This window comes from Hippichthys cyanospilos, chromosome 8 (assembly GCF_059441005.1).
Source record: "Hippichthys cyanospilos isolate Australia breed blue-spotted pipefish chromosome 8, RoL_Hcya_1.0, whole genome shotgun sequence".
Lineage (NCBI taxonomy): Eukaryota > Metazoa > Chordata > Actinopteri > Syngnathiformes > Syngnathidae > Hippichthys > Hippichthys cyanospilos.
The window spans coordinates 20,104,397-20,171,321 of NC_142376.1; the positions used below are offsets into that span (position 1 = coordinate 20,104,397).

The 66,925-nt window shown below is 38.9% G+C and overlaps 3 protein-coding genes across 5 annotated transcripts; 1 reads left to right on the top strand and 2 right to left on the bottom strand.

Moving 5' to 3' along the window:
- Nucleotides 1-17,466: 17,466 nt before the first annotated feature.
- Nucleotides 17,467-21,221, bottom strand: avpi1 (arginine vasopressin induced 1). The gene is made up of 3 exons (XM_088420632.1): nt 21,040-21,221; nt 19,120-19,483; nt 17,467-18,171 (listed from the first exon to the last, which is right to left on the bottom strand). Exons 2-3 carry the CDS (start codon nt 19,440-19,442, stop codon nt 17,913-17,915), a joined length of 582 nt encoding a protein of 193 aa, XP_088276758.1. The 5' UTR covers nt 19,443-19,483; nt 21,040-21,221; the 3' UTR covers nt 17,467-17,912.
- A 1,266-nt stretch (nt 21,222-22,487) lies between these two features.
- On the top strand, nt 22,488-33,472 carry plek (pleckstrin). 3 transcript variants are annotated; one of them, XM_088422079.1, is made up of 9 exons: nt 22,495-22,800; nt 24,912-25,067; nt 25,136-25,317; nt 25,395-25,486; nt 25,575-25,759; nt 27,651-27,755; nt 27,844-27,927; nt 29,716-29,785; nt 29,869-33,472. In XM_088422079.1, the coding sequence occupies exons 1-9, from the start codon at nt 22,759-22,761 to the stop codon at nt 30,006-30,008; spliced, it is 1,056 nt and encodes a 351-aa protein (XP_088278205.1). In that variant the 5' UTR covers nt 22,495-22,758; the 3' UTR covers nt 30,009-33,472. The 3 variants fall into 3 exon arrangements, with proteins under 3 accessions (XP_088278206.1, XP_088278207.1, XP_088278205.1); XM_088422080.1 differs by lacking the exon at nt 29,716-29,785 and having other exon boundaries at nt 22,488-22,800; nt 29,823-33,472; XM_088422081.1 differs by lacking the exons at nt 27,844-27,927; nt 29,716-29,785 and having other exon boundaries at nt 22,488-22,800; nt 29,823-33,472.
- Nucleotides 33,473-47,316: 13,844 nt separating this feature from the next.
- On the bottom strand, nt 47,317-64,150 carry prokr1b (prokineticin receptor 1b). The gene is made up of 3 exons (XM_088421749.1): nt 64,045-64,150; nt 59,297-59,894; nt 47,317-49,679 (listed from the first exon to the last, which is right to left on the bottom strand). The coding sequence occupies exons 2-3, from the start codon at nt 59,740-59,742 to the stop codon at nt 48,974-48,976; spliced, it is 1,152 nt and encodes a 383-aa protein (XP_088277875.1). The 5' UTR covers nt 59,743-59,894; nt 64,045-64,150; the 3' UTR covers nt 47,317-48,973.
- Between the last annotated feature and the right edge of the window lie 2,775 nt (nt 64,151-66,925).

The window sequence follows — 66,925 nt, forward strand, 5'->3', positions numbered from 1 at the left end:
ACTCCTCACTAGACTGAGCATGGGAGAGTTAAATGGGTAAGCGCTGCCATAAAGCAGTGATACAAAGTGTCAAAAACACTGCATCTACGGTATTATCTGTTGTATTTATGTAGTTTTTAATAGTTTGTCCAGTAGATGGCACTGTTTCATCACTGCAGTCTGCCTTAGAAGATAAAAAGAATAATTTCTTTCATATTTTATCTTTCATTGATGTATGTGTGCATGCTGAAGAATAAAACCCTGCCAAATAAAAGCAATATGAGTCAAAATATATATTTTGCAATGTATATTGTGAAAACACAACACTTGATATAGTGCGATACAGTGGGGGTAAATTTGGCAAAAATCTTGTCTCGTCTCTTGAACTCAAACTCATGAGCACTTTTCAGGGGATTCATGTCAAATCCAATCCCTGCTAAATCCCACTATTATAAGAATAACCACAACATAAGCCAGCACTAGTAGTGAGGATACGTGACTATGGAAATTGGATGGATGGAGTTTTGTTTATTTTGTTTTGATTTGTACAGTTTCTCTTTTTTAGTTTGTGTTTTTAGTTTCTGTCTTTACAATTTAATACAGGCAGTCCTCAACCTATACTACTTTGACTTTATGACGCCTGAGTCTCATCCACCATTTTGTCTCCAATCTAAAGAGTATGTTTGTGTTTCGTAATTTTCTCGGTATTTTCATCGTTTTTAACCTCCTTTCATGACCCCTATCCCCAAATTAGCAGAATCTCATAGCGATGCTGGTCCAGCCATGAGGAACGGTGGAAAAAAGCTGAATATCATCAAAAGGTCCGAGAAAGGCAAGAAGCCAATGTGTATTTGAATAGTTTATTTAGACAATTTAGGGATTATTAAAATTATTATTTCTGATTTACGCAGAAATTCTGTTTATGTCGCCAACGTGGGAACAGAACCTTTTTCATAACCCAAGGAATGCCTGTACACTAGTACACTAATCTTTGAAAGTCATTGCTGATAAAATCTAGTATATTCCCATGGCATGCTTGCTCAATTTTGTAACCTTTAATGGTGACGATAAATAATGTGTACAAAGTGCACATACTGTACCATGGAAGAGGCCTCTCACATTATGTGCAGTATACTGTACACGTTCCTGCTAATGTCGCCACGGCCAAGTTTTAATATTGATGCATCTTTTTAAGCACTCTATGCTGATAAAAGTCAGTCATAATGAATGCCCATGCCATTAAGGCCATCATGAAGCAATGAAAAACATCAACATGGAGATGTGACAGTCTCAGTGTATCTGATCCAATCATAGATAATGCAAGATGTCGCTTTCGGTGATCATCTGTCATTGCTTTCTTATTTTTCTCCCCTTTCACATTTGCCCAGCCGGGCATCTTTTGAAAATCCTTACAATACATGATGCATATTTAACATTTTTAATATTTTTCCTTGGGTCAAAATGAACCAGAGTGAAGAATATCCTCAAATTACTTGTTTCTATGTACCTATAAACATCAGATTATCATTGTGTGTTAATAGTATTGATCATCTCAGAGTTTATACCCTACTCAAACAAATTTGAGCTCACTTTTCTTCCACCGTGCATCTCAATTAAGTTATGGCTCAAAGTGACATTTCCTATTGGGAAGCGTGTTGAGACTCATTTTCACATGTAGTCAACTAATTATTTCGTTTGAAGAGAAGACTTTAGAGTGCAAAATCAAGAGGAGAGATGTCTGCAGTGAAGGTTCACTTTTTTTTTCCCAACACGAGCTGCAGTAGACGTTCTTTGTGTCCGTGGCGTGCGTGTGTGTGTGTGTGTGTGTGTGTGGTGGTGGAGGTGGGGGGGTTAGAGGGCTTCAGGGGGCTATTTTCCATTAAGGATCTCATTCGTTTTAGCACCCTGTCACATCCTCCCTGGAAGTACAGGGTGACTTAGAAGGTGTTGCTGGAAATGCTCTAAACTGGGTCCAGTGCTTGGCCTTGCATGCTTTCTTTTGCTGCCAATGCATTTCTTTAGAAATGTATGCTTGAATGTTTTGCTCAGTACATTATTTAAGAATCTGGAGGCTTGTTTGTTGGTATGAACAGCAGAACGTGTGAATTGAGATTAGCTTTTTTTGTTTGAGTTTTTCAACAAAGCTGGGTATCAGTGAAGGCAGCAAAAAATAAGGAAGTTGTTCTAAAATGGTGCATTACGGTCTCTGTCCTGACTATTGGAACTTACCATAATTCATAAAAAAGGGTAAACATAGTCAGAAGTATTTAGATATTAGGTGGTGTCATATGCCATAATTGCCTATTTTTGTTTTGCCGTAAAGTGATACTGTGTATGATTTAGACCGTTTTTCATTTAAAATGAGTAAATTAAATGATTATACATTTCAAAGACTTCCTAATAAAGGTGCTTTTAATGACCAAAAGTATGTTTTAAACACAGTTTAATTGGAAACCATGCAGGAGATAATAAAAAAAATACAAAGAAGGCGCAAGCATAGTTAACCTTGCTCGTGAGTATGGCCGTAACTGCTCAGCAATCTTCTAAGGGCAAGACTTTCCTTGCCGGGGGACAAATCTCGATCGACAACAAAATGGAGAGGCTTCTTCTATTATGAATTTAAGAGAAGGAAATCGCCGGTGATATGTTCTAGTTTGAGAAATAAATAAATAAATTCTGCGGGTTTGTCACTGCTCACCTCCGCCTCCACCCAGCTCAAGTCACGTCGCCTCAAAATAAATGTCATTTTTCCTTTGTATGTTTACGTTATTTAATTTAACTGCACAGTAGATTATTTTACTAGTTTTTTATATGTCTATAAAATCGTGATAGTTTTATCTATGATTTTTGCACGCGTTGAAGGTCAATGTGTCCGTACAGTTGATTTCGCTTCGCTGTAGCAACGAAATCAACTGCTCACGCATGTTACGTTATTGCTGCTATGCTATTGCTCTTACAATGTCACAGTCACTGTTTCAGTCACGGTGTCAGTCACGGAGATGCCGATATGCTATTGGTCGAACACCTTCATGTAGCTTGATGGCACAGCTGGTCGGGATAGAAGGAAGGAGAGAAAATGAGTCAAAAACGGAAGGAAGGAATGTTGTGAAGACTTTGCAAACTTTATCTGTTAGACATGGCTTCTAAAATTGCTAGTGGCGGTAAAGGAAGAAGTAAGAGGATGATGACAATAGAAACCAAGCAGGAGATAATAAAAAAAAAAAAAATACGAAGAAGGCGCAAGCATAGTTAACCTTGCTCGTGAGTATGGCCGTAACCGCTCGGCAATCTTCTAAGGGCAAGACTTTCCTTGCCAGGGGACGGACCGCGGTCAACAACAAAATGGAGAGGCTTCTTCTATTATGGATTAAAGAGAAGGAAATCGCCGGTGATATGTTCTCGTTTAAGAAAATAAATCAATAAATTCTGCGGGTTGGTCTCTGCTCCCCTCCGCCTCCACCCAGCTCAAGTCACGTCGCCCCAAAGGTAAATGTCATTTTTCCTTTGTATATTTATGTTATTTAATTTAACTGTACAGTAGATTATGTTACTCATTTTTAATATGTGTATGAAGTCGTGATGTTTTTACCTAAGGTTTTTGCACGCGTTGCACGCATTCACTGATTAACATAGGTTTGGATTGCCCGTCATACGAGCAGTTCGAGTTACGAGCGTAGCCGCTGAACGGATTAAGTTCGTAACACAGGGGCCCACTGTGTATATATATATATATATATATATATATATATATATATATATATATATATATATATATATATATATGGTAATACAACATATTTTTTATGAATGTATAATGTCTCGAAGAACTTCCCACTAAAGGTATAAAGGCGCTTATATGCAAAATGGGGAGAAAATACCAATGGTTGACACCATTCTGGCAGTTCTGTGATTTTACATGCTATAGCGTGTTACCATGAGCCCAAAGTCTGCATGCACAGATGTGTGTGCTTCTATGTGTGTGTGTGTATTGTGGTTGGATTTGCGTGCAAATTTGCTCATTAGCTCAAGGTTATGCTCCGCATATTGTGTCACTGGCTCAGAGGTCTGTTTTGAACTGCATTATTAAGATGTGCTTTTCCTCTTTAGTTCCGACTCAGTGGGAACATGTTCATGTGAATTTGTCCCACTTTAGCCTGCTGATCTTTATGTGACGCAAGCTGTTATTGCGCGTCACAATAAAGCAGCTCTAAATGCAACCAGATCTCTGAATAAATGATGTGAAATTGTTTGAGTCAGTGGGGTAGTAAATTTACTCATAGTGAGTTGTTTTCTTTTCCCGAACGAGTTTTCTTGTAATGGCACACTGGCCACTCGCAGGGAAATTATTTGAGTATTTATGGTGATAAGCTGGCGACAAAACGAGAGCTGATGGGGTTGACATTTAGATGGAAACAATAAATTGCCTGGCTTGCCGTCAACATTGATATTTAGCAAAGAACCAATTAATTATTTATGAGGTTTAATAACATCAAAACAGTGACAGACTAGCTTTTTATTTTTGTCAGGACTCAGCATGACCTTTTCAGGGCTAAACCAGATCATCTCAACATGAGGCAAATGAATATTATATGTTGGAAAAAATGACAACTTTAAACAATTCCCAGTTACATCATTTTGTTTACTATTGAATAATCAAAAGTTTGAGCTACAGAGAACTAGAGAGGGCTTAGTCCATCTATTTATTTATTATTTTAATTTTGCTGGAGAGCGATTTAAAGCACAAGTCTCCAGAATACTGGCAAGAAATGGGAAAAATAAACAGGTATGCTGTTAGATTTTGAGGCTGATTAAAACTAAAATTGGCATGCTGATTCCAAAATTGCAGTTGGACAATATGGACACAAGCTCGACATACGGCCATCACTTTCAGTTAATCAGAGATGAAGATAAGAAGGCTACATTAGTTAAGTGCACTTTGTGTGCGACACCTAAAGAGCTGTTCACTTCGATAAATAGCACCAGATATTTGACCAAACATTTATAATGGAGCTGTAGTAACCTGAAGTTCACAAAAAAGAAAACACATGAATGATTGAGAGTGGGGATAAAACAAAGCAGGTAAAATGATCGTTCTCTCGCTCAGGGATGGCACTTCAACTTCAAGAGGTTAAGAAACTCGTGGTGGAAGAAGTTGTACGTAGAAGATATGCTACCGCTTTCCACAGTGGATTCACCAGCATTTGGAAACCTTGTCAGAGAGATCCTTGTCGCAAAGAGCAATAATGACAAGGTAAGCTAACACAAATTTTCCCTGTACAAGTGCTATTAACAATAGTCTATAAATAGTTCTGGTCAACATGTATCAAGCTGAAGCATACAAAAATTCAGGTTAAACAGTACGTTAAACACAATAACGATGCTGTAGGTTAGCTGCTAAAGTTAGCCCCACCGAAACCATCTATTTTTGAAACATGTCTCTAACCTAGCAGACTGAACTTAAATTTGAATATTAATATTGAAATTGTGGAATGCACTAACTGTTTCGGCCTAAAGCATAAATGCATCACAATGCTCTGAAGTAAAGTAATAAAGGGATTAAAATACAAAAAAAAGATCTATCTCGTCTAAAAAGTTTGCAATACAATACAGATCAAATGATTTGTGCATTTTTTAGGTTTAAGGCAACCTTCCAGTGGACGTCTAATGAGCGCATGGAGCTACATTTGGAATGGCAAATTCATATTTGTAGTTACAGTATGTTGGTGAGTAATATAAAAGTAATACAATGGTTGTGTAATGCCTTTCATTTCAAATACAGTAATATTGAAATGTAACAAATTACTTTGAAATGATAATGCATTAGTTTTGAAGTAATTTGCACAACACTGTCTAGTTTCAGTAATTCTCTGACGATCTGTGTTTATGAATGGCCAAAAAAAAAAAAAAATCCAACTCACGACAGTCATGATGGACTAGAAAGGAGTGTCATATAAAAGACAAAATGACAAAGTAGCAAGTCAGTCATCGACCTCGTGACCTCTATTTAACCACTGTAAAACTCCACTCGTCGCGTGTCCTCGACTCACCTGAAAGCCTTGTCAGAAGTGTAATATGATGCGATTTGAAGTTGGCCGAACATGTCTCTTCTCAGCCAGAACAGGGCCAAAGGCAGCAGAGCGTGAAGGCAGGCAGGGAAGGTCTCACATGCAGTAAAGAGTTTGAGCTTGGGTGCGTGGACAACTGTACCAGTTAGGCAGCAAGCTTTTCTTTATGTGACAGTTCTCATTGGCAACGCTACAGAAGGGGCAAAAAGGGAACGTGACCCACCTACAGAAGACACTTTTCATTCACCCATTTTCTACTGCTTTTCCGGTTCAAGGTCCTGGGCAAGTTGAGGTAGACTGCAGGGCACTTATAGGTCAACAACCATTCTCACCCACAAAAACACCAAATATATTTGTGACACGTTTTCACAAAACCAGGCATATGTCTTGTTGAAGTGACATATTTAAATTCTACACTTAATTCCCTTTGATATGATATATAATACATGACGGTAGCTCGAAAATGAAGTTACAACGATTAGAATGTTTCCAAATTGAGATTCCTAGTTTGGATAAAAACACAATCCTTTACTGGGCACAGCGATCGCTTTTAGTCGATAGTCTGAACATGTAAAAATTGCCCTTATTAGGCACACATTTTTCTATGAAGTCCTCAACAGGCAATTTAGAACAACAGGAATTTAGAGAAATTTAGAGGAAAAGTTAGTATTCAGGCAATGGTTGTTATGTATGCTGTTATGTACGGCCGCTGTGCCCAGGAAAGGGTTATGGTTTTGGCACATTTATCCTTCAAATGTCAGTAGCAACCGGTATCTTCGGAAAAAGCTACTGACCCAAAAAATTAAGGAAGTGTTAAATGACCACTGGAGAGTAAATTCCATTGGCAGGTAAGGACATGTGAAATTTGAATACAGTATTTTAAAATCTGAGGAAGTTTAACATTTGAACTGATGAAATTGGGCAAAAACTGTTGAAAATAGAAAAGAAATTTTCCCTTACACTAAATAATTTCTGAGGCATTATCTGCTATAGTTTGCTTGAACGCTGCTGTGTGTGTGTGTGTGTGTGTGTGTGTGTGTGCAGGTGTGTGCGTGTGTGTGTGTGTGAGTGTGCGTCCGTGAAAGCGCATGTGTGTGTGTGCGTGTGTTGATATGATTCACTGGGTCAAATGACCAAATCTATTCCTCTTAGACAGGGGTGTCAAACAAATTTTTATCGAGGGCCACTTTGTCGTTATAGTCTCTGTAGGAGGGCCAACTGATCAAAAGGGGAAGTGGTAACAAAAAATGTTTGATCTTTATCTTGTTTACCTTTTTTTTTAACCCTCTCCAGGCAGTTTTGCAAATTTGAAACAATAATATGAGAGTCCCCTAAGTATTTGTTGCAGGTACCAGGACGCCACTGGACCAACAGATATATGTATAGTTTCCTGTAAACAGGTTACAACTGTTAGAGAAATGGAGACAGCGAAATGCACACGGCTGTTTTCACCGAATCTCCAGAAATTCTCTTTTTAGTCACATTGGTTATGAAAAATTCACAATTATTCAATAAACTTTGAAATACAAGAACCATTCTGTCATCATCACTTATCTGTAACACTATTCCAAAAAATCTGTTTTTGGTCTTTACTTGTTTTAGCTACCCCAACTCTTTCCTTTCTACAAGCTAAATCAACATATGAACTCGACACCAAAAGACACACAAACGTTCCCAAATGTGACATAAGGATCAAGTGATTTCCCTGAGTGCTGTGTGACAGACTACCCACCTGTAAACAGGTAACAACTGTTAGAGAAATGGAGACAGCGAAATGCTGTTTTCGCCGAATCTCCGACAATTAAAGGAGATCCACTGCGCATGCTATAGGGCCTCTCACGCACCATCAGGATTAGAAACAGGTAAACATTACTGTCACCTGGTGCACAAAACATGTACTGCTCCTGGAGAGAACAAGAAATTTACTGAGACTGGGTCTCAAAAGAAGAACAAAAAAAATAGACACACTATCAAAATACTGAAACCAAATAAAACAATCACACTAATGTGATGACGCTTTAGTGGGCATCACATATTCCACATTAATATTGACGCTCAGCCATTCCATTTTGATGTGGGCAAGATGGTGCAGAAGTCCCATGGCGATTATAATTTTTAACCATTAAAGTTTCTAAATTGCTTGCAGTGTATTCGGTTGCTTTATCAGATCTGATACATTTGATCTTAGCATAGGGGGCTGCGTCTGCAATAAATTTCTCAGTCACTTGTACTGTGTCACTTTTGTGTTTAAGAAAATAAAAGAACACCGCACCGGAAAAATCATCAGTAAATGACAAAATGTACTTTTACCCCTTTTTTTATTCTGGGTGTATTGGTCCTGCCAAATCTGTGTGTACCAGTTCTAATGGTTTAGTAGCTCTTTTATCACACTCTCTATTTCTAGTCTGCACAAACTTGCCCTGAGTGCACACATCACAATGTGGGGGTTGGTTTGTTGTACCTTTAATTTTCATGCCTACCACAACAGACTGCAACCTCTGAACATCACTATAGTTACAGTGCCCCAAAATCTCATGCCACGTTTGTAAATCATAACACCCATTTCTTGGACCTCATGACATTTCTCATAGTCTTTTACAGTGTGCAAATAAAAAAAGGCTATTGTGCATGTGAATCGGAAATTTTGTACCATCTTTGTGAATCAGACTGTCCTTGCTCTTCTTAAAGATCACTGTCGCTCCACTGGAAGTCGCCGCTTTCACAGAGAAAATGTCTTGTGGATATGAAGGAACGTACAATGCCCATTTAAGCCTTGTTTGAGGTGTCGGCCTCTGCTGTCTCTCAGGTCGACATCTGAATCGCCACGACGCTCTGCAACGCCGTTCACCTAGTGCCGTCAGCGAGCTCGACACAGTGTACCTTGGCCTGGAACTGCTTGTTGAAGCACCTGAACGTGGCGAGGTCATTAACAATGTGTGAGGTTGCCCCGCAGTCGACCACCCCGACTTGACTGGTAGTGTTCTGCCTTGTCTCTCACCTTGAATGCATACCCCACCTGGTCATCTGTCCTGGTTGCCTCCTCTGCAACCTTCTTTACATCTTCTCGCCGTCGGCAGGTTGTGTCCCGGTGTGTGGGGCTCTGGCAGTGTGAACGCCACAGCTTTCGTTGGCAGGTGCAGGTCATGTGGCCCTTCAGGCACCACCTGTAGCAAGCCAGATCTGCTGTTTGCTTGTACAGCTCTAGCCTCACCACCGCATTCATCTTGACCTGCTTTGGTGGGCCTTGCTGCTCGCTGTGCTCGGGTAGTCATCACCTTGTCCTCTGTGGCTGTAGCACGCATTTTCTCTGTGTCCTTGTAGCTTCTCAGTTTTGTCTTGAAGTCAGCAAACGCTAATGTGTCATCTGTTTGCGTGATATGAATTGCAAAGGGCTTAAATGATTCAGGGTATTTCAGGGTATAGGCTGTTGATAGCAATGGTCTTGAAGGGGCTCTTCAAGACCATTGCTACCAACAGCCTATCACTTAAAGTCTCTCCTGCGTTTCTCGACGCTGTGATAGCAGTCTCTGCGCGAATCACATAGTCACACTCTCATTACTTGATTTCTGGAGTGAGGTGAGATCTGTATACAGGCTGATAATTCTTGGCTTTCCTTTACCCACATAATCAAAATTTTGAGTGCTGCACGGCCATCGTCTTGTGCCTCTGGCATCACCGGTGACAAGCTTTTGTCAACCAAGAACTGTATCAGCTCGGCATAGGCTTCCTGGTTCTTGTTCCCGTCCGCAACCAGCTCATCTTCATTTTCACTTGTGGTGCGCTTAAAATTGTTTCTTTCAGGCCCTGCAGACGAAGGTAACCCAGAAACTTTGTCTCCCATAGTTAACAATTATTTGTATCCCCGTCGAATGCTAGTCGGGACCAGTGGCTCCTACTCAGCTCTGCTGATTGATGACTCATCATGCCACAACAACAACAAAAAAAAAAAAAATACACTTCTAATAATTTGAATCAGCAGTCTATTAAGCGGCAAACGGTTCAAATTACGGGCGTCAAGACGAGGTAAAAGTAATAAAATAACAGACTCGGAGACTTGACCTCTCTTTCACACCATCAGAGCCAACTGCCCTCATCTCCATGGGGTTTTTATTAGACACACCCACATGCAGGTGAATAGCATCAGCATGATGACATTGCATGATTACCTAAACGTTTAAACAAAAATAACTTGCCCAAGTGGCCATGAAAATAAAAACATAGATTGCTTCAAATTAGAGAGCATCACACAACTGATACAAGATAGCTCAAAGAGTAACAGTTATATGTTCTTTTATTTTTATCTTTTTAGAGTGAAAATATTAAGGACATAGTGATCTAATGCTGTACTGGAGTATTATTACCAAGATTTTTGGTCTAATTCTGACTTTTTAAACCTTTTGGGTGGTGGACCTTACTGCACTCCCCCTTGTTTGTAACTTAAGCATCTTACTATGTTTCCCCTAAAAATATCACTTTCTGTAATAATATGGTTTTGAACTAGATTTTCAAGCCCTGTTGTCAGTGCCAGAGTAAAAGTGCATGTGGGTTCGAGAGGATCAACTTAAGAGTCCTTTTGCGCAAGCCCTTTAAAATGGCGTAGAGGGAAGCTTCTCAGCTCAGCAGGATGCTTCTGTTAACTCACATCTGATGCTCACCTGAGAGGCGAGCGTGCATGTTTTTTTTTTTTGTCTAGGACCTTTGAAACCAGTGAGAGCAAGTGAGCTGGAAATAAGAACAAAGGCACACAATGACACAGAGGAAGGAATAACAATGAGTGATGTGCTGTGCCGTTGCATGATTCCATGAATAGAAGCCGTGTGTGCGTGTGTGCGTGTGCATGCATGTGTTTGTATTGCATTGGTCTTAGATTATCATAAGAGTATGAATACTGTATATATCATTTCACTAATTAACATTTTGAACTCTAATTACAAGGCAATGGGGACAAAGGCAGTCTGTCATCCTCACTCATGCCTAATCCCTAGACGGATTGCTTTGTCAACCACACTCACATAAACACTTGCATAAAAGGTATCACTTCCTCTTTTTGACTCTGCTTCCACACACCTGTCATTCCAATCCGTTCGAGAGGGACGTCTAGATAGTAGTAGCACCAAAGGACGTGTATGAAAGTCAGTCAGTGAAGGTTCGCATTTTTGGGGAACATGTTGAAAGCTTTGAAGCTTTCCCATGTCAGGATCAAAAATACTGTATGTATTCAAACACAAAGTAACCTGAAGTTATAGTAATACATTAATAGTAAGTTACCGCACAGCACATAACTCATTGTTATTCCTTCCTCTGTGTCATAGTGTGCCTTTGTTCTTATTAACAGTGGGAGGGCAGAAACATGTAGTGATAATTATGATAACATCTGAAAAAAATAAATGATATGTTCTCACAAAATCAAGCGTTATTAAGATTTTTGTACAAAAATATCAAATTTGGGATTTCAAGAAAAACAACCTCTCGATTGTATATATATATATATATATATATATATATATATATATATATATATATATATATATATATATATATATATATATATATATATATAGATCAGATATGAGAAATCAGAAAAATATCAGAAAAAATATCTGAAAAACTATAAGGGATTAGAGATTAATAATTGTTCAAATGGCACTGCAGTGCTTTTATTTAGTGTAGAAGTACTTTGTTTGAGACATGCATTAACACGTGTTGTATGCTTATAATCATATTTCACTTATTTTCACATACTCCTTGGATTTTTTTCCATTATAAAATTACATTTTTGTCAAACATCTGGTTGGGAAATGCCTTGCATCCCTTGTCCCAGTGAAATTTATGTCAACCATCCATGATTGATGTAACGAAGATAATACAGAATATTAGGGGTAGTTTTCCTCTGCAAAGAACATCATTTAGCTAAGATTTTGTTTACTCAAAGGAAACTTTAATTTATTTATTTTTTCTTAATTTGCTTTGTCACAATCACTGAATCGTTCCAAGTGTGTCTCCCACTCTTCTCTTGCATTATCATTGAAAAATGAGCCGTGTCTTCTATAGATTTAGATGAAGCTTCATCACAATGCCATCATCAGTCAAAAAGGCACGTGTAATATTTAAAGCCATCAGCCAAGAGACTGTATGACTGACTAACAGACTGCATCCAAAATGAGTGAAGTTGAGAAGGATTACCTCATGGCCAGGCTTTTCTGCAGTAGAACTGGATGTGTTCCGCAGATGTCTGCATGATCCCAAACACAGGCAGCACCCGCTGGGAAGAAGGAGAAAATGATGACATCATGCAGTGAAATTTACTTTTTTTTTTGGTTTTAATATACAGTAAGGCCTTGAGAGGTGATTGAACCAACTTGCAATTCTGACTTTGCTTTGACTCAATGTAGGCATAGTATAGTGGAGGTGTGTTGAAATATAGGGGGTCCTCGGGTTACGATTGTCTCAACTTATGATGTTTCGAAGTTACGAACGCGCTGCAAACAATGGCCATCACTAAAAACGGTGAATCACCAACGAAGAAGTTGTTGCACGCAAGAGAGACCGTTCGAGTGCTATGTTCCGATTTTGGGTTCTGTTGATGTCATAAAAGTGATGGTTGAGATCAACCCTGCCTTTTTGCTGCCATTCTTGCCAGCTGCAGGCACATCCACACGGCTTGTAACAGAATAACATGCACCCGCGCAGGGCGAAAATGGCCGCCGTGCTGTTTACGGTTGCACGGCACTTCAAAACAAGAGTTCTCTACAAAATAAAATGGAGGGCAAGAAGAAAGTTTATCCGACAAAAGGTGGGCAAAAAGGGGCAGAACAATAGTACAACACTTTATCGTACAGTACATATAGGGAGTAATCTATTTATTTATTCATTATTTATTTACTATTATTATTTTTTAGTTAGTATTTGTATGACTTACTATACACTGAAATTCGGGTTACACCGCATCTTAAGAAATGATCGACGTCGTAAGTCGAGGACCCCCTAAATATTGGTGCAACTTGACACATTAATCAAAAACTTATTGGGAATAAAAGCATTCAGACCCTAGAACCGGGGAATTATACCTGAATAAAGCTTGATGGAAAGAATTGACCTAAAATGACTAGGTGTATTGCACTTCTAACCTTACTAATCATCTGGTGTTCAAAATATATTACATGTAGCCTACAAGTTTTTCATTGCCATGCGCCATTTTTTTCAATAGGCACAGTGTGCGGGGAGATGGCTTCCATTTTAATTAAGACACCATTTTAAGGTCATTTTGATCATTTTCAGTTGTACTTCAATCGCTAACTTGTCCTAGACAATTTGTAGGAGGATACTACATCTTAGGTGAGTGTCAATACATATTGCAAAATGTGTGCGTTTACGTCTCTGCATATTGGTTTATACGGCAATGGACTTTGATGATTCATCATAAAATGCAAAAATAAAGTAAGCTTCACAAAGTTATAGTAAAGATACAATATGTAATCAAATAATATATCAAATTACTCTCAAAGTGTGTTGCCACCCTGACAAGCTGATGCAAAAAAATGCAACTGAATGGTTTGTTCTATGAGCAAGAACACACAAAACTGCCAAGCAGGTACACATATGAGACCGAAATCACTGATGCGTTACGCTGCGTCCTTCACTTCGCGTATTTGTGTTTCCGTGACAACCGAGCCTAAGCTGAACATTTTTTTTTTTAGTTCTTTTGAAAAGTGGCTCTAAGGTGTGCCTTGGCTGGCATACACTTAAACATTGGGCAAGAATTTCCGCTCATGTCCTCAAATAGCAGAAAACACAGATGCGTTTGATACAGGATCAAAAATTCAGGTCGATCATACTTTATTTGACAAATATGAAAAGAACCCGTCAATGTAGCGCAACTTATGCCTAACTAACAAGCTAGTGGAGAAGCGATAGCTAATCTCTCTCTTGCTGGGTGGCGAGGAATATCGCAGGTTCTGTTCTATAGTTTTCACTTTGCCTCTCATAAAGCTAAGCATGCGCGTCCCATGCCTTCCTGTTCTAAGGATATTTGTTTACTGAAGTGGCTTGGACTGACTGTCCTGGGCTGCAATATCATTCTCACAAACATTTGAAAGAGATTATTTACATTGTCAATTTACTTCTAACTTCCTTGGATGAATTAAACTGGTTCCAGAATAAACCACAACTGAAGAACTTGCAAAACTTTTCAAGGACACAGGCTTGAAAAACACGACGTTACACTGTGCACACAGAATGTGCGCATAACATGAGAGCAACACTGAGAATGACATTGAGGAAGACTTTTTGATTAAATAAATGGTGCTTACCAAACACTACGTCCTGGTACTCATGTGAGTAACACACGAAAACAATTATGTACACCGCTGTCTATGAGTATATTTTGTTTGTTGATTATCAGAAAGCTGATATGCCTGCTACCTGACGCAAACCTGCATCCAACAACACTGCGGCTCTGTTGAGCATTTTTTTCTATGACATGATTATGCTCATGAGTTGAGTAAGCCTATGTGAGGGCACTATTAGTTAATTAGATCATATGTAATCCGAATGACTTAATTGAATGTGGTACGCAATTACCTTCAGACAGGTTTGAGTATTTTTCCTTCCACACAATAAAAGTGTGCGAAAATCAGTCTTGTCTGATCGTTGCAAGTATATTTTATTTACTAGTGCCAGATGGTGGCAACAAAGCTTACAGAACAACAGTTGGGCAGATTGTGAACAATTTTTCACATAGGCAAAGTGGTTGCAGTAAGCATCTTATTACCACTCGTGTTTGAAGTCTACTGTAAAACTAAAATTAAAATTAGGAGAATTATGCATTGTGTATTTAACCAGATCAGGTAAATTTGCCTGAAACCCCACTAACTACAGTAAACATGAGCAAATTTCTAAGCTGAAATAAAACCAGGATCAAGCAGATCAAAAATATGCAGAGACTCCGGTTATATAAATATGGCTGAAATCGGTGTATTTGTTTATATATGTATTTATTTTGCCGAGGTCAACTATTAGTACTGCAGTTCACAGACCTTGTGACTATCTTTTTCGTATTCTGTATTCACGTCAAAAATACAGCCTCTTTGTGTCTGTAATGTTCTTGTTAGCATTGAGAAGGAGTCTGGATGAAATCATCGCTTTAACAAATGTGTGTGTTTTATGACCATTCGTCAAGTATTTTATTCAAACTGTCTGAATCTGAGATCATACATTTGCACCTCATTACAACCTCACTTCGACATTCGTCAGCCTGGTTGGGCAAGCAGAAAATAATATATGCAGGAGGAAAAGAAAATCCTATTTCTGCAGATATGTCGATTTAAATGTCTGTGGCCGATAATTTCACAGGATTTGTAAAGCCTTTTAAATCCAACACAGTAGCGCCATCTAGTGGCTTTTTGGAGTTTTACATTTGTACATCTGGACATTTGTTGATCGCTTTTGGGCGTAAAGGATCTCTTCGTTGTTAGACAGTTCTGATTTTGATAGGTTTCCCATTTCATTATTGTCACTGACGTTTGCAGTGGTTTAAAACTATATTGCCTCATATATAAATAGTGGCAACTGATGTAAATGAGTAACAGTAAAGTGAATAGGAACATCTTAAAATGTGATGCAAATGCATGTCGTAGAAAACTACAACTCACTACCACTAAATGAACTTGTACATTGGGTATACTTGTGGAGACCAGTGTATTTCCACACTGTACACATAATGTAAAGCACTGTAGCACAATGGAAACAAGCTATAGACTAGTCCATGCAAAAGGCCTTTTAGTGATTGGAGCCCTCATACGCACTCGTACACACGTACACAGGCTTTTCTTCAGAGCATTTAAACATCAATAAACCCACATCAGCAATTATAACTTACCATTGCCAAAACTTAGAATATAGTAGTTATAATAGTCATTATAATTTCAAATTATTTGTCCACAAAGTTTTATAAAGTCTACCAAGAGCAGACAAGCTTTAGCACGATTGTACGCTAAATTACAGATGGCAATTTAATATAAGTGTCATGTCCGGGCATGGTGAGTTGGGAGGAGAAAGGAAGGGGACCCAAAAAATGCAGAAAAATTGAGAAATATGTGGCCCAAAAATGGATGTTTTAACTAGAAAATGAGGCGGAATCGAACCGGTAGCAAAACTGGACAGTGTCACCAGACAGGTGGACGAAATCAAACTAACGAGAACGCAGGCAGATGCGATTGTGATCTTTTGACTTGATTGGCTATTGAAGCTGTCTTACAAAACTATGGGCCTGTACACAATACGTCATTACAAACTGCACAGAAGCCTTCTACTTGTTCAAGCGAATGCCTTCCAGCTAGTATTCGTAAAAATAGATTCAAAATGAAATACTTTTATTGTAGTTATTATAATTATTAGCATAGTTTATAATTATGATAGTGTCAGGTTATATTAGGCCAGCAGAGAAGGCCTTGCTGGCCCTGACGGTCCACCAATGGGTAAACCTCACATGCAGTTTAAAGTATTTTTTTCAAAAGGAAAAACAGCTACATTTGCGGATGATGTAGTGCAGTTGGCTTCTTCAGGCCGTGATCTCCAACTCTCACTGGAGTGATTCGCAGCCAAGTGTGAAGCAGCTGGGATCAAGATCAGCATCTCTAAATCTGAGACCATGCTCTTCAATCGGAAAAGGGTGGAATGTCCTCTCCCAGGTCAGGGATGAGGTCCTGCCCCCAGTGGATGAGTTCAAGTATCTTGGGGTCTTGTTCACGAGTGAGGGTAGGATGGAACAGAAGATTGACGGGTGGATCGGTACGGCGTCTGCTGTAATGCGGACTCTGTCCGCAGTCTGTCGGGGTGAAGAAAGAGCTGAGACGAAAAGGCGAAGCTCTCTATTTACTAGTCGATCTACGTTCCTACCCTCACCTATGGTCACGAGCTGTGAGTCGTGACCGAAAGAACAAGATCCTGGATACAAGCGGCTGAAATGAGCTTCCTCCATAGGGTGTCCGTGCTCTCCATTAGAGATAAGGTGAGAAGCTCGGTCATCCAGGAGGGGCTCAGCATCGAGCCACTGCTCCTCCGCGTTGAGAGGAGCCAGTTGAGGTGGTTCGGGCATCTGGTTAGGATGCCCCCCAGATGCCTCCGACGGTGAGGTGTTTCTGGCATCTGGTTAGGATGCCCTCTGGATGCCTCCCCGGTGAGGTGTTTCGGGTATGTCCCACAGGAAGGAGGCCCCGGGGACGACCCAGGACACCCTGGAGGGACTATGTCTCTCAGGTGGCCTGGGAGCACCTGGGGATTCTTCCGGAGGAGCTGGACGCAGTAGCTGGGGAGAGGGAAGTCTGAGCTTCCTTGCTCAGGCTGCTGCCCCTGCGACCCGACCTCGGAACACAGCGGTAGAAGATGGATGGAGGGATGGATGGAAAAAAGCTAAGGACAGGAACAAATATAAAGACTTTATTCAGAGACCAAAACTTTACATTTTGCTTGATAAAGTCGGATGTTTTCTTTCACAATTCCAGCAACACAATCGATATTTTCTATGCTGGTAGAAAGGGCCTTTGATTTAAATTAGCATGAAAACATTCCATAGTATATCACTAAAGTAGTAGTCAAGTCATAAAAAAAATCAGTTCTTAGGACATTAATTTTATTAAAAAAAACAAAAGGAATAAAGCAGGAACTGAGCTTGCTCTCTTGTGCCGCGAGACATATTCTTATGCCATAAGGCAAAGTAGTTTGTAGCATATGTCTGCAATACCTCATACAGTTAGCTAGCAGTGACCACACTGCACTTCCAAGAAGTTACTCCAAAGTGCTCTTGCTGCAGGTTTGACTTTGTTAGTGTTGTATTCTGTGGCGCTATCTCTCCATTGCCTTATCATGCTGTTAGTGTTGTATTCTGTGCAGGTATCTCTCAGGGTCGCTCTCTCCATCTCTCCGACAGCCCGAACCACCTCGAGGTGGTCGCTCTGATGACCTTCGGATTCCTCGGCTCTCGTTTAGTAATGCCGCAGCCCCTGTAGTTCTTGCTGTCACCTCACTTGTAGTGTGCTGATGTGGACCTTCGCTGCTGTGAGCTGCAGTCTCTGCACCTGTCTCATTGCCAGAGTCCTGTTCCTGACCTCTTGGAAAGCCCTCACCAATCCTAAATGAAAGGAAACATTTAACAATAAATAACAGCAAATTCACACATTATTTGGTATCATGTGGGGACATTTAACGCTACATTCCATTTCAAGCGCCAATTCCACACCCCAAAATGGCCGACATTCAAGACACTACATCGCCCAGAATGCCTCACAACATCAACAGGAGCGGCTGCTTAAGCCACCAGATAAAAGCTGACCTGGTTGAGTGAAAAGCGAGAAGACTGGGAAGAAGAGGAATCCACAAGAAATACGATAGAAAAAAGAAAGACACTAAAGAAAAAAGAAAGAGCAGACTTCACTTTGACTATGGCTTTTTGATAACTTTTGTTTGAGCTTTCTGAGGAAAGTAATTTTGAATCCTGAGAAAAGACGAATACAGGGTTAACCTGAAGAGGCAATGTGGGTCGACCCTTCCCATGACCTAACCACCTGTAGGAGGCGCTAAAGGGGTCAGGTGTTTAGAGAGCTGGGCGGCGGCCAAGGGCGGTGACCTTGGCGTACCAATCCCTGCTAGCTTATGAAGCTAGCTCTTGGCGCATGGAATGTCTCCTCTCTGGCAGGGAAGAAGGGACACACACATCTTGAGCTCTGGTGCCAGTCTTCTCGAAATGGGTTGGACTATCTTCCACTCCTGAGTTGCCCACGGTGAGAGGCGCAGAGTAGGTGTGGGCATACTTATTGCCCCTGGCTCGGCAAAGAAGTGTAATCTTGGCAGTCCTGTCGTTTCTCAACCTGCTGAAGAGCTTTGCAGTAGTTTCCTATCAAGCAGCAACCCCTCTCCTCTTTAGTCCGCGTGTGAATTTCAGACGGCTTTTTGAGTCATAGCAATATCCTGTTTTTGGATGTACAGTATAATTTCAGTTTTAATTGTCTTTGTGGCCAAAAATTATTTGCATCCCTAAAACATACACACAATATATATCTGCCACTGTATAACACTATACCTGAGATGGTTGAAGGCCCGCAGCCAATGATCACCCAGTACGTCCCTCCCGCTAGTCCTCAGGCCCCTGCGGTGACTCCGGGTCCTGAGTCCAACCAAGGCCTGGGCCAGCTCTGTCTCGTCCCTGTGTGCCCAAACCAGCTGGGCCCGCTGCTCCGCATCCTGGTCACCAGCCGCCTTGAAAAGTCTCTGGAGTTGCCACAGGTTCACGTTGCTGAAGATGTTTCCAGAGCCAGCCTTTCGTGCTCGCCTCTCTGCGAGGCGCCAAAGGGTGGATGGGCCAGCCACCACAGAAGAGGAAGAGGAAGTGGACCCGCTCTCCATTCGAGGAAAAATGCCGGGCAAGGTGGCACACAAGGTATTTGCTGTAAGAGGATGCAAATAAGTAAAATTTGTAAATTCAATTTCTCCCCCAAAATGTGATTTAGTGTATAATCTGAGGCGACTTTTTTTTTTCTTCATGATGAATGTTTGTCTGGTTATACTCATGGTACAGAGCAGGGATTGCCAACTTTGGTCAGTGAGGGCACCAATCCTGCATATTTTGGATGTTTCCAACACACCTAATTCATTTGATCAGCTCACCAGGAAGCTCTGCAGATAGAACCAGGTGCACCGGAGGAGGGTTACACCCAAACCATGCTGGCACCGTTGAGGACCAGACCTGTTTAACCCCTGCTCAATATATAAATAGCAGTACATTTTATTCCAAAAAGACTATATTTGGTCTCAATTTAAACAGAATAAGATTTATACTTTGAACTACTCTGAAAAATATTCAGAGTAGTTCAAAGAAACATAAAAACAAAAAACATAATAAATGTTGCCTTTAAAATTGACTCTGTTTGGACTGGGACCAAATATTGTGTTTTTAGAGAAAAACGTGTCCTAAGCAAATTTACTCTGTACAAGTCAAATGTTTAAAAACACATTACATGTCGGGACCAAATATTGTGTTTTTAGAGAAAAACGTGTCCTAAGCAAATTTACTCTGTACAAGTCAAATGTTTAAAAACACATTACATGTCTGTATTCTCATCAAGAAATTCAAGCTGTTACCTTAATAAAATGCACAACTTCAAACTCATTCCAAATCATAAAGCATCATCAAGCTAACTGAGAAAATACCAAGAAGCAAAGTTGTTATTGAGGGAAAATGGGTCTACGCTGTCGAATCCAGTTATAAAACAATCCATTTTGATTAACGTTCTAGTTGTATACCAAATAATTCCGTCAACATTTTTTCAAAAAGATCTACAATTCTGAAAATGTTAAAAATACATAAATTGTTTACAAACGTTTGACTGCTAGAGTAGTCAAAAATATGATACCTGCATTATGGATTGTGTGTGTCCAATTTAGCTTTTTTGTGTGTTGTTCGTGAATTTCTAAGAGGGGGAAAAACGTGTTCAGATTTTTTCTTTTATCCTGGTCAGCTGTCCGTTGCTTTGCTGATCTGCTCCTGTGATTCTTAAGCCCTACTTACTGCAGTTGTCCTACTTCAAAAGCACGTTACGTTGCACCGTTGCAGCTAGTTTGTGGGACACGAGCAGAACACACACTGAAGGTTTAACTCAATATGGGCCATATAAAATCAAGTCGGTTAATGTTAGATCATGGCTTGACAGTAGGTTATTACGCATTAAAATTCACTCAACGATATGCAACAGTAAAAATTAAGTTGAGGAGTGAGTACAGTTTTGTATGTGCAGCAGTTATGATGAAAGACCATAATTCTTCTTTCGCGTGCCTATTATTGGCCAGTGATGGTAAAACTGCTGCAAAACGACTATAATTCTGGTGCTTCGAAATAAACGTGTACCCACAATAAATTCGAACACTATATAATGATCTGTTTCTACTCGGTTAATGCAGGAGCTTAAGGACAAACACAAGCAATGTGAAAATTGCATGTACTTACGCAAATAAAACGTAATGTTCGGCAGAAGTCACCGGTGGAGAATTTCCATCGATGGGGCAGCTGTATGCTAAATTGGTTTCAATAAACACTGCCACCATGCCTGACGTGCAACATTTTTGTTGGTTCCTTTAAGGTCCAATTGTGCCCTTGAGCGGGTTAACCCACTCCCGAGACAAACGCCAATGAGAAAAATAAACTTCGAATTTAGTAGGCGGGGTATTGTATACACGGGCCAATCAGGATATTGAAGAAGGGGGCTATATTACAGGCACCGCCCCTGTTATACGTCAATCTTGCCCATTGACGTCAGTGGGGTAGACTAGCACGAGAGTGGTCAGATTAGTGTGCATGAGATGAGTATCCTGCGCGTATGCAGTGACGTTTAACCCCGTACCAGTGATTACGGTGACATTCTTTTCGTCAGTTTGCAATTCTGCGTGCCTTATTGAGGGGTATGGTTTTCCACATAGTGATAATGATAAGTGATAAACGTTTTTTTCACTAAAATGTCTATGTTGTAGTTACACTATAAACTAACCAGATTTGAGGAATGGAATGTGTGAATTAATTTTCATTCTAACATCAATTATTTAAATGTTCAGACCACATCTTTTTATTTTGCTTTTAAAGGAACCAAAATGTGTTTAAAACAAAATGTAACAATTTATCCAACCATTTTGTTAACTGCTTATCTTCACATGGGTTGCAGGCGTACTGGAGCCTATCCCAGAAATATGTGGGCAGTGGGCAGGGCACACACTGAACTGTTTGCTGTCAAGTGCAATGCACGCACACAAAGACAAATAAGCATTCACAATCACCATCACACCTAGTGAAATAATAGACTGTCCAATATCTTTGACATGTGCCTGGAGGAGCCCCATTGTGAGAACATGCCTACTCCACACAGAAAGGCTGAAGCCAAAAGCAAACTCATGAACAACCTCCGGCATGTGAGGCGGACATGCAAACCTCTCTACCACTGTGCCTCCCCAGTAAAAATGAAAATACACGCCGGAAGATAAGCAGCTCTAGAAGAAAAAAAAAAGATGCATATTCATACATGTAATTATTGATACTTCATGTTTGACCTCTAATATGTACAGTATATATTTCATCTTATTTCTATACTCAGGGGTTTAGGCACTAGCACAAAAATACCAAATGAGCCATCAACAGGAACAGGAACCTGTGATAGACTTAAGTCAGCAGATGCAGGCATCCCTAAATTTAGCATTTTGTCAGTCATGAAGGAATGTAGTGTACTGTACTTTTCCAAACACATTAGTCATGATCACCAAAACTAAAACCACAAAACATGAGGGGAAGGGAAATCTTTCATCATAGAACTAAAAGGTAATTGAGTTCAAAGTATCAAAGAGTTCAAACATTTTACTATACAGTAGTAAACCATAAATGTATATTGTGCAATGAAGGAAAGCATAAATTACAACATGGATTAAATGCACTTGTAAAATGAGTCATCATACAAAATGTGTACAAATTTGAATAATTTATCAGCATGAAATAGATGACAAAAAGAGGAAGTAGAAGCCGGCTCATCTGTCACACTAACACACACCCAGTGGGCCACTTCCTGATCACTTGTCTGTTTGTGGTTTCAATGACAAGTGGGTAGATACATTTTTAAAAAAAAATGTAGGAGAAAAGTTGGAGCTGCAAAGAGTCGGGGGGCTACAGAGAAGCAACAGACTCGTCATGGAGCCTGAACAGATCAGAGAGGGATACTTGGTGAAAAAGGTAAGAGCACTCGCTTCCTGATATTAAATGAAGACATAAAAGTGCCCGTTATTTTCAATGTGCCTCCGTGAAGGCAAGTGTGTTGGAATGACATTAGAGTAGGCTGCCTCGTGAGCAGTCTTCATGAAGCAGAATGGGACTTATTCCCCAAGGTAGTTTTTGTGCTTTCTCTACATTAGGCATGCACCATCATGTGAGAGCTCGTGTTATGTGTTATGTGTGACCTTGTACACTGCATTTATGTGTTTACTCAATGTAATCTCTTCTGGCATTAATAAAATGACAGAATGGCAACTCTTATCATCATTACAAGTGAAAATAACAAAGAGAAAGTTGAACACATGATTGTAACTTTAATGAACTTTATTCCAAATCAGTGATGCATTGACTTGGCGAGAAAATGTCATAAGCATAAGTTAAAATGGTCTTGTACAGTGATACTCAAAATACGTGATACTCACAAAAACATGTTCAAACTAAAAGTAATGACAAAACATTTTTTTCAAGCGTTATCTACTTGTCGAAATGTGTTATGTACGGTTCAGTTGTACAGTATTTATCTCAAGTGCAATAAAGTAAAATTCAATCTTTTAGAACTTGTCATGTTCAAACATTTAGGTTACTTTTCTTGTACTTTCCATCTTCAAGGTGTCAATGTATACATTGAAAATGTTTACAAAATTACATACTCTCATAAACTGTGGTGATTCAGGGCTACATGAATAAGCTTGACCTGACTTGACTTATAGAGGCTGCCCTGGGGATGGTGGATGATGTCTCTGGGCACATAGCTTCCCTTGTAACATTTCCCTCATTTGACCGAGGCGTTGTTTATCACTAGCAAAGGTTTCATTTCATCAAAACAATAATAATCTCCCACTGAGACAAACCAAGGATATATTGAATGTAGTTTCTGAAGGATTATTTATTTACAAGGGAGCAAAAAATACAATCCTATCTGACACTGTATTAAAAAGCAATTGCACACTGAACCTTTCAATAGCGAGTTGTACCACCTTTGGCAGCTGCGAAAAAGCAGCAAAAACTGGAATCAAATTTTTGCGCTAATGAGTGATGAATCCTTCACACTACTGTGAAGGAATTATGGACCACTTTTTTGGCAGAATTGTTGTAAGGGACTGCACACCTTCCATAAAGTGAACTCATCAGGCCACAAAGTGTTATTCCAAACGTCATCATGTGTGAGATGAACCTTTTTCTGTTCATTGGAACAGCAGTGGTTTTCACTTGGGAACCCTTTCATGGATGCCATTTTTCGCCAGCATTATTCTTATAGTGGCTTTGTTTTGACCTTCTCCACGGTTTTTCTCTTTCTTGAATTTCTTTGAATTGTGGCATTATCATTTTCCTTGGAATTTTGGAGCATACTTCTCTTTGTCTAACAATATCTATTTAAATCAAGTTTGGGTCTGACCTATGAAATTGAACTCACCTTTTCCAAAACTATGCTGAGTCACAGTTGCTTTGTGAGCGACCCCATATGAAAAAGTAAGCCCTTACTTTTTTATGTGGGGTCAGATAGGTTTATAATTTTCCCCTCCATGGCAAATGAAATCATTTTGGGACTGCATGTTATATATTCTTGGGTTGTAGCAGTGTGATATTAAAATCTGGTTAGATGAAACGAAACCTTTGCGAGTAATAAATCTGCAAAACCACAGGATTCAGGAAGGGGAAAAGCAAATAATTTCTCACAGCACTCTAAGTAAAGGATTGTTCATTTGCTACATTTGCTACTTTTTTATTAATTCCAGTCATAATTTTGGCACATAGAGTAGTTTATCTCAAAGACAGTATAAACTACTTAGTGTTTCTTGTAAAAATGTAACAAATTGAATTGTAAATCCAAAGGATACTTTGCTTCATCATAAAAGTCATTTTAGGAAGTTGAGAGCTAGAGACAATAAATGAGGAAGTGGGCAAGAGACAAAACATTTACACAAACACAGCATTAAAGACAATAGATGAGCGTTAAACTGTGAAAGGTCTTGAGCAATGGTGACAAATTCATTCACCCCCTCATCCTATTGACAGACACAAGCATATGCAACTAAATATTCATCTAATAACGTCATGTTTTGGCCACTCAGAGTTCAATGCTGAGCTACTGGACAGCTGTGTGGGTGGTACTGTCTGAAGACGGGCTAGAATTCTACAAAAAGAAAACCGACCAGTCTCCCAAAGGAATGATCCCACTCAAGGAAGCCACACTCACCAGTCCATGTCAGGACTGTGGCAACAGAACGGTACGTCGATGTCATACACACACAACTTGCAACAGAAATGCACATTTGAGGGCTGATATATTCTTCAGTTGGTGTTCAAGATTACCACGTCCAAGAAACAGGACCATTTCTTCCAAGCATCACACGTGGAGGAGAGGGAATTGTGGGTGAAGGACATCAAGAGGGTCGTTCGGTGTCTGCAAGGGGGCAAGAGATTCGCCAGGAAGTCCACCAGACGCTCCATTCGCCTGCCTGAGACCGTCAATCTGACGTAAGGTCGCCACAGTCCACACGAAGCAAACCAAAAAAGGAGCACTTTCTGGCTAATTTCAAATTCTGTTCTGTTAGTGAGCTTTACAATCAATTGAGAGACCAGGATGAAGGAGTGAAGGAACTTAAACTGGAGCAAGAGAATAGAATTTTCAACCACTGCTTCACTGGTAGAATTGCTTTTTGCCATGGTTCTTTATCATTATTCTTATTGCCTATGCCGAGTTTCACTCCGAGGTGCCATGCTTTCCAAAAAAGGTTCGACGGTGGTGGAGTGGCTCATTTCAAAGGAGAAAGCCAGGAACAGGCCCGAGGCACTCATGTTAGCCACAGGGCTCCTGAACGAGGGGTTTCTGCAGCCTGCCGGCGATCTTTCGAAGGAGGGAGCGGTGAGCGGGGAGAAGTGCGTCCTTTTGGATCAGACTGATGCGTTTTACTACTTTGTAAGTTGAAGCCACCCAATCATTTACTTAGCTCTGCTAAGACTGGCCTTGATAAACTGGACAAATTATACATAGCCGTGGCCCATTGGTGGTCCTCAAACACGGACCGGCCAATGCTTATGATTATTATCGTAGGCCGGCTATAGGCTTTAACTCAAGTTATTCAGGTAAGTCCCATATGCAAGATTTCTATAGCTTTAAAAAATGTACACCAATTTACAGTGATTAAATCAATCGTAACTGAATTTAAATGCAATTGTGTCAATATAAAATGTCAATTAGATGCAAAAGAGTACTTATCAATGCAAAACCTTTTTCAAATGCTAACAGATCAAAGAGAAATAACTGGCTCAAAGGAAAATGCTAACAAGCTCCTGTAAATGTATACAAGGCAGCACTATATTACATGCTGAAGATAAGAATTAAAATTAGCTAACATGTTATCCATAGTCACAAGTTGCTGACTCGACAAACAAACTCATTTCTGGGCACATTATCCTAAATTACAAGATTCATACAAACAAAGTACAACTTACAGATTTCACAGAGCGACAGAACAATGTGTGTGGCACCGACAGTGACTGCTCTCAACTGAAGTCGCATTGTCCTTCCAAAAGCAGGCAGAGGCGGCGCCAAAAAACAAAGATCAAGCAAAACAAAATACAAATACAGCACAGCTCTATAACTGTTAAAGGATAAACAAAATCAGTTCCAAACCATTAATATAATGGGTGCAGTCCATGGCTCAAGTGGTACCGGGCCGCGGACTGGCAGTTGGAGACCCCCGGTCTCATGTTTTCAGGGGGGAATGGTCCATTTGTTTTTCAGTGAGATCCAATACAAGAGCCTTATCAAGATGTCTTTTATAAATACAGTAATTTTCATTTTTTTGTGATAAGATTCAGCGATGACTACAAAGCCAGCCATTTTCAGCTGTAAAAAGTTTTTGTCTAAACAGAAATTGATTATGTAATTATTTTTCATGTACAATTCATATCTTTAAAAACACATTTTGCCATATGCTATCTACTAAAAATAACATCTCATGTGCTTTGTGCTTAGGTAACAACCAGTCACTGCTTACCTGTTTTTTTTTTTATAAAGTTGTATGTACACACAAGTTCGATCACAACAACAAGGTAACAAAACAATATGTAAATAAATGATCAGTGCTAAAAGATAAAATAAAATAAAGTTTGTACAAAACAAGCAATAAACTTAAGAACATACTGGAAGGACAAACATGGACTACAGTGAACTGGATCCACTAATAGATGCAGTGACACTTGGACATGTAGACAGCGAATGGAGTCAATAACCCTAACTAAACTAACGAGGCAACGCGAAACAGTTGGACGGGAAACAATTGGCAGAGGGAGCTGATTGCTCAACACTCTCAGGTTAACAAGGTGTTGCATCTTCTTCTAATATGTTCAGCAGTCAGCAGTGTGGAACATTTACCCACTACTTCAAAAGAGCCATTGTCATTCTGAGCTTTTTTTTGACCTTATAGATAGTCTGAATTAGGTTGATTTGGAAAGTGACAGCAAAATATTATTTAGCTGAGGTTTTCAGAGGTGAATGCTTGCAAGAATCCTATTTCAATATTTGGTATGTTTGTTTTTTGTTTTTGTTTTTTAAATGATAGTGTTTACTATTGCATAAAGTATTGGTGGAAACCAAAATATTGGTGGAACCCAATTAAGCATTTTGCCATTCTCATTGTGACCTTAGGAGCATTAATATTCCCATTCTTAGAGTCCTGATAAGTATCTCAGTATGGCGCAGTGTATTTGTACACTAGTGAAATCTGCCACCACAATTACCAGCACTTAATTGTGAAATCAGTTCTTCTGCCATTGTATCTTGTGCATGTGTGACGTTGTGACAGGCAGACAGCGGCTTCTTCTGCGAAGGCTACTCCAGTGATGAGGACCCTCTTGTCAAGGAAGAATTCAGGGGGAATATTGTTAAACAAGGCTGTTTGCTGAAGCAGGTAAGTCAAGTCAAACTACAAGTTTCAATTTGAGTCTCTCCGTAACATGATTGAATCAAGGTTTTTAGAGTTGTGGTAATGTTCACAGGGTCATAGAAGAAAAAACTGGAAAGTCCGGAAATTCATTTTGAGAAACGACCCTGCCTTTATGCATTATTACGATCCCACCAAGGTAAATCCAGCATTTCCACTAATATAGTCCCCTTCCTCTAATAGACGGAGGGGGTGTATAGATAGTCTTCTTTGAGAATGTGATCTCATAGTCAGTGTCATTCTAGTGGGCTCGCATAGAACGTGTCTGTGTTACATCCTGCTGTGTTTACACCAAATGGACTTCCTGTGTAGAGTTTGCATGTTCTTTCTGTAAATGTAAAATTTAAATGTGCTTTATTTATATAGCGCTTTACAACCACCTAGACGTGGACCAATGTGCTTCAGAGTAGAACATACAGAATAACACATCCAATTTAAGACGCAGAATATGCAAAAAAAAAACACAGAATAAAATTTTTGAAAAAAGAGTCACCACTTTACTGAATATTGAAAGCCGTCCTGAATAAATGGGTTTTCAGTCTTAATCTGAAGAGGCCCAGGTCCAATAAAGTGCGCAAATTAAGAGGGAGTTTATTCCAGAGTCTGGGAGCAGCCACCGAGAAGGCACGGTCACCCCAGTGCTTGTACTTGGACCTGGGCATTTCCAACACCAGTTAGTTGGATGACCTCAAAGCCCGAGCGTGTTCCCGCACAGTTAAAAGCTCAGATAAATACGGTGGGGCAAGGCCATTTAGAGCTTTAAAAACGGACAATAAAAGTTTAAACTCAACTCTAAAATAATATACACAAGTTAATTGTACCCACTGCTATCTCATGGCAGAGCATTTCATTGTTCTGTCTGTCATTTTGTGTTGTCAGCATCGCCATGGATAGATGACGAAACCTAATTCTTCTCTCGACTTTTTCCATTCACGCCACAGCGAATCAACTGCCTCCATCTAAGCCTGTCTCCTGCATCCTCTTCTCTCACCCCAACTACCTTCATGTCCTCGTTCATTACATCGATGAACCTTCTCTTTGGTCCTCCTCTAGACCTCCTACCTCCAGCTCTGCCTTCTGTTTTTCCCTCAATGCCACAATCTCCAGGCCAAACAACATCGCTAGTCTCACGGCATGTACACTTTTCCTTTCAATTGAGCAGAAACTCTTCAAACACAAAAAGCAAAAATATCTCTGTATCACGGTACTGAAATTCCAGCTCACAAAACATATACAGTAATTTTAAAATCTTTTTGGGTAAATTGACATTTCTTTACATTATAAAAACAGTTTTATTTTCAAACAAAATGTATAACACAGCATTTGTTAAAATGACATACATTTACCATGCTGAATCAAAATAAATATGTAAATATAATTGAAAATACAAAGGGGCTCCGAGCTGATCCCTGATGCAGTCCCACCTCCACCTTGAACTCTTCTGTCACACCGACTGCACAACTCACCACTATCTTACTATCCTCATACATGTCCTGCACTGTTCTAACTTCTCTGTCACTCCAGACGTCCTCATACAATACCATAGTTCATCCCGGGCACCCTGCCATAAGCTTTCTCCAGACCTGCAAAGACACAATGCAGCTCCGTCTGACCTTCTCTGTACCTTTCTATCAACATCCTCGAAGCAAATACTGCATCTGTAATGCTCTTTTTGGCATGAAACCATACTGCTGCAGATGAACAACTATGCAATCATAGTAAATATTTTCCCAGCACGCAAGTGAAATTTATCAGAAATGTTTATATGGCGGTTTATACAGGAAAATGATTTGTACCCCTAAAGATCACCCTCTTTTCTGAAGTAGATTAAATTAACACCCCGGCCCCTATTTGTGGAAATAAGTGGTGGAAACTTTTAAATGCTGGAATTAACGAGCGTGACAAAAAAGACAAACTCTCAATTTAGGCTGATGACCCACTGGGTTCCATCTATCTGCGGGGCTCTGTTGTCACAGCTGTGGATTTTGTGCCTGACGGTGGGTGAGCAACACATGTTTCTCCTTTATCTTCCAGCTCATTCCCTTTCCATCTCATAATCACTTGCCCCCTGCAATTACAGCCAAAAAATACGACGTGGATGGCAACCTTTTTGAGATCATCACCTCCGATGAAACCCACTACTTCCTGCAGGCGGCCACTGCCGAAGAGAGAAAGGAGTGGATCGAAGCCGTGCAAGAGGTGGCCAAAAGTGGGAAGTAGAATTGATCTACAGTCTCTTGTTAATGGAAGGAGTTGCTCTAAAGCAGAGTGAAAGCATATGGGTTTTCACAAAATCATATGGAATTTTAAGTTATTCACACGAAAATTGTAGTCTTAGGAGCACTGTATTAATATACTTACTCCCTCATGCTTTGTAATCTCATTCCAGCTTTAATGAAGTTGAAGATAATATTGTTATCCTATGAGCACATGCACGTTCACAGTTCTCGAGAGTGGATTAATACACCCACTCTCTCCTGCTTACTTTATTTTGAGTCAATGAATAATGCTTGGGTAACTATTATTTTAATATTTGCAAAAGTGTGGGGGGATAGCTCTTCTATTGCTTCTTTCCTTGATTTTTCAGCAATATTTTATAAATGATATATTGATATTATTGTTTGAGGAGGGGTGTCGAATTAAATGCACAACTAAACTCATTGTCGCTATTTTTTCTACATAACCGAGAACTTTGCAAATAAGAAGAGAAAATTGTGCACAGTTAACTATATAAATGTGCAATAAGGTAGACAAATAAAACGGTGGGTTGCCTTGTTTGTTTCCTCTTTTTAACACAGGTGGGCGCTAAAGGTCTACCAAAAAATGTTGTTGAGCGTTTCAGCAGAGGTCCCTAAAATATTTCTATCATGCTAATGTTCATATCAAAAGGATTATGTAGTGAGCATTGTTGCCCCACTTTTGACTCGGAGCACATATATGAAGTAAAAAAAAAAAATCATGGCAAAAAAATAGGATTTACAATACAGTATGGTGTATTATTATTATTATTATTATTATTATTATTATTTTGATAGGCTGAATACATTTGGGGGAGGAGATCATTCGATGTTTGCATTAAATCTTATAGAAAGACATTTTGAGTACAACATGGTAGCTCACAAATTCTATACCCACTTCACTTGAGTAGCTTTTTTTTTTTTTAAGTATTCTCTAAGTTCAGAAAACACTCATTAGTTCCTTAAGTGCAACACAGTTGTGTTGCATTTAACTGTTGTGGCCCAGTCCATCAATAATATAGACCACTAAAAGAGGCAATCCGTGGGTTGCCATGGCAATGAGAACAATATCATTTTCCTTTCAGCCAAGTATGGCAACCAAATACACTGAAACATTGTATAATTTCGAGAGCTCAAAATGCTCATTTATGCTTCGTCATTGAAAATGAGGCACTTCTAGGAGTGTTTTTCTTGCGGACCAGTGAATAACCAGTGAATAAATGTTCCTATGATTACTATGAGGAAATATGAAAACAGCAACAGACTTACGATACAAAATGATCTTAAAATAAGCGTACCTTTACAATACGCTAAGTATTTGTTAAACTGTAGGGGCTTTAAACACGAGAGATGAGCATGCCACATTGTGTAGTCTAAACTTGCAGGATGTCGCAGGCTTGCTGGTGTCAAACCCAGCTGTCTATGGGAAGTAGGTGGGGGACAACCCTGAACTGGTTGCCAGTCAATCACTGGACCACATGTCAAGGTGATGTAAGACAGTGCTTCTCTATAATATTTTGCCAAGCCCCCCCTCTAGGAAAGGGAACACCTCCCCACCCCCACCCATCACCCACACACACACACTCAAAGCGCTGACTATAAATAAGATTATCATCTATAAAAATTGTATAAGTATACCTAAAGCTGTATCCTTTTTAACATTATCAAAAGAAAAAAAGCAATATAAATTAAGTTTCAACAATTGTTGATTATTTTGTACAGTGTTTATACGGGTTACAGCTTCATCTAAAAGAGAACAAAATAACCAACTGCATCAAAGAACCTGAAACTAAAAAAAAAAAAACAGGTTAAAACGTCTTATTTTATTGCAATTACACTTCACATGACAAAAAAAGCCTTTTCCCAGGGGTCATCTGTGCCCCCCCTGGCATCACCTTGCGCCCCCCCAGGGGGGTCCACCCCACTATTTGAGAAGCACTAATGGAGGATAACATTAGACTACAATTTTTAAAGTTAACTAACATCTGAACATGCTTTGAATGTAACTTTCCGAACCTTGCATTTAAGTATTTAAAAAATGATACTCAATGTGCATTAAACATTTTTACAATTTTTCTGCCAACTTAAAATGAAATCAGTGAAACTTATTAATACACATATATAAAACAATGTGAATAAATTAATTTCCCTTCCTTCTCCACACAAATTATTCATAAAGTTTCATTTGTTTGAAGTAGCACACTTATCCCAGACAAATTGAAAGAGAAATGAATACATACAAGCTCTTACAAAATTTAAACTTCAGTGACTATTGTGCCCCTCCCATGATGCCTGGTGGATGGTTTGGGAGTCTGACGGGTCGCTGGGCAGCACTAAAACGTTTTTGAATGAATCCATTCATGCCGTTCGATTTGGAGTGGAGAAGGTATCTTAAAATAATTCCCTTGCTGTCATTTGAAAAAGGTCACACTGGGAGCTACAGAGAAGCCCGTCTGGACGTGCTCTCATACTAAAATTGGCCTGCGGCTTGCCGCGGGATCGAAATTGATTTAACTCTGCTGAATGTCCCCCACAAGAAGTCAGTTAATGCAAACATAGATGGAGAGATGAATGAAAACGGCAATATCCTCCCAGAGGGAAGAGAAACAAAAGCAAAATCCTCCAATATAGCATTGATATGAGATTTAGAAGAAATGAACTTCAGCTTACTACAGTCCAAATGTGGATCATAAAATTTTGTAAAACGTTCATGCTCTGCCCACATTGATCTGTGTTTGTCTTAACTAATTTGATATACTGGCAAGTCAGAGACAAAGGGACTACATTACCTGCAATTCAGCGAGTGAACTTGGATTATAAAAGAATAGAAACTTTCTATTGACTGACATCAATCATCTTGGAATAGATATCCTTCAGAAACAAACAGTTTTATTGCTGGTAGTGGAAATAACTTCATAATAACGGCTTCTAAAATCTGCAGTGCACTTCAGTGGGTGTCATCGACACATCCAGTTGATGTTTTTTTTTTTTTAAATCTGTTAATTGTAATAAACACTCATGTTGTCTTCTCTCATGTTGTTCACAATGATCTCCCATTAGTTGAACAATACGTGAAAGATAAACGCCAAAGCTCTCAGCACTCCTGCTGCTGCTAGACCCGTGCTGACAGACACCTCGTTAACACACATGCAGTACGCAAACAGGCCACTCCTGCAGACTGTCACCATGACTACAAGTACTTTGACAGGTATTTACCTGCATTCCTGACTCATTCCATGTGCATACTCAAAAAATAAACTCAACAGCTTCGTGTTGGACACAAAATTGGGGAAATGGAACAGATAAAATTGATTCAAATGTAATTTGATTTTTGTGATATTGAGTAAAAGGTGTTTAAATGCTTGTTTCCATGATGTTTCATTGTAGAGGTACGCAGTTTGTTGGCACTCACAAGAGAGAGTAACATTCTAACAACGGATCGACGAAAATATTTTAAAAATCATAACCTAAATCCGACGGAACAGATAATTTCATTCTGTCATTTTAATCAGACTTGTTTTAAAATGACTGTGAATGTTTGAATGTCATTTTCTTGGGCAAGGGTTTTTTTTTCTTGGGAAGGGGAGGTGGGGTTTGTGGCAACAGAAGCGACAACAGAAGTGTTCGTATTATTTGGCTGACGGACCAACAGAATGATGATAAAAGTTTAGGTAAACTTTCAAAAGTGAGGGATTGATGATGTCTGAAGAGGTTCCACATAGCAATGGGATTTTAAACGGCACAGCAGAAAAAAAAAGTCAAATGCCCGCTTCTGTTCAATTAATTGACAGTGATTTTTTTTTTCTTTTCCCAATTCAGTGTGACGTGTCCTATTTTTATGGTAGGGGCAAGTGGATTTAAAATTAAAAAAAAACAAAACAACAACAACAAAAAAAATTGGCCAGTGTATGACAAGTGGTCCTGAAGGGTAAAGTAAGTGATTTTAATTTAAAAACTAAAGGTTTTCAAACATTTTATCCAGTGGCTTGGTAAAGCACTTCAGACAACATATGGTGTAGATAAAGTGCATCCCATTTAACATTATGATTGAATTGGTTTTGTTGAACTATCACGTTTTTTTTGGCAAAAGTACTCTCATTCGGATGGATTCAGTTAAAAAAATAAATCCGAAGCGAATGTCAAATGCTGATTTAGAGTCCAGACTTTACTACGTTCATATTGGGGTAGGTGCCTATAAAACATAGACATTAAAAATTTGACATTATTTAATGACTAAAAATTATGAGGTGATTATATGCAAGAGGATTTTGTTGTTGTAATATTAAACTTTTTAACTGCATTTTTTTTTTATTTAAGTAATAAGCAATTTTGAACTCTTCTGGTGTTTAGGGGTGAACCTGGTAGTTTTATTTCAGTTGTAGTTTAATTTAAAAAAAAAAATTCCGAGTGACTGTTTCCATGCTGCTGTTTTGGTTAGCAACAGACTTCCGATGAGGCTCAACAGTTAAGCCTGAAAAATGCCTGTGTGTTATATAATTTAAATATTAAATATTTCAAAATCATTGTTATTCAGTTGGTTTGTTTTTTCCTTAAACGGTATAGGAGACGTGTCGGCAATGTTAATGTGTCTTAAGTGAATGAGACAACATGTGACTAATGCTATGAGAGATGACCGCTATTTGAGGCAATTCATTACAACTATGATATTTTTGCAATGTTTTGTACAAAGTATTCATCAAATAAATGATAACAATCTATGTCTTCTGGGTTTTTTGACCTCAAAGATGTGGTTCATTATGGTTTAAGTGGCAAAATGGCTAACCAAGAAGTAGTGGAACACCAAGAGGGCAAAATCATCTATCTGGAATCGTTTTCAACCTTACAAAGAGAAAGACTGAAAACAGCATTGTGAATAAAGTTGCCGTGTTTTCATTGCGAACATCAGTGAATGTTCAAGTGGTGATTGATTTGACATGCGATATCACCATCCTGCCACAACTAGCACATCCAAAGTAGGGTTCAGCAGTCAACCATCCATAATGGACTCGTATTCAAACAATTTAATGAAGAATTCAGCAAAGCCCCAAGAGATGACCAACAAGGTAAACAAATTTCTCCATTCCATAATTTCTATTTGTGTTTACCAGTCCTATCACATATAAATAAATTGTAATAATTTTGAAAGAGTGTTTAATTTGTGCTCAAAGATGCCACTGTCACACACGTGCTGCTTAAAAACAATATAATGAATAGATTTTATGAAAATATTTTCTGTTTTTTCAGTCATTGTTTGTATTGGGCATGGGACAATAACCGCACAGGTGATATATCACAGTTTTAGAAGTCACGGTTATATGTCTGTCCAAACTGGTAAGTTTTTTATTTTTTGTGTCATTTATCCTAATGAGTAACTGCAAATGTAGTGCTCATTGTATATAATACATGTCCTATGATATGTCCACAACAACAAAAGCCAATCAAGCATGACTACTGAATATGAACATAAAATGAAAGAAACATATTTACTCACCCAAAACGTCTGTCCCCAAGTTATTCCAGTACAAAATCCGTTCTTTTTTTCTTCAGAAAGATTTTCACTACTTGCTTGTAGAGTTTGTCTTCGTGTTTCATTTCCAATAATGAATCCTTTTGTATTGACATGGACAACAATTCTTAAAGTCGCCTCGACCTATTTCCGTTTTGCTCTTCCTCAGCTATTGTGGGTTAAGAAAAAAAAAAAAGCATCCGCGAGTCTGGTAAATATAAAGCTAAAAAAACTGCTAAAAATAAATATATATATATATATATATATATATATATATATATATATATATATATATATATATATATATATATATATATATATATATATATATATAGAGAGAGAGAGAGAGAGAGAGAGAGAGAGAGAGAGAGAGAGAGAGAGAGAGAGAGTGAGAGAGAGAGAGAGAGAGAGGGATTTTTTTTTTTTTTTTTATTACACTTTTGAGAGTGACACTTGAATGACATTCACCCAGGCAGGTTGAATGTCATTCACCCTGTGGCACTGATGCACACTAACACTAATGTTAGCTGTTTGAGCAACATGTTTTATTTTTTTCTTTAACTACTTACACCGTTAAACATGAAGGATTAATATGGCACCGCCTTCCTGCAGTGAGCGTCCACTTACGTCACATTTTATGTGAGATTTCCTGAAGCCGTTTTTATGGGTTGAATGATATTGCGGTTATCTAACAAAAATATGGGCCTGTACACAATACGTCATTGCACACTGCACAGAACCCTTCTAATTGTTCAAGCGAATGCCCAAGTGCATCCCAGCTAGGCAGACATGGTCTGCCTGGAAGTCTGCCTGGAGACACAAGTTAGCTGAATTCTAATTGGCTAAAACTCTACACTGAAACGGCACCACTTGGAGAAGTATAACCATATGGATATAATATGACACGAAAAGAACAGAAAATGGAGTATAATTTCATATATTACAAAAAAAAACAAACATACATAGGTTATATTAGGCCAGCAGAAAAGGCCTTGCTGGCCCAGACGGAAGGCTGGCCACCACCGGAAGGCTTTCACCCTCTCCGCCTCTGTCTCATTAATTAATAATGGTGGTTTGTGCGGCTCCAACTGCCGCCTTGGGTTGTTGAGGTGGAGATTGTCGCTGTGACACCAGGCTACAAGGTCTGCCACTTCTTTCCTATATGCTGTCTCAAGCACACCAGTGATCAGCATGATGACTCTAGTGTCATCTGCATACTTAATTATGCTGGTGTTGTTTTGAGAGGTGACACAGTCATTGATGAAGAGTGCATAAAGTACAGCTCAGCGCACCGCCCAGAGGTGCCCTTGTGCTTACAGTTCTGGAGCTGGATAAGCGATTGTTGTCTCTGACTAATTGGGGTCTGCCTGTGAGAAAGCACTCAGTTGCAGAGGCGGAGAACAGTTCCATAGGTGTATTATTGTATGTATGCCTCACTACAATGCAACGATAATTCGTATTAATTTCGAGTTTTTGCACCGCTTTTTGTGCCTTGTAGGATCAGAGACAGCATAGAGAACAACGCTTTAGATGCCTGGCAGTGACCAAAGAATGTTTGTGTTTAAGTATGTTTGTTTCTGCGTGTGGGGGGAAATAGTCAACACAAAATGGAAGAATCCATATTATACAATTAATTGATACACAAAGTAGTTGAAAATCGTCTACGTAAAATGACAGAATCCACATTGTACAATTAATTGATACACATAGTAGTTGAATGATTGATAATTTTAAAAAATGTTATATTATAACTATTATTTATACTAAATACAGTGGACCCCTGTGCTACACTATCCCTGATTTACGTTATTGTCATGTTGCGACGTGGAATACTGAGTTTTTTCATCCCCTCTTGATGACATTTTCCCGGTTATTCGACCAAAAACACTGTCATGACACTAGGGGCTTGGCTATTTGTGTTGTATTGCCTCCATCTGCTGACATTTTTAGGTAATTGCACTTATTTACTATTGCTGTCTAACTGCTTCCATGCAACACTTCGACTACAATGCTGTTCTGCTATTAGCCGGCGTCTCCTCACGCAGATGGTGGTCTGCTATTGGTCGGCCTCACTTGTTTAAAATGGTGGAACGGTAAAGCTTAGTTCAATTGTGAGTGGTTACAGAACCCTATTTATAGTGCATTTTACTGCTTAATTCTAGTTGAAAGGGTTAGCCATGGGTCCCAAGATTGTTAGTGATCTACAGAGAGAAGTATTGAGTTGATTTATATGGAAACAATGCTGGAGATATCCCTTAGTAGGGAATATGGGCAAAACAAGTAGCACTTAAAGGTAAATCAATCCTTTCTATATTTTTTTTATTTATGATGTTTTCTGATTGTATACATGCGTATTATATATAAGTAGCACTTACCATACTATTTTGGTACCAATTTTTAATATGTATGTACAATTTTGATGTTTTTACCTGGGGTTCTAAATGTATTAGCTATTTAGCATAGGTTTGGATTGCCCGTCATACGACAAATTCGCCTTATGACCCCAACCGCGGAATGGATTAATGTCGTAACACGGGGCTCACTGTAATTATTTAGTCCTAAATTCGCACATTTCAGTTTAAATTGGATGTTTCCAACTAGAAAGAATTTACGTTGATGTTTTTTGGTGAACAAAACCAATGTTGCTCACTAAATCTTTGTTTTACTTTTATTTATATATTGATTTGAATTTAGCATGGTAAATGTTTGTTATTTTAACAAATGATGTGTTATATATTTTGTATTAGAATAAAATAGTTTTTATATAGTAGAAAAATGGCAATTCACCCAAAAAGATTTTAAAATTATATGTTTCCTGATCTGTAGTTTCAATACCGTGATACAGTCGGCCCCCGGTTTACGAACACCCTCTTTTACGAACATTTCGACTTACGAGCGTGGTCTGTGGAGTTTTTTGTCCCCCACTTACGCACAGACCATTCGCCTTATGAGCAATCTGACATGCTGGCCATTGTATTTGTTCATATATTTTCGCTTTGCCTCGTCATCAAAATCAGTAGTTAAATCTTGTCACGGCAACGTGGAACGATATTGCTCTTACAATGTCACAGTCACTGTCTCAGTCACGGTGTCAGTCACGGTCTCACTCACGGAGATGCTATTGGCCGGCGTCACCTCAATCACAGAAATGCCGATATGCTATTGGCCGAACGCCTTTATCTAGCTTGATGGCACAGCTGGTCGGGACGGAAGGAAGGAGAGAAAATGAGTGAAAAACGGAAGGAAGAAATGTTGTGAAGACTTTGCAAACTTTATCTGTTAGACATGGCTTCTAAAAATGCAAGTGGCGGTAAAGGAAGAAGTAAGAGGATGATGACAATAGAAACCAAGCAGGAGATAATAAAAAAAAAAACAAATACGAAGGAGGTGCACACATGGTTAACCTTGCTCGTGAGTATGGCCGTAACCGCTCGGCAATCTTCTAAGGGCAAGACTTTCCTTGCCAGGGGACAGACCTCGATCGACAACAAAATGGAGAGGCTTCTTCTATTATGGATTAAAGAGAAGGAAATCGCCGGTGATATGTTCTAGTTTTGAGAAAAGTTCCCGTTTAAGAAAATAAATCAATAAATTCTGCGGGTTGGTCTCTGCTCCCCTCCGCCGCAACCCAGCTCAAGTCACGTCGCCCCAAAGGTAAATGTCATTTTTCCTTTGTATATTTATGTTATTTAATTTAACTGTACAGTAGGTTATGTTACTCATTTTTAATATGTGTATAAAGTTGTGATGTTTTTACCTAAGGTTTTTGCACGTGTTGCACGCATTCACGAATTAACATAGGTTTGGATTGCCCGTCATACGAGCAGTTCGAGTTACGAGCGTAGCCGCTGAACGGATTAAGTTCGTAACACGGGGGCCCACTGTACCGTAATATTTTTGCTCAAGTATATCATACTGTCAGAATCTGATATCGTCCCATGCCTAGTTTGTATATGGACTTTGGTAAATGGACTTTCACTTATATAGCGCTTTTCTACCTAGGGTACTTAAAGCGCTTTACACTAACTAGTCATTTATCTACTGATGACGCAGCATCATGAGCAATTGGGGGTTTACCGTCTTGCTAGTCAGGGGATCGAACCCACAGCCTCTCAGCTGGGAGACAACCACTCTACCACCGTGCCGTGCCGCCCCCTTCATTAAAATAACTATAATAAAAGTCAATTGTATATAAGCCGAAGAAGATTTTTTTTTTTTCTTACATTGCCCAATACAGTGGTACCTCGGTCCTCGAACGCCTCTATACTCGGCCAAATCGGTGCTCGACCAAAAAAATCAAGTAGGTAATGCATCGGACCTCGATCAGATTTTCGGTGCTCGACTAGCCGAGCCTAGCCGTGCTCGACTAGCCGAGCCTAGCCGAGCCGACCCGAACGCGCTCCTCGGCTCTTTTCGGCCAGTTCAAGCGCCAGTTCAACTCAGACCGCCAACGGAGTAAGACTTACGCAGTTTGTTTGAGTACGTATTTCTTCCCAATTTTCAACTTTTTTGTGTTGCGCTAGCCCTTAATGATGGGTCCTAAGAGAGATAGTGATAAGGGGAAGGCAAAGAGAAAAACAGTGAGGACCACTATCGAACGGAAGAGACAAACAAAAAAGGCAGAAGCAACTTACAATGGACAGGTTCCTTCTTAAAGAAAAGAGGAAGGCTACTGCCCAGCCAGATTTACCTCCACAGAAGAGAGAGAGAGAAGGGAGAAAACCCCTGAAGGCGCGTTACCTAGCGTCATCATGAAAGGGGATTCCCCTTCCAAGGATTAACCCTCCCTCCCGTCCTCGCCGCATCCATTCCCGTATGCCATCAGCCACTCTCCAAAACGTAAGTAAATTATACAAAATGCTTAATAATGCTTTATATATCTTTATCATGTACCGCTTGTGCACATTTACGTCCTCATTGTTGTTTAGATACATGTTCTTATAATATTTTAGGTATTTTTCTTAATGGTAAAAACGGATTAAAATAGTTTCCATTATTTCTTATGGGAAAATTGGTTTCGGTGTTCGACCAAATCGGTGCTCGACCACCACCTCGGAACGGATTATGGTCGAGTACCGAGGTACCACTGTACATCACAATACATACTGTATCGCCTTTTGTACTGGAGTGCGCTTCAATACTCTTTCAAGTCACAATACCCAGCACTAATATCCACACATTAAATGCTCTTTCAGGAAAAAGAAGCATCACCAAGGCACAGTGAGTAATGGACACAGGGACAGCTGACAAATGCTCAGTTGCTCATTCAACCTGTTAAAAGGCATATTGATTAAATTGTTTTAATGTGAGCACAAGGCCAAGCTGCAGTAGGGATCATTATTCATGAGCAACCAATGATTTGCTGTCAAGCGGGTTGTAGGCTATGCGAGCAAGAAGACACAGTCAATCAAGTGGAGGGCAGCCCTCAGATCATCTAATCACTTGTTGGCTGGACTTTACCAGACCATACCTGGTGATATGAAGAGGAGAGGTACTTTGTTGCTGTGCATCTTGAGCGTTTACGCAATAAGCCACAAGACAAAAAGACAAGTGCCAATTAGAATTCAGCTAACTTGTGTCGCCATGCTGTATGTAATCTGCCTGCTCCCAGAGGCGCTAGGGCATTTGTTCAACAGTTGCTGACTTCTCCACAAGCGCAGATGGATATGTGAGTGACCCGTATACTTAATAAACAGCTGTAATTGCCAATCGAGTCATAAGATCGCCATCTAGAGGCCTCACATTGAATGTGACATGAGTGGATGCTCACTGCAGGAAGGCGGTGAAATGCTACCAAGCTATGCGGTGTTGACTTTGGCTGATTGCATTTGAGGCGTAGCGTAGCTATTAGCTAACCTGTCCCGACGGCCATTTTTCTGACTGGGCTACCAGGGGCGTGAGCTAACCCGGCAAATAGTTCAGCTGGGAATGCCTTTTGTTTGCAAAGGATACATTTGATGTGTGGAACTACACTGGATTTGCAAACTTCAATTGTTTAACCAAGGCAGCAACGAGATACCAAAGCACGGCTGGACACACGTGCTACGGTCCTTTTAAAAACTTCTTGGGGCACCCGAGTGAATATACAGTATTGTACATCTCAGTTCAAAGGTAAAGAGAGCTCCTCAATGCGCTACGGTGCTTTTAAAAAACTTTTGGGAACACTTTTGGGAAGAGAAAGAGACCATGAAGAGGTCAAGAAAAATCAGGAGGTATTGAAAAGACAGATCGACTGTGACTGCCGTTTGTTCTCGTGAGTGCAATACCTAAGATGATATCCTTACATTAGACTGCGATTTGTAATTTGGACTTCATAAAATTTGGTGGATATTTATTTTAAATTATTATGATTTTTTTTTAAGTTTTGACAGCATCACATATGATGTCAAGTTTTAATGGCTTATGCGGGTTTACAAGCTCCGGAAAATAGACTTTGTAGCCCAGTAATGTCTACGTGTGGCCATGAGGGGTATTTATTCGAGAGTCTGACATCACAGAAGGCGTACGTGTGAAAGTCATGGACCGCCACTGCTGTTTAGGATAATTGTCTGATGAGTTTTCACAAAATCACAGGGCGCACACGTCACGTTCAACGTGAGCCTCCTAACTGGCCTTACTGTCACGATCTCGTGATCTGATTGGCCATTGCTACTGTTTATTCACTCTATGTGCCCGTTCACTCATGGATGCCCACAACTGTTGATTGTGAAGTCCTCGGGCAGATTTCATACAGCTTAGTGACATAAGTTAGCTGATTTTTGATTGAATAAAAACTCTAACCCAAAACAACACTTGGACACTATGGAGAATGATTATTTGTGTGTGTGTGTAAATATGTGTATATATATATATATATATATATATATATATATATATATATATATATATATATATATATATATATATATATATATATATATATATATATATATGTGTGTGTTTGTGTTTGTGTGTGTTTATTCGTTTTATTTGTCTATATTTTTAAAAGTGGAAATAAATGTGAAATTATTATGAATACAATTTCATGTCAATCAATCTTTATTTATTGATTTATCAAATAAAAATCAATTTTTTTTCAAATAAATTTTAATATAAATGTCATCCGCCACTGTCTTGACAACATGCAAAGACACTTTGGCAGGAAGAGGAAAGAGATGTGGGTTACTGCTTGTGGTTGTAATGGCCAATATGTGTTCTTATTTCAAGTTATTTTTTCTTCAAATCATGTGCTTATAACATAATTTATGTTCACAATGTGTAAGCACATCACCTTGTGCAGTTGGAGAATAACCAGTTCAAGGGCTAATATTTTCTCTACAGTACTGTATGCTGATGCACTTTAAACCATAGTTTCATTCAGCTCTAGCAGATCAAGCCTATTTCACTTGAATTTGATTCATATACTGTATGTATATATTTCTCTTTAGTCTTTGGTAGGCTGACAGCATGATATGCACAAAGTGTTTCAAGTTTACAGTTCCAAAGTTAATAGCAACACATTTTAATGTGAAATAAAATATATCAAATCGTTAACTGATTGGTGTTCAGGATATTTTTTTTCCATATGCAATTTCATGTCTCAACTATGGCAGCCCCAAGTCTGTTTGCATATAAAGCATTTGCTTGATCTTAGATTTGAAAGGTCCCAATGTGGGTTTTAGCTGAATAAGAAAAAAAAGGCCAGTATGTTTTCTCCTTTTACCCAAATTCTCTGTGACTGTGAGTGCTAATGCACTTGTGTTTATAGTGTTTGTTGGTCTTCCTCTTTAAGAGGCTCTGCTGTGTCTATGTGCATATGTGTTCATGTGCTGCAGTCACCTGTCAGTCCTGTAAAGGAGTGCAGAAAATAAATCACATACTCATTGTCTATTTTTATGCACAGTGACGTCCAAACCAAGATGTTTTGGGATAATACAAAAATGACACATGTAAAATGAATTTATGACAAAGGCATCTTTTCTCTTCTAGAATCAAACTTGGTCTCACGTTAACAATATTTATATCTCAGGTCTTCGCTGACAAGGGTATATTATCACCTTTTTAGGACAAAGAATGGTAACAATGGCACGGGATGAAGGAATAAAAACGAAAATCCTCGTTAATGTCAAATGTGCTTTGCCTGGCTAGTATCATTGTGTGGCGTATGCCTGACAGGAATGAATAAATGACATTTAAACCATTTGGAGCCAAAATAACAGAGTTCATGCACTATTAAATGCTGTCAGCTTTGCTTGAAATGGAATCACAGTGCAACTGATTGTCAGTCAACTTGACAAAGACACACACAAACACACATGCACACAAGCAAGTATTCACATCACAAACTTTTGTAAGGGTACTTTTTTAATCACACTCATTAAAATACACTAAGTAGTACAGCATTTATCACTTGTTTGTGCACAAATGAGTACACACACAAATGTGATTTGCAGGTGGTAACAATGATTTAAGGAAGGAACGAGCAGACAAACCAACAATTTGACAGTTTGCCTGAGTTATAGGCTGCTCTTTGTGCTTTGTGAAACATGTCAAGAGGTCAAGTGCATGGAATTATATAAATATATCTACACCTAAGCAATGACATTCATATTAAAAAGCATTTATCTGTTGTTAAATTGTTGGGTTGTTGTTGTTGTTGTTGTTTGTTGGGGGGGTCACTCCGTATCATTGAAGAAAAGTCAAAACTAGTGGGTTGTGGTGGTGCATGGAGGCAAAAAGGTGAAGGCATGCACAAAGGCAAGGCAGGAGCACAGGAGAAACTCAAAACAAAATGTTTTCAAAAACGCTAAAACAAAAAGGTAAACAGGCAAATGTCAATTGTCATCTAGCAGTTGACTAAAAAACTACAGCTGCTTAGGAATCAAGTAACGAGTAATCATGACTGACCTGTTTTTCAGATTACAATATTTTTATATACTAAAATGGGTTGTAAGGATTATTTTTCAGATAACGTTATTTTAGTTCAAAATGAGATTTGCCCCTGGACTACTTGATTTTTTATTATTTTAATAATTATTAATTAAAGCTAGTGAAGTTCTGTACAATTTTTTTTTTTTAAATAAAAAAATAGGAAATGATAATTAACTACACCATTGTATGGTGTCATCTTTAAGTTGAACCCACAGGAATAAGCTATACCAAGAATATGCAGATAAAATAATGTGTCATTATGCATGCATTCTCCACACTTCACGTGTTCTGGTTTTGCAACTCATTGTGTTTTACATGCTGGTGTTCATTAAATGGACACAGTCACACAGGCATACATGTATCCCTGCTGTGTTAAGTGGAAAAATGTTAAAGGTACATTGCTATTAAGTGTTGTTGTCATGTTTACAGCTGTTATGTACGTTGCACTTTGTGTAAATGCACTTCATTAAAAATCCTGGAGCAGTATAGCTAAATGATGAAAACACAGGAAGCCAACAGGTAACATATACAGTGTCATACTGAATATATCTCAAATTGAAGAATATAGAAGAGATAAAATGATATTAAGAATGTTTAAAATTGAGCCTACCATAGATTGTACTTTATAATCAGCTGTTAGAACATGCAAATATTCGTTTAGTGAGTCAAATATTTCTACTGAGCGTTCATTTGGCCTTATTTGAAAAAAGTCGAGAGCAGAGGTCTTCCCTGGAACCGGTCCATGGATGAACTGGTATGGGGCTGCATGTCTTTCATGATAATAGGCCCAAAATTAGTGTGTTTAATGAATGATCAAGGTTGAATGAATGATCGAGGTTCAACATTTCAACCTCCCACCGTTTCTATGTCCGTGTTGGGCTTAAATAGCTTCATCATGGACTTTTGATTGGCTGATCACTTACAGCCATATTACCCTGAAAACACCTGATCTCGTCCTAATCTCAGAAGTTAAGCAACATCAAACTTGGTTAAAACTTCAAAGGGACACAGCCTTGGAATACCATTTGCTGTAAGGTTTTTGTGTTTATTCAAACAGGATTAAAATAACATCCATACAACCATACTCACAAAATGTTTTAACATCACCCAGTTTTTATTTCGGCAACGGGTGGAACTCACTTCTTTTCATGAACTTTTGTTTGGCTGAGCACAGGTACTTTGGTTATAAAGTGTCTGACTGAAAACCAAAGCATGTACTGATTCCACCCATCCATCCATCATCTTATCGAAAGTCACTAGCTTGCTGGTGCCTGTCACATCTGTCTTTGTTCAGTCGATGGGGGACACAGTGGACTGCTTGCCAGCCAATCGCAGAGTTCACAGAGACAAACAACCATTCACAGGCACTGTCACACCTACTGTAAGGGTAATTTTTAGGGTCCAATATACCTCCAATTAATGATATTTAGAATGTGGGAGGAGACCGGGGAACCCATAGAGCAGAGTTACCCAACTGCCGGTCCGCAGCCCGGTACAGGTTCGTGGATCAACTGGTACCAGGCCACATGGGCCATACCCGAAAAAATGATGTTTTGGAACCGATTTAGTATATCCTTTAACAGTTCCTTTATATGTGCTTTGTTTTGCTTGATCTTTGTTCTTTGGCACCGCCTCTGCCCGCTGTTGATTTTACATTTTGTAGTGAGGAAGGATGGTGTGGCGTCACTTTAAAGTCTTTGCATGTCTTTGACACGCACATTATTCCGTCTCTCTGTGAAATCTGGCCCACGAGTGTCTGTAAATTGGACTTTCTTTGTAAGAATTTTGTCATTTATGTTAATATGCCCAAAATTTGTTTGTTGATCCAACAACTTGTGACTGTGGATAACACGCTAGCTAGAGTTTTTAGGTTCAGCATGTTATACATAGTGCTGCCTTGTATGCCTTGTATCCACAATGAAAATCTCGAGCGCTGACCGGTCCGTGGTAATAAAAAGGTCAGGGAACCATGCTGTAGAAAACCCACATGTGCATGACGGGAAGATGCAAAATCCACACATGACAGCCAGGGCAAACTGGAATCAAACCTGAGACGTCTGAACTGTGAGGCAGACATGCTAACCAGTTCCACAGTACTGCCTGGACTGTTCTACAAACAATTTTCCTTCACCGGGAAATTGATGTAAATTTTGTGTTGATTGTGATTAGCATTTATAGGAAGCAGATTTTTAGAGGCGGTGACTGCCTATGGCCAAATTACCCTGAGAATGCCCAATTTTATTTGATCTCAGAAGCTAAAGTGGGTCAGACCTGGATCGAACTTGGATGGGAACCCTAACCCTAAAAAGTAAATACAACTGAATTGTACTTTGGTTGTGATTCTAGTGGCCACCACAAGAGCAAGAACATTTTGGGTAGGCCATTCTGCAATAACTAAAGTTAAGGTCACCGGATGTCTTTGCAACAATTTTAAAAAGTAAAACTTTCAATAATTCATTTAGCCTTCATATGCGAGCAGAATACTGTGTCCAAAACTGTTAACAAAACAAGAAGAATTTTAGACTTGACTTTGAGAAGGACTGTTTCATATTGTACATCATAGATCTTCCATATACTGTACTGTACACCTACTTTTTGCCAGCACAATTACAACACTTTACTGGGTGCCATAATATATGCCATACAGATCTCACAGCTCCAGATTAGAAACAAGAAGGCAGCGCAAATACATTTGGAATTCAAATAGCGTTACAGTCCCAGTTGAGATCACACTGCTTTTGCCCATTGTTTATGTGAGTAAATGAACAGAGTGAAACGTTGTGTTTAATGTCATCCAAAGGGGAAGTAATAACACAAAAAGCATTATATCTTTATTGGCTTTATGGAAAAGCGATTTAACAGCAAGCACGCCACTAAATGCCACTGCACAATAATCAAATAGTAACAGTAGGACTTTGAAAAATGACAATTCAGAGAACAACATCACATAATGTTCCTCTGTTGAGACCATGAAGCATTAGAGGATGGATCAAACCAAAGTCATCTATGTAAAACAGCTTCATTTTACATTGCCGTGTACAGTTAAGATTTCATATGACACAATCAAGCAACGCAGTTTATTTTATTTATTTCACTATGGATTACTTTACCTGTGAAATCAAGTCAACAGGACCACTAAATACATTTCAAACCACATATTTTGTTTTTATATTTACAGATGTTTGAATGATTTACTACTTAGAGATCAAGGATGTTCCTGATGATTTACTTCAAGTCAAGTAATGACGAATTACTTCTATGTCAAACATACACTACTGCATAGAAGGGCTCTCAAACTCATACACCACCAACAAGACTTAAGATGCTTTTCAAAGGGAAAGTAGCGTATTTCTCAGAGTACAAGTCGAGTTTTTTCCTCATTTTCAACCCCCATATTAGGGGGGTCCACCAATTTCCTCCACATACCTGTATGTGAATAACAATATATCAAATGTGAAATAAGTCATATCATATACAAGGCTTAAAATGATTACGAATATCTCTAATTGGTTTAGAGTGCAAATGCACTTTTGCCAAGTGCTGCCTGATTGCCTCTTTGTTGTCAACAAAAAGCCTGCGTGGCTTGTTTTTTTTTTTTTTTGGGGGTGGACTACATTATGATGTCGCATGGATGTCAGCAGGTGTGTGTGTGTGTGTGTGGGGGGGGGGGGGGGGGCACAGTGAAGAGCAACCTTTCTCGCTCTGATCTCACCACAGTCGTCACTTGGGTAAAGAAAGTGTCAGCATAGCATTTCTGGAGACCTCCATTTCAAGCAAATTGGACGGGTCCGAAGATGACTAGCCGTGGAAAAATAACAAGGATGTTTGAACAACTGACGAGAAGAAAGAACAGCACATCCGACAGTTCTAGCCGTTGATTAAAATAGGAGGTGCTATTTGGCATGTCAGATAATGATGGTGACTTTTAGACAAATTGATATTCAGCATTAAAACTTCAAATCATTTATAGTTGTGACATAATTTTAAGCATTTGCCTCTACGCGCATGCATAGATTGCCTCACAGTCTTTTCTCTTTTCCGCCCCACATAACCGCAACTCGATATAGGATGTAAAAATGCCTCTAAAAGTAGAGAAAATTTGGAATTTTAACAACACACACCATTTGTTGTAATTGGACAGCCATGATATATGTAACACCTAAAGTCAGAGGTAGACTTGTAATTGCGTTTTTGTAAAGGTCACCCAAATAGCAATTAAAAAAAGGGGGGGCGGGGGTCAACTTAGAAACGAGATTGTACTTGTACTCAGAGAAATATGGTTGTTCTGTACATTGTACAATTATAAAGAAATTAGCAGGAATAACATTTTTTTATTTCTTTTTAATTGGATGTTACAGAAATAAAAACATTGTTGTGTTACTGTATGTATGCCAAAACTGAACAGGACATTTCACTTATTTGGCAAGTTTCATACGTAAAAGTTATTTCATCTGTAATAAATTTGCTAACATATATTTTTCCTCTACTAATAATACATTTAAAAACACACCTTTCCAAATTTTAATGACGGTTTACCTCAGATGAATGCATTCAATTTCCTCTGTAACAGGCAAGGATGAGGTCTTTAAATCCAGTTCATCTACAGTCCTCGTGGGGGCGTAAGATGATCTCCATCGCACCAGCACAATCTTCTTCAGATACTTGACCGTGTTGTTCTTGACGCTAACGAAGCAGAAGGTATTTATCATGCTGTTGCTCATTGCAAGGCATTCGATAATGTAGAAGACCACCAGTGAATTCTTCTGGCGCGAGATGAGCGTCGGGTGGAAGTCTCGCAAAATCGTGAAGGCGTAGTATGGAGCCCAGCACAGGATGTATGCCATTAAAATCCCGATGAGAACCATTACGGTTTTGCGGCGACAGCGCAGCCGCTTTCTTATCTGCTCTGTCTGGAAACCAGGCACATTTTTGAACCAGAGTTCGCGGGAAATTTGAGTGTAACACATCGCCATGATAATCACGGGTCCGATAAACTCCACAGCAAATATGAACAAAAAGTAGGAGCGGTAGTAAGCCTGTTGGTCTACAGGCCAGATCTGAGCGCAGAAGACTTTATGAGTAGTTGGCGTGGTGCCTCCTTGAGGGTACGTGGTTTCTGTGGCAAAGTAAGCTGAGGGAAATGAGATGACAATGGGAATGATCCAGACTCCAGTTATGAGGCAATAGGCGGTTTCATACTTCATTCGAGGTTTCAGAGGATGAACGATGGCCATGTACCTGAAAACAAAGACAATATCAAGATGATTCGCTAGATTGGGTGAGCAAAAAGCAATCTGGTTGCATTTTGGAGAGAACAGAGGCACTAAAATCACATCAACAAAAGAATCATTGCAAGCTCAGAAAAAAATGCTTTTATCCTAGCAGTCCTAGAGATATTTCAAAGAAGTTTTATCAGAGCTGCAAAGCCTGTGTTTGTTAAAGATAACTTCAAAACAAAATGTTTGTTACAACAAATTCTATGCAGCCACTTCAGCCTTCAGGCCCCCGTGTTATCAGATTGATTCGTTCCGCAGTTAGGCTCGTAAGGCGAATGATGGTGGGCTATCCAAAACTGTTAAAATGTTAAATAGCCAATGCATTTAGAACCCCAGGTATAATCATCTGAATACACACGTCAAAATTGGTACCAAAAATTGTATAGTAAATGCTATGTACATATGATATACATGTATACAATCAGAAAACATCCTGAATAAAAAATATACAGAGGATTTATTTACCTTTGAATGACGCTTGTTATGCCCATATCCTCTAGTAAGAGTAGCCTAGGCTAGGCCAGCTTCATATTTCTTGATTATCTCCAGCATTGTAACCATATAAATCATCTTCTGACTTGTCTCTTTAGCATCACTAGCAATCTCGGGACCCATGGCTGACCCATTCAAGTTTGAATTAAGCAGTAAAACGCACTATAAATACGGTTTTGTAACCACTTTAGAACCACGTTAGAACAAAGCTTTACCATTCCGCCATTTTGAAACTAATGAGGCCGACCAATAGCAGACCAGCATCTCCGTGAGGAGGTACCGACCAATAGCAGACCAGCATTATAGTGACGATTTGAGTGGAGGCATTATGGCATCACAAAATAAGTGCAATTACCTAAAATCGCCAGCAGATAGAGACAAAACAACACAAATACTGCCAACCCCGTAGGATCATGACAGTTGTTTTTGTTGCAAAGCGGAGAAAATACCTTAAAGAAAGGACGAAAAAACTCAGAAGTCCACATTGAAACATGAAAAAAACGTAAGACAGGGACGCTGTAACCTGGGAGTCCACTGTATTCTTATTAAAATTGTATTCATAGAAAAAAGATTAACCAGCAAATTCCACATTTTTTTCATCCATTTCAGTAGCAGCCACTTTGCCACTTGCTGGTGACGAAAATTGACCTCAAAGATGACATTGGCTCAGCTTGCGAAGGTCACATGACCAAACTCATAAAACGCTTAAACCATGATTGGTCGTTACCTGAACGCTGAGCAACTGTGGCATCATTTATAATTGACAACTTGTAACAAAATGGCCACCCCAGAAGAGCAGGCAAGCTTTAACAAAATTGTACGATGAATTACAAATCACAATTTAATATAAGTGTCACGTGGTAGCAAAACTGGACAGTGTCACCAGATAGGTGGATGAAATCAAACAAAAGAGAACACAGACAATAAATGGAGAAGCGAGTGGAACAGAATCAAGAACAAAACCCCACAACAACAAAAGCCAACCAAACATGACAATTGAATATGAATGACATACAGTAAAATGACAAAAACATTAACTCACCCAAAATGGCTGTCCCCAAGTTATTTCAGTACAAAATCCATTCCTCTCTTTTTCCTCAGAAAGACTTTCATGACTTGCTTGTAGAGTTTGTCTTTGCATTTCAATTCCAATAATAAATCATTTTGTATTGACATGGACGCCAATGCTGAAAATCGCCTCGTCCTATTTCTGTTTTGCTCTTCCTCAGCTATTGTGGGTTTTAAAAAAAAATGTCTGCAGGTAAGGCTTCGATGTATGCTATTGGTAACGTTAGCTGGTTGAGCAACAGGTGTTTTTTTCTTTATTTAATTACTTCCACCTTAAACATGGTAGATCAATATAGCACCACCTTCCTGCAGTGAGCGTCCACTTCCGTCACATTCTACGTGAGGTTTCCTGAAGGCGTTTTTATGGGACGATTGGCTATTGCAGCTGTCTGACAAAAATATGGGGCCATACTCTAAACCTCATTGCACACTGCATAGAAGCCTTCGGCTGTTCAAGCGAATGCCCAGCGCCTCCAGGCTCAGGCAGACATGGAGTCTGCCATGAAGCCTGGCAACTCGCGTTAGCTGAATTCTGATTGGCTAAAAACTCTGCACTACAACTGCAGCACTTAGGAGGAGTGTAACCATATGGATATAATATGACATGAAAAGAACAGAATATGGAGAATAATTTTACATTTTATATATATATATATATATATATATATATATATATATATATATATATATATATATATATATACAGTGGGCCCCCGGGTTACGAACTTAATCCGTTCAGCGGCTACGCTCGTATCTCGAATTGCTCGTATAGCGGGCAATCCAAACCCATGTTAATTCGTGAGTGCGTGCAACGCGCGCAGAAGCCTTAGGTAAAATCATCATGCTGTATACATAAATTAATATTAAGTGACATAATCTACTGTACAGTTGCATTAAATAACAAATACAAAGGATACATGACTTTTACCTTTGGAAAGACGTGACTTGTGCTGAGATAAGCAGAGATGAGCAGAGATGAATGCTATGAATGCTATGCTACGAATCAGATATGCTATTGGTCTTACAGTGTCAAAGTAACTTTTTCAGTCAGGGTTTTCTCTACTTCCTTCCATCCCAACCAGCTGTGCCATCAAGCTAGATAAAGGCGTTCGGCCAATAGCATATCGGCACTTCTGTGATTGACGTGTGACACCGGCCAATAGCATCTCCGTGAGTGAGACCGGGTGACCTTAATCGACCAATAGCATATTGGCGTCTCCTTGACTGACTGATAATTATTTGCACTTTTTTTTAAACGGTTGGAATGTATTGACATCTTATTGATTAAAACACATTTAAATCTGTGACGATTTTTTGTCCTGCAATCGGCACACTTAATTTCATGTCAACTGTTTTTCCCGACGTGAATTGAGCACGGTGGAAGCGGAGAAGTGGTTGTGTGTGTTGCATTTACTAGGCAGCACACTTATGGCTTTTTCGAGCGTCAGTTCACCTTTGGTTACAACTCACAAAATTGCAACAATGACGCTGTCCCAATGCATATCGGGAGATCGCCGACTAACCTGACATGCAATCTTGTCTAGCAACCATTATATAGCGCTGTATCATCACCCGTAATAGGGTGCAGAGATTAACCTCTTGAGTTAATACGGCAACGCATATAGGCTATTGGTCTTACAGTGTTACAGTAACTCTTTCAGTCATGGTGCAAATCACGGAGATACTAAAACATCATCCTCTTATTTCTTCCTTTACCGCTGCTAGTAATTTTAGAAGCTATGTCTAACAGATAAAGTTTGCAAAGTCTTCAAAACATTCCGTTTTTCACTCATTTTGTCTACTTCCTTCCATCCTGTCCCATCAAGCTAGATAAAGGCGTTCGGCCAATAGCATATCGGCATTTCTGTGATTGACGTGTGACGCCGGCCAATAGCATCTCCGTGAGTGAGACCGGGTGACCTTAATCGACCAATAGCATATTGGCGTCTCCTTGACTGACTGATAATTATTCGCACTTTTTTTTAAACGGTTGGAATGTATTGACAATTAATTAAAAAAAAACACACACATTTAAACCAATGACAATTCTTTGTCCTGCAATAGGCACATTTAATTTCATGTCAGCTGTTTTTCCCTTTAGCTGTACAAACACTACACTTAAATGGTAATATATTTAGACACCGTGAGTGAGACAGTCAGTGTGAGATTGTAAGACCAATAGCGTTCACGTTACCGCTATAAGTATCTATTAATGATTGTAGATGACGCAACTGCTGAATATATTGACGCAATTAGGCGAGAACATTTCTACATACTCAATGGCTGGTTTGACGGAATGCTCGCAAGACGAGAGGTTTGCTCGTAAGCGGACGACAAAATTCTCCCTGATCCACGCTCGTAAGGCGGAATGTTCGCAAATCAGGATGCTCGTAAGCAGGGGACTGACTGTATATATATATATATATATATATACAGTCGGCCCCCGGTTTACGAACACCCTCTTTTACGAACATTTTGACTTACGAGCGTGGACCACGGAGTTTTTTGACCCCCACTTACGTGCAGACCTTTCGTCTTACGAACAATCTGACATGCCGGCCATTGTATTAGTTCAGATATTTTCGCTCTGCTCCGACAACAAAATTGATAGACGACGCCGGTCACGGCAACGTTGAACGCTATTGGTCTTACAATGTCACAGTCACTGTCTCGGTGTCAGTCACAAAGTCAGTCACGGAGATGCCGATATGCTATTGGTCGATTAAGGTCACGGTCAGTCTCACTCACTGAGATGCTATTGGCCGGCGTCACGTCAATCACAGAAATGCCGATATGCTATTGGCCGAACGCCTTTATCTAGCTTGATGGCACAGCTGGTCGGGATGGAAGGAAGGAGAGAAAATGAGTGAAAAACGGAAGGAAGGAATGTTGTGAAGACTTTGCAAACTTTATCTGTTAGACATGGCTTCTAAAATTGCAAGTGGCGGTAAAGGAAGAAGTAAGCGGATGATGACAATAGAAACCAAGCAGGAGATAATAAAAAAAAAAACAAATACGAAGGAGGCGCATGCATAGTTAACCTTGCTCGTGAGTATGGACGGAACTGCTCGGCAATCTTCTAAGGGCAAGACTTTCCTTGCCGGGGGACGGACGTCGCTCGACAACAAAATGGAGAGGCTTCTTCTATTATGGATTAAAGAGAAAGCAATCGCCGGTGATATGTTTTAGTTTGAGAAAAGTTCTTGTTTAAGAAAATAAATAAATAAATTCTGCGGGTTGGTCTCTGCTCACCTCCGTCTCCACTCAGCTCAAATCACGTCGCCCCAGAGGAAAATGTCATTTATCCTTTGTGTATCCATGTTAATTAAATTAACTACACAGTAGGTTATGGTACTAATTTTAAATGTGTGTGTAAATACGCGATGGTTTTATCTCTGATTTAACCACGCGTTGCCAGTCAATGTGTACGTACAATTGACATCGTTTTTCTACTTCAACGATATCATCTGCTCACGCATGACACGGAATCGCTGGTATGCTATTGCTCTTACAATGTCACAGTCACTGTTTCAGTCACGGTGTCAGTCAAGGAGATGCCGATATGCTATTGGTCGAACGCCTTCATCTAGCTTGATGGCACAGCTGGTCGGGACGGAAGGAAGGAGAGAAAATGAGTGAAAAACGGAAGGAAGAAATGTTGTGAGACTTTGCAAACTTTATCTGTTAGACATGGCTTCTAAAAATGCAAGTGGCGGTAAAGGAAGAAGTAAGAGGATGATGACAATAGAAACCAAGCAGGAGATAATAATAAAAAAAATACGAAGGAGGCGCACGCATGGTTAACCTTGCTCGTGAGTATAGCTAACCGCTCTGCAATCTTTTAAAGGGCAAGACTTTCCTTGCCGGGGGACAGACCTCGATCGACAACAAAATGGAGAGGCTTCTTCTATTATGGATTAAAGAGAAGGAAATCGCCGGTGATATGTTCTAGTTTGAGAAAAGTTCCCATTCAAGAAAATAAATAAATTCTGCGGGTTGGTCTCCTCTCCCCTCCGGCTCCACCCAGCTCAAGTCACGTCGCCCCAAAGGTAAATGTAATTTTTCCTTTGTATATGTTATTTAATTTAACTGTACAGTAGATTATGTTACTCATTTTTAATATGTGTATAAAGTCGTGATGTTTTTACCTAAGGTTTTTGCACACGTTGCACGCATTCACTAATTAACATAGGTTTGGATTGCCCGTCATACGAGCAGTTCAAGTTACGAGCATAGCCGCTGAAGGAAGTTCGTAACACGGGGGCCCACTGTGTGTATATAAATAAATAAATATATATATATATATATATATATATATATATATATATATATATATATATATATATATATATATATATATATGTATGCATTCTGTATTTTTCGAATTATAAATCGCAATTTTTTTCAGTTTGGCCGGAGGTGCGACTTATACTCTGGTGGGACTTATGTGTGAAATTATTAACACATTATTACATCATTTCACATGTTATTTTCATACTAAACAGCAAGAGTGCGCTCTAGGCCTGTGTTGATAATTTCAACAATGCCAGTAATTTATAAAAACAACTGAGAAGGGCTGAACTAAAATGGCACCGATGAGTCTGACGTAAGCGACGTAGAAGAGCGGCGCATCATCTACCTCCCGAGTTTGGGGAGTTGTTTTAAAGTGACACAGAGGATGAAGATTTCATTGGATTTTGTATTTTAGAGTGAAACTGATAGTTTGGTAAACTTGTTAGCATATTCTTTATGCTAGAGTTATCTGAATAACTCATATGTTACGTCGTTACTGACATCACTAGGCATGACAGTCATGTAATCTTAGGATACTGTACACTTATGTTTTTCTCTATTTTATTTTTATTTTAAATTGCCTTTCAAGATGACATGTATGTTTTTGGTGATGGATTTTATTAAATACATTTTCCCCAAAATGTGACTTATACTGCAGTGTGACTTATACATGTTTTTTCCTTCTTAATTAATTATGCATTTGTTGGCTGGTGCAATTTATACTCCGGAGCGATTTATAATCCGAAAAATACGGTGTATATATATATATATATATATATATATATATATATATATATATATATATATATATATATATATATATATATATATATATATATATATATATATATATATATATACTGTATATATATATATATATATATATATATATATATATATATATATATATATATATATATATATATATATGTTACATTGCTTTTGGGGTCATTCATCGTCCATTAGAAATGAGCCAGTTGATTTAGTAAATTGAAGAGGCTGACTATGACTGCAAGGAAACAAACACCAAACATTATGAACGCATTCTAAAAGGCTCAAACATTTGCTTAACGGTTTTGCTCTCCACAGTCAGCCAGCATGCACCATTGAATCCATGCAGCTGAATTGCACTTCATCCTCATGCCTGTTTGTTCAAATATGACATCAACATAATCTTCTGTGCAATGGACCACAGAGAATGTGGGTCTGCTCTTTCACTGTTCAAATGAATCATGAATCAATGAGACATTTATTCAACATAAATCAATAATTTGAAGATAATAATTATTTCCTCATTTGGAAGGGAAACACATAAGTCTCATAGTTGCAAGTTAATAAAATTAAGTGACTGTGGAGGAAAGCCAATGTTATTGATTATGCTGCAGTACCTTAGTTTAGCTTTACTGAAACCTCTAATTTACACGTGTAAATGAGTTTTTAACGAATCATCCATCAGCTTCCTTTGCAAAGCGGCAAGAGTGATTACCGTCTGTCTAGCATATTATGTTTTAATGTAGAAACGACTTACTCTGTCTATCATTAAAAGACAATTGTGACAGGGTGCCAAAATGAGGATTGAGCGTAGGAGTAAGTGCTTTTCAACTACATTTAGAGTCAATATTATACTTATACCATTTGAAATATCACATTTTTCCTATGTGAATTTGTGAACGTAATAAAATGGATGGAAAAAGTTGACTTTCCAGCATAGTACACACACATACAAATTTGTGTTATTTTTAAGTGCAATCACAGGAATATGATTAAAATTGCATTTTGATGGAATGAATTTTATGAATTCATTTATTCAATGATAATGAGCTGCTTATATTCAAGCATTCAAAGCAATTTATTCTGAGCAGTGTGACTAACAAAAATTTGTTTCTTGACTTAAAAGCAAATAATTTGGCCTCGCTGACACAAACTCAACTTATCTGTACCAGTACTAGAAAGTCTGCCTCCTTCAAGATGTTTTGCTTTAAGGCAGAGATGTCATACTCCTTTTAGCTTGCAGGCCACATTGACAAAAATCTATTCCCATGTGTCATAAAATCATATGACTTTAAAAGAAAAAACTTCAAATGTATTATTCTTTTTTTACCACTGTCCAAAATAGTACAAACACTCTAAATTGTCCTTTGGTGTGATTGGGTATTTGACTGGTTGTTTGTGCCTGTGTGCCCTGCAATTGGCTGGCAACCAGTCAAGGGTGCCCCCCGCCTACTTTCTGAAGTCAGCTGGGATAGGCACCAGCAAGCAAGTGACTCTAGTGAAGCTAAGTGGCGACAGATAATGGATGGATGGACAACATCACTATTAATCATCAAATATTAACATTACTATAAATCATAAAACATTTCAAGTTTCATTTTTGTACTTTACATAACTAAATCATCTCAGGGGCCATATTAAATCCATTTGCGAGCCAGAACCGGCATATGTATGACACCCCTACTTTAAGGTGACGAAGAAGGGCTTGAAGTCTTGCATGATTTGCACATAGCAATGCTCCTCTGGGCAGGTTTTTCAAATTTAAATTTTCCTCTCATCCTGTATGTCTTTGGGATAGTGCTCTGATTTGTTGTTGTACATGACTGCAATTTGCGGTTCCTGAGAGCAGTGAAAAACTACTGTGTTGCCTGAAGCGATGAAATAAGCATGATTAAATGTCTGATGTTAAATAAATAAATAAATAAATACATTAAAAAAAAACATTCATAAAACTTCACACCAGAATCCACTATGAATATTTTTACCATGCAAGTATGTGTACTGCAGTGGTGATATCAACGCCTGTTGAAAACAAGTACTAATACTACATGAATGTATAGATTGGCAGGCACATGGTCACTGTCAGAATGCTATTCCATGAATATTTTTGTATGTTTAATGTGTAAGAAGATGAGTTGTTATATTGATTTAATTTGACTTTAAAGACATTCGATTTATCCTGTCTTTTGATAAATGACACCACTGCTCATATCCCCAAAATAAAAAAGCAAACTCAATCTCAACAGTGTTCAACTGTGTAAGATTTAGACCGTTTTTCCTTAAGAAGGAATAAATTAAATGATTGTAAATTTAAAAAACTTGCAAATAAATGTGTTCTTAATGACCAACAGTATGTTTGAAATATAATCAAGGGTCTAGTTATCATTAAATAGTGTTACATTGGGGGTGCCACTTCTCCGGAGGCTGCCATGTCTGTTATACATATAATGGTAAATGCAGAAACTCCTGCTGTCCGTAATGAAAAACTGTCTAAACCTTACACATTGTCTCTTTGATAATCCAACATCCACCCCCCCCCCCCCCCCCCACCCTGCACGCCCCAGTTTCTCTGTTATAAAACTCTTAGCAACATTTTAGGTTCAGTTGTTATTATTTTTACATCAATGCATTTCAGTGGGCATCAATTATACGCAAAGCATGACTGTTCATAAAATGTATCATATCAATCATTCGTGAATATCAGTGGTTGACTGTACTGTCAATAAACAGGTTGATCAAACAGATTTAATGGCTAGATGGCGGCAGATCCATCCACTGATTGGGTTGTTGATCGGTTCTCACTTTTGGTCGATTATGTGATTTTGTGTTCCGCCACTAGAAATAGAACCTGTGTTCTGCTTACAAACAACGTTGATTGGATGATACATTTAACAACATGCAAAGAGTACTGATAAGTGTTACATTTTCAATGGCATAATTACACAAAGAACTTACCTGTCCACTGCAATGGCGAGTAAAGCGTTTGTGGACACATAGAGCGACACAGTCCGGAGATAATTGACCGAAGCGCACAGCACCAACCCGTGATCCCACGACAGCTGTTTGACCACATAGTAGTCTATCAGGAAGGGGCAGCACACCATCGCAACCAAGATGTCCGAAATGGCCAAGTTGGCGATAAGCAAGTTGGTGAGGTTGCGCAGCTTTTTGTAACGCATCAACGTAGCGATGAAAATGAAATTCCCCAAGCCGCATACCAGCATGATGCAAGCGAGGACCACACCGATGATAATGGTGGCGATATAGAAGGCCAGACCCTGTGTGGTATCAGGGATCTCATCGGGTGAAATGCCGTAGTCCACGTCGTAGTTGTCCATGTAATGATCTAACTTGTCAGCAGAAGTAGCTGTCAACAGGTGGCTGAGGTTTGACTCCGCCATTTATTTTGGGGCAACTTCAACTGACAAAATTAAAGTGCAACTTATGAGTCTTTATGGAGCATTATGGCGGCAACTCCTTGCAAACTGTTACATTTCTTGTGTGAGGCCAGCATTTTGAAGAGGCTGAATTATCTATGGTGTTTCACCTTGACCTACAAGAAAAATACACATTATTTAACACATGGTCAAGATTCATCATTCATGGTCAAGATTCATCATCGGTAAAACACATTATTCTTTCCGTCCTTCAGCAGGTTATCAAGGATAGCAGGAGGTGTCGTCCCTAAATATATCTGGAAACTTTAGTTGAGGCCACAGCAGCGAGAAAAAGCCACCATGCAATTTATTGCATTTTTGTCAATTTATTGCAAGAGAATGTCGCTGGAAGGAGCTTAGTGTGGTCACAAGAAATTTTAATTAAAGCTACACTATAACAAGAAAGAATGCTAGTAACCTTGCATTATATAGAGAGGAAAATTTATTTACTGTATATAAATATATATGGAGTCCAGTTAATTCTTTAGGCGCCAGAGCATTTTCGGTCCAACAATAGGTTTTGATATCACTAATTCAAAATGCTGTCACTTACTCAAGATAAAAGCATACTGTAAATGTTGCTGTGCATTTTATTTCCTCTCTTTAGGATAATAAAACTTTTGGATTTTTTTAGGGGTTTTTTATGTTTTTTTTCATTATAGTTACTTGTATTATGTTTTTACATTTGTGTTTTTTAATCATGTTTTTAATATGGTTTCAATCTTTTTTTTCAATTGTTCATTTCAGTTTTCAGGTTGAGACTACTCGGGGAAGATTATGATTCCTGCAGAGGAAACTCATTTTGGCCACTTATATTTCGTTCTTTTGGCCATGACCATAGGTGAGGGCAGGAACGTAGATTGACAGGTATAAATGGAGAGCTTCACCTTTCGCCTTAGCTCTTGGATGCAGACCGGTGCTGCATCCACATCACAGCAGACGCTGCACTGATCCGCCTGTCCATCTCCTGTTCTATCCTACCATCACTCACAAACAAGATCCCAGGATACTTAAAGTCCTCAACTTAGGGCAAAACCTCTTTTTTACCAGGACAGACCGGTTCTGCGTCCGCATCACTAGCAGACGCTGCACCGATCCGCCTGTCCATGTCCTGTTCCATCCTACCATCACTCCTGAACAAGATCCCAAGAAACTTACACTCCTCTTGTAGCAAAACCTCTTCCCGGACCCCAAGGGGGCATTTTACCCTTTTCCAACTAAGGACCATGGTTTCAGATTTGGAGGTGCGGATGTTCATCTCAGCCGTTTCACACTGGACTGCGAACTGCTCCAGTAAGAATTGGAGGTCATGGCCTGTAGAAGCCAACAGCACCTGGTTATCCGCAAATAGCAAAGATGTAATGCTGAGATCCCCAAACCAGACCCCTTCAATACTTTGGCTGCACCTAGAAAATCTGTCCATAAAGGTAATGAACAGAATCAATTATAAAGGACAGCCTTGATGGAGTCCAACCCTCACTAGAAATGAATTTTAATTACAGCTGGCAATGCGAACCAAACATTGGTCGTACAGAGACCGAACAACCCATATCAAGGGATTTGGTACCCGGTATTCTGCTGAGGGTGTAGCGCTGGTCCCATTCAGCTGGACATATACAAAATCAACATCAGGCAGAACACATTTTGTTTCATGTACTATTGCCTTCTTAGGCAATAAAGGCACCTCTTTGATTGACTATATAGCATTCAGATCTCAGTCCAAAGAGTCAAATAGCACGATGGTTGTCTGTGGTCGTAAATACAGAAAACGAAAGAGATACTAAACTTATTTGGTCATTTTACGCAGTTAGTTAATATTTTGGTGACAGTTTATTTTTGTTAACTAAATTAGCTTTCGTTTACAATAAATACCTTTAAAAATACATTTCCCCTTTCTGTCTATCTGAAATTGTTGTGAGGAAAATGGCTAAATTAGTTGAGTACATCCCTTTAAGATAGTAGACCTGACTTGTTTTTGACCCTGTTATTTGGATGAATCCTCTCAAAACACCTAAAATGAAAGCTTTATCATAAAAGACATCTCATAGCTGGATCTTTGAAATACTGTACTTGGTCACCAAGTGGAAAATCGTAACAAAAACACCTTGTTTGCCTTTATGTGTGCACAGTCGGAAGAATACAGTTGCAATCACTTCATTTCCTTGAGAATGAAATGACTTGGATTCATGAGGGTATGTAAATGCTAAACCACTTAAATATTTATCATGGAAAATCCTTTTGTGTGGAGTCAACAACAAGGTCAACGCTCAAGCCACAGGCTCTTTGATGGTGACATGAAACAGAACAATGGCCAATTTGGAAGCGACATAACGCTTGCACTGTTGCTGAACTCAAATAAAAGACTCAACTGGAGTTGAGAGTTTTTGTGACAGCTCACAAGTCATTAAAGTCGAAGCTAAAACCTTTATTTATTGTAATACTGTATTTGTATGCTCTATGCACCCTCAATAGTCTAAACATGGTGTTCTGTGACAGAGGAAAGGGTCTGTGTGCCTCTTAACAAATGAGTAACGCAGTTAATTAATAAATGTCTCTATCGAGCTATACATTTTCAATAGTGCTATCGTCACAATGGGTGAGCTGCACTGGCGGAGACAGGGGTAGGCGCGGAGGCGTGTGGAAGGGGCAGTGCCACCTCTAGACACTGCTTGGACACCGGAAGCGCCACTCTCATAAGTGATATGTTTGATTGACATACATTTTAACAGACATGCTTGGCTGTTAAACGAAGGATCTCTGGTGCGTATACTGTTTGCAGATAAATGCATGTTTACACCCTCTACTGGAAAAAAAACTCACCCAACAGTTTACAGAAGATTACTATCACAGCATGTCAGTTTTATGTAGCTATAAAGCAGGGGTGTCAAACAAACGGTCCACACACTGGTTCTGGCCCGCAAATGGGCGTTAATCTGACTAGTGAGATGATTTTGTAAAGTATAAAAATGAGCTGATTTTTTTAATAAATGAAAAACTTTAAATTAGTTGATGTTGTTTTATTTTGGGCAGTATTTTAAAAATAGACAAATTTTAAGTTGTTCTTGTAAAGATAAATAAATATATACTATCATTTTATTAGTCCAGCCCACGTGAATTTCTTCCATGCAGCCTGCAAGCTTAAACATGTTTGACACCCTTGCTATAAAAGAATAATACTGAACATAAAACAGCAATATGTTTTTGGTGACATCATTTTAGGCTCAGAGTGGAACTTTGATATCATTGTGTTGCTGTAAGAGACACCATTCTAGAAGTAACAATACTAAAAAACGAACAAAAAAAAAGTGGTAACCATTAACTACTGTATATACCAAACATATTCAAATGAACTGGGCAACTCAGGTACGCAGGACAATGGCACCACAGAATTTCACTGTATTTGAAACCAATAATAATAATAATAATAATAATAATAATAATAATAATTTTGTTTAAAGGTCCCTTTCAGAACACTCAAGATCGCTGTACAACAAGGTTAAAAATACATAAAAAATAAAAAGGACACACATATACACACATGCATACATGCATATACATGTACGTATACACACACACACACACACACACACACACACACATTTAAAAAAATACAATTGGGGCAGAAAGCATTGGTTCTATGGATCTGAGTTTGCTTGTCTGATGTTTTAGCTGTGACTAAACATGTGTTAATTGTATTTGTTTAACATGCACATTTGTAAAACATGTATTAAAACACATTGTGTATCAAAGCCTACAATTCATAGATTTAATAAAATTGAAACATAAAATTAATTCAAATAAAATTAAAAAAGTAAAAATAATCTAAATTTCACTTTGTGAACCCCCTCAGGCAGAGCACACGCTATACAGCTCGTTAGCCAAAAAAATTACCAGGTAGAAGCGAGTGATTGCTATTTTCATGACACAACAATCCTTTGAAAATACCACAAGGTGACTCACAGCACCCACCGTGCTTTACTCTTTCCACTATGTGTCTGTCATAGGTTCTCAAAGGGTGAATGGTTTTACATTAGTTTAGTACTAATTGGTTTCACTGTACAGTAGAGTTAAAAGGGTTTCGTCATGGCTAAATATTTGCAAGTTGATTAATAAAAGTGACATGCTCTGAGACATGAATGATTATTGACATGTTAGAAATCACCAAACACATGGAAACCTTTAATTAAAACAAAACGGAAAAGTCATTTTGTTGGAAAGAAAAAAAAATCAACACGGTATTATTAAAAAATGTCATATCCATCTTACCTGCCATAGACGTAGAAGGTCGAATGAATGTTCAATTTAATTAATATAGCAATTAAAGAGCCCTATCTGATTGGCCAGGGCTAATGGAAGGCATCCATCATAAGGTTCTGCTCCTTCTCACTCGCGTCCTTGTACAAGACAACAAAAAGTTGTCCCTCCGTTGCCTCACTGGTGATGATGCTGTGGGGAGAAAGAGATGGGAGGGTTTAAAAGAAGGAGGGAGGGAGGGGTGCCAGGATGGAGGATGTGTGGGTGGGCGAGAGCCAAAAGGTTGGAGCAGTAGTCATCAGTGTCAGCCAGGGTGTTGATTGATGTACTGTAAGCACATTAAAGTGCCTTCAAATCACCTTCAAAAGATAGACTACTTAATCAATGTGTGTTAGTGTTTTTTTTTCTTTTTTTTAATATCCTTGCCGTTCTAATTGTAAAACACTGCAAATGTCAGGGAAGCTTTGGGATTACTTTTCAGGCCTCTTTTGCACAATTGCAAACCCATAAAAGTCGTAGCTCTCTTGCAGGACCCCTGGTATTCTTGTTTTGGCACTTTGCTGTGCATATTCTGCTTTGCGCAGCACTTTTGTCATATTTCAGCCATAAAAATAAAAAAAATGAAGGGCTGTGTATGCTGAGTACTTACAAATAAAAGCAAAATTTATTCCTTATTGTAAAAGACAATCAATGCCTATTTTAACAACACAGAAGCACTCCTGTAATAACGTGCTCATTATTGCAATTAATCTAATTCTGGAGTCAGTATGGTCAACCACAACATTCAAGTTTCATTAAAACTCAGTTGTTATTATTAAATGTTAAATTATTTGCACCTGCATTTAGTTTGTATGTCCTTAATGGTGTTTCTAGAAAAGCACGTGCATTATAAAAAAAAAAAAAGATACTGAGTGTGCCTTATAAATTATACATCAAGGTGGACTTATATTCTGAGTAGCATTAAGGATATGGGAATAGGAAATAAAAGAAGAAAATCAATCTAACAAGAATAAAATCTGTTTTTTTTGCAGACAAAAAAAGTTGCAACCTGACTAGAATAAACTAATAATTCTATGAAAATGTCGGATTTGTTATGCTTACCACTTGGCTACACAATTTTAATTGGCAACATGAAGAGCTGATCCACGTGACATGCTGAAGGCAACAAACAAGTAGTAGTAAAGTTATAATGGTAACCCATTAGGCAACTAGTGATTGTCACAAAAAACAAGTTCTTTGCACAAAAAATGTGCAGCAGAGGAAAATGTCCAGATTTATGAGAAGCGACATAAAGAAAATAACTCAAACAACCACTAACAACAGAATATCTACGTGTAAGGCTATCTCCAAGCATCAGACGTTTGAGACAACTGTACCGGATGTTGCGCTAATTACAAAAGACCAGAACAGCAGATACTGAGAACATTGGACAAAAAAAAAAAAAGTGTTCTGGCGAGTTCAATAATCAATTCTTATTTGATGCACTTTTTACATCCAGCCTGTGATTAATTGCCCACCAGTCCAAGATGGTATCTGCCTGGGACCTAATCAGTCCTTTGGGAATGACTTGTCATGTCGTAAGCATTAACAGGACAAGTGGTATGAAAAAAAAATGACTGGAAGATTAGAAAAACACAACTGGCATTTGCACAGTTGACATTTGTGCAGCTAGCCTGACAAAACATCTATGTATTTTTTACTTGTAAAGTAAAATTTCTTGAAAAATCCGTTTTTCATATATATATTTTTAAATTTTAAAACCTTTGAATTGATTTTTTTCTTGTATGAATGCAAAACTATTAGAAAAAAAACGTTGGCTCTCAACAGTTTACAACATATTAGGGCTCTCATTTTGCAGGTGCATGTCTACTCACGTAAAAAACATCTTGATTTTTTGGGGGCGGGGCAAGTCTATTTGATTGTGTTTGTGCATTCGGTGGGGCATGCCGCTCCGTGTTACCCGGACCAAAATCATTTACTTTTAAGCACACTTAGTGTTACGTTGTAACACTGAGAACACAAAAGGTGGACCCCAACAAACTGGACACACATGAGAAAGTCCAATACTAAAATGTATTAATCAAAAGAACCATGCAAAACATGAGATATACAACACAAAATTGGCAAAGTATGAAATCAAAGTTACGGAGGATAACGCCGCTCAAAGTACATCTAAAAGAGACATAGGATAACCTACAGTATATAGCCGAACGTACTCAAACAAAACACCAAGAGGGTAGAACGCAGCCAGCTGGAGGACACCGTAGGAACAGAAAGTAGGAACTAAAACCTGGCAGAGGCAAATACAAGATTTCAAAGTAACAACAGAAATACTCACTAACATGATGCAATGCATACGAGGGAACACAAATATGTAGACTTAGCAGTAGACTCCGATGGCGTCCTCCGGCTCCAGCCGCGCTTAAATAGTCCGGCACCCTTTACAGTCTTCGACCAGATATAACACGCATGACGTACTGGCACAAGTGGTGTGTGAAGTGAATCATATATTAGGTTGTTATCATTATGTGCTTATTTCTTGTCTAGAATAGAATTGCTATCTTTCTATGCATTCCTAATTCAACTCGCCCCAGTCCTTGGATAGAGCTGTTGACGCAGGAAATTGTGAGCCGGGACCTTGGCCCAGCATTTGGTGGTGCCCGGCTGGATCCTTTGTTATGTCTTGTAATGTGCAATGCTTTGCTGAATGAATAAAAAGCAGGCGGGGACGCTTGAGCGCCGAAAATGCTGTTGGCAACACAGAGGAGAATGTACGCTAAGCTTTTCCCTTTGCCTAGGCGGAGAAAAGTCAATCTTGGCTGGTCTGAGTTACTATTTTGTTGTTTAGCAGCAGAGCTTGTCTTAGTCTACTTTCAAAGATAACCCTGGCATG

Bases quoted from the DNA above. Each gene is read 5' to 3' on its own strand.
- plek (XM_088422079.1), top strand. From the start codon at position 22,759: ATGGAGCCTGAACAGATCAGAGAGGGATACTTGGTGAAAAAG. The intron at 25,068-25,135 runs GTACGTCGATGT...TATATTCTTCAG, and splicing joins AGGACTGTGGCAACAGAACG to TTGGTGTTCAAGATTACCAC. The intron at 25,487-25,574 runs GTAGAATTGCTT...TTTCCAAAAAAG, and splicing joins TTTCAACCACTGCTTCACTG to GTTCGACGGTGGTGGAGTGG.
- prokr1b (XM_088421749.1), bottom strand. From the start codon at position 59,742: ATGGCGGAGTCAAACCTCAGCCACCTGTTGACAGCTACTTCTGCTGAC. The intron at 49,680-59,296 runs GTAAGTTCTTTG...CTTTGTTTTCAG, and splicing joins CTCGCCATTGCAGTGGACAG to GTACATGGCCATCGTTCATC.
- avpi1 (XM_088420632.1), bottom strand. From the start codon at position 19,442: ATGGAGAGCGGGTCCACTTCCTCTTCCTCTTCTGTGGTGGCTGGCCCA. The intron at 18,172-19,119 runs GTATAGTGTTAT...CCTTTCATTTAG, and splicing joins CGGGCCTTCAACCATCTCAG to GATTGGTGAGGGCTTTCCAA.